This window comes from Camelus ferus, chromosome 6 (genome assembly GCF_009834535.1).
Source record: "Camelus ferus isolate YT-003-E chromosome 6, BCGSAC_Cfer_1.0, whole genome shotgun sequence".
Taxonomy (NCBI): Eukaryota; Metazoa; Chordata; class Mammalia; order Artiodactyla; family Camelidae; genus Camelus; species Camelus ferus.
Genome location: NC_045701.1, coordinates 75,546,107 through 75,618,195, shown reverse-complemented (window position 1 = coordinate 75,618,195; position 72,089 = coordinate 75,546,107). Strand labels below are relative to the sequence as shown.

Below are 72,089 nucleotides of genomic sequence, written 5' to 3'. Positions count from 1 at the left end.
GCAAGAGCTCTTTTTCATTTTTGGATGAATGGTTTTTGGATTACAAGTGCACTTTGGATTATAAAAAAACAGTGGGTGGTCAGGAAAAAACATGATTATCTCTTTCTTGACAAAAATGTACATAATGTTTTGGAGTTTCTGGTGGGGTTTGGGGGAGTTGTTTAGTTTCATTTGTTTGTTTTGAGGCTATTCCCCTATAAGTATTTAAGACCGTCTTTATAGTTAACTAACAATTCTTTAATTTTTAAAAAAGACAAAATGAATTCTTAACTCCAAATCTATTCTTCTACCCATACTGCTTTGATGTCTGATGTCAGATGTCAGTACTGCTCTCATTTGAGCAAAAAGAGAGCTGCCCTGGATGCTGTGTCTTAGGGTGTACACACACACACACACACACACACACACACACACACACACACACACACACACAAAGAGCCATGCACAAGCACTGCATAGCTCTTGCTCTAAGACCTTGAAACTGAAAGCATTTGTGTCCAGATGTCCTAAAAGGCTTGTATTGCTCTGTTGCCAATGTTGTTAGCGTGGACGCTGCTTTGGAAAGAGACAACAAATTAACTTATCCCTCTCAGCATAAATCTAATAGATTCTGCTACGGTTTGAATGTTCACATCCCCCTAAAATTCGTTCTTTGAAATCCTAACTCCCAAGGTGATGGTACTAGGAGGGCGGCCTTTGGCAGGGGATTAGGTCATGGGAGTGGATCCCCATAATGGAATCAGTATGCTTAGAAAAGAGGCCCAAGAAAGCTTTCATCCCTTCCTATCACATGAGGATACAAGGAGAAGCCATCAGTCTGCAACCCAGAAGAGGGTTCTTACCAGAACCCAACCATGCTGTCACGCTGATCTTGGACTTCCAGGCTCCAGAACTGTGAGCAATAAATTCCTGCTGTTTATGAGCCACTCAATCAGTGGTATTTTGTTATAGCAGCCTGAAGGGATTAAGACAGATTCTTTCAAACTAAACTATTATTCCTCCAGGGGGCCAAGCATTCATCTTTCCTCATTCACCCATATTCCAACTCACAGTTCTGGACATCCTCACAAATCTCACAATGTTCATAGCAGTTGCAAATGGCAATGAGGGGACATTTTGCAATTTTTAATAATTGATGTTGCTCTTTAATTTGTAGAAGTAGGTTTAGATATAACAGGGATGAAGCATAATACTGATTCTTTGCATTGGCAACTATATGGATAGTGAATGCTGATACTGCAAATAGTTTTATTTTTTACAAAACATTTAATGTGATTTTTTTCTTTTTAAGAAAAAATTTTTTAAAATATTAAATTGTTTTAACTTTCATTTTTATTTTAAAAGTTTATATTCATTAATTATAATTTATACATCACTCTAATTTTAACATTATCTTGAATAGTTCAAAAGAAAAATAATTTTTGAAGATATAAATAAAATTTATTTTTAAATTTATTTACATTTTACATTATTTACATTAATTTGTATTTAGATGAAAATGTGTCTAAATTATATATACTTTGAATTCTGTTCCTTAATGCTTTAGATTGTTGAGCTCAAGATAGAAATGATCATGACAGAAATATGAAAGTGGAACTCAGCATATTGCTTAAATATTTTTAAACTGAAAACCAAAAGAATAAGCAAATTTCCATCAAGCATGACTCATATAAAATGCCTGACCAATTTATTATATATTCTCTATTTAATGAAAATTCAATTGCTATTTTTAAGATGAAAATTAGATTATTCTCAGCAATTCACAATACGGATAGGTCAGATGAAATTCCTACAACCTCATATTCTTTACCAAATCAAGATACAATTACACATCACAAAACATAATTTGCACACACAAAAAATACAAACGTAATTATAGCACTGAAAAGAGGGATGAATAAAGAGTAATCAATATATTCAGTAAACATAAGTAAATGCCAGTTGAGACCCTTCCTTGATGTTCTTAGAAGGATGACATTATGTATCCAAAATTTGCCAACCATAATGATGCTTTTTGGGTCACTAAAAGCACAGTATTTACAGAAAACAATGGAAAGTGTCCAGGTTTAGTATAAACAGTTTCAGTTTGAGGTGTTAAAATAAATAAAAATAGAATATAGCACAGGGAAATATACACAAAATGTTATGATAACTCACAGAGAAAAAAATGTGCCAATGAGTGTGTATATGTCCATGAATGACTGAAAAATTGTGCTGAACACTGGAATTTGACACAACATTGTAAAATGATTATAAATCAATAAAAAATGTTAAAAAAAAAACCTGCAAAGCACTTTAAGATACAATTAAAGACCAATAATTCATAAAATAAAATAAAATAAAATAAATGGTTACTTAAAAAAATAGAATACAGATAAACATAATGAAGTAAATGATCACTCTAAAGGACAGAAAACTCAAAATGAGGCCACCAATTTTATGAGTTAGAAGGTAAGGAAAGAAAACATACATAAAGTTTAAAAAGTTATTATTACTCAGCTCAATCAGGTTGTCCAAGCATCAAAATTTATACTAAAAAATGTATTTTCATTACATGTATTGTTGAACTACCAGAAAAGGAAAACAAGTCAAAATTCATATATTTCACTAGTTTTACATCAGTTGGGAAAATGGATTTAGACTTTTCTGGAAAACTGAGAAAACAGCCTTTAATTTTAGGAACTGACAAGAGATTGATGAAAAAATCTTGAAGGCTTGCCTAATCTCACAAATATGGCTGGCAAACAAGAACATGAGTAAGCAAGAATTTTTACCCAAAGTCCAGAAGCTTTTGTTTTTGCTGTGTATGGAACATAGTTGGAATTCATTGCTGCACCAACAGGACTGCTATTCTTTAGAACAACTCCAGAGATGAAATGCAGTGTTTTTAGATCTGCCCAAAGATGGATACCAGGATGGAACGTGAAATTTGACCTTGGACCTAAATTTGACATGTAATAGGATGTGGACTACATGCTGTTAAAGTAATTAGATTCCACTTCGACAAGCTCTAAGATGTACTAGCAGAGTTCAGCAAAATAATATTCCCAAATAAAAAGTGAATAATCATCAAAAATGAAGTTAATTTTGAATTTGTGCTATCTGTAGTTACCTGGTATGAGCCATTGCTTACTTTTAACTTTAAAGAAGAAACAAAACAGATCTACTATGATATTCCACTTCAGAAGCATTAAATTATATATTTTTAATTTTAGAGAATTTTTCTCCAACTTGAAAGAAGCTGATATAAAATATGCAACAAAGTGATATTCAAACAAAATACAAAGAGTTTAGAAAAAGAAAAAAGTTTTCATTACTGTGTATAAATATTTTCCAAAACAAATTTTAGAAAAGCTATCTTCCAACAAACTATAGATCAGGGTATACTGTTAACTGAAGAGAGATTTTTAACAAATTGAATATCTAACTGCTATTTTAAGTTCTCTTTATAGCACCTCAGCATTGAAAAATTTGAAAGAAAATCCATGAATGGATCTAGAAATTACTCTGAGAAACAGTTTAAATTATGATATAAAAACAGCAATTATATCATGAATTAAAATACATAATATTTTCTGTAATAAATACAATTTATCACATGCAACTCTATCACAATATTTGAACATGTTATATAATATTGTGGTGCATTTCTGAATTTAGGTAATGCTTTAAGAACTTTATTGACAATTCAAACTGCTTCAGCCTCAGCAGAGTGATTTCCCCAAACTGGAATACAAAACCACCTAAGAACGTCAGTGACTCCAAAAAGATTACGTAATTTGGCACTCTTTGTCAATAGAGCAGAAATTTTGTGAAAAAAAACTTGATTAAACAACCTAATTAGAGACACTGCTGAAATTAAGGCAAGAAAAATAAAAATTTTGGAATAAATACGTAATTCGTACATTACATATGTCTTTACTTTATGACTCACCCAAACACGACCATCAATAGAACACCCAAGCATATGTGATAATAATTAAACTCAGCTGTCTTTGATATTTGCCGACTTGCAGTTACACGTCTGTAGCTTTGCAGGTTCTTGGTGAAGGGGTATTTGTTTTGGCAGGAGGATAGAACATATTTCAACACTTTGCTCAATTTATAACTTTTGGCTCGTTAGAAGCATGGTATCTAGGCCTCCATCTGCACTCACACCCTGAGCCCTGAAACGCCGGGCACCGGCTTGGCAGGTGTGTCTGTTGATGTCGGTCAGTGGAGAAACCGCGCCACACCGGCTCCGCATCCCTGGTGAAGACGTCCTTCCTCACTGCTTTGGTATCCAGCTTAATGCCCGCGTACGATCTTCTAGAGAGAAGGGCAGGGCAATAGCTTCAGAGAATATTTACCCGTGAAAATGGATCCAAATATTCTTCTGGGTTTTTGGTGTGTTTTGGTTTTGGTTTTGTTTGTTTGTTTGTTTTTTGTGAAGAGTAGATAATTACGTTTATTTATTTGGTTTTTCAGTGAAGGTACTGGGGATTGAACCCAGGATGTCGTGCATGCTAAGCATGAGCTCTACCACTTGAGCTATACCCTCCCACCAATTATTCTTTTTGAATGTTCTTTGTACCACAGATAATAAATTGCTTATGAAACGACTCTGAAAAACACAACCACCGCTGGAGATGCGGGCTCTTTTCATTGAAATTCAAAAGTGACATAAATGCTCCGCTGGGTGATTTCCTTCCTAAGCAAACAGTACAGAAAGAGAGGAGAAAACGAAAGAACCTCGCAAGTGGAGAAACCTGGCAAACATCACCTCCACCAGATGATCAAGGTCAACCTCCACAGAGATAAGTCATACTGATGTAGGTGGCCTTGTAAGAAGGGCCCTTCACCTCTGTGATCTTTCTCCCAAATCCCAGAACCCCAATCTAATCAGAAGGAAAACATCAGACAAATCCCAATTGAGGGACATTCTGCACAATAACCTGCCAGTCCCCCTCAAAATTGTCAATCTCAAAAAAACAAAAACAAAAACAAGGAAGATGTGAGAAACTCTCCGAACCAACAGGAGCCTGAGATAAGATTAAATGCAATATGGTTTCCTGGATGGGACCCTGGAGCAGAAGAAGGACATTCGGTAAAAACTAGGCAAAGCTGAATCAAGTTTGGATTTCAGTTAATAAAAATGTATCCATCCTCGTTCATTCACTGTGTCAAGTCCCACAATAATGTAAGAACACGTTAATACTAGGGGAAACCAGGTGTGGCGCATATATATGGGAATTCTGTCCTGTCTGCAACTTTTCTGTAAATCTAAAACTATTCTAGGATTTAAAGTTTATTTAAAAAAGAAATGTAATAGAACATGTCTGAAGGACAAAATGGCCTCAAATGAGGCCTCCTAGTGGAAAGGAGAACCTCCGAAGACACTCACCATGGAGAGGGAGAGGATGGGTTTGGACAGTCATCCAGGGCTCAGGCTGTCCTCGGACAGGCCTGGTCTGGGCAGAACAGGGCATTGCTTCTGGAATCTTCCTGCATCTGCCATCCTGACACCATGGACGTGCTTTGTAGGAAACAGTCATGTGTATGTCACCAAGATCTGTAACTCCCCCGGATCCTTAGACCGTTTACCCTCTGAGCCGCCTCTGACCTTACAAGGAAACACGGAGGGAAGGAGCTTCCTGCTTCCGACCCCAAGTGGGCGCCATATCAAGTGATGGCCACAAGGGGGCACCTGAGACTATCAAGAGCAAGTGCCTGCTGGACTCTGACCTGCGAAGTCAGGTCGGAGTTCCTGCTCCCCTGGAAGGCAGCAGGCAACGAAAGAACTACACGTTTGATTTCCAGGTCCCTGTAAGGACTGTATGGGTGGCTGGGAATGTACCAGGTGTGTGTTTTCATGGTCCCAGCAGTGAACAAGGTGCAGTACAACTCATTTTAATTTCTGATCTTTGTGCCACCTGCCTCTCTGATGGCAGACAACTTAATTCAGCCTCTTAGGGGTTAGGTCTTCTTCAGTCTAATAAAGCAAATGCTTTTTGCTGTTTTGGTTTAGGTTTTGTCACTTTCACTTTAAAACTGAACCAATCTAAGATCTATTCACCCCCACACAACACCACCCCCCCATCCCAGGAGGGCGTCTTGCACTCAGGAAAAGTTTAAATCACAAAGTGGCTTCCAGGTAGGGGAGTGGTCCTGGTCCCTGACCTTCCCCTGCTGTTCTCTTGGCCCACCAATGCCCCCTGACCTCCCCTTGCTGACCTGGCTCTCAGTTTGGCCCTGTGACATAGGGAGATTCAGTGAGACTTCAGCCATGTACTTCTTTGTCTGTCCACCCTCTCTGTTCCTAGCAACCAGTCTACTGGTCCTCATGCTCACTTTCTCTCTCCTCAGGTACACAGATCACTCAGAGATCACCCCTCTCCACGGCCCAAAGCCCACTCTGGCCCCTCCTGTGGCTAGACGTGCCATGTCCCCATTTTCACGGGTTCTGTAGGCCTGGTGATATGAGGAGATGCTTATGGACTGAATGTTTGTGTCCCCCAAAATTCATTTGTTGAAACCCTACTCCCAGTGTGATGGTACTAGGACGTGGGGCCTTTGGGAGGTGATCAGACTTAGATGAAATCAGGAGGAAGGAGCCCCCATGAATGGGATTAGTGGCCCCATAGGAGTCCCCGGATCGCTCACTTTCTCTCCCGTCTGCTCTCTGCCACGTGCAGACACAATGAGAAATCTGCAGTCTACAGCCTGGAAGAGGGTGCTCACCAGAACCCAGCTGTGCCGGCACCCGGACCTCAGACTTTCAGCCTCCAGAACTGTGGGAATAAATTTCTGTTGTTGATAAGCCACCCAGTTTATGGTATTTCACCATAGCAGCCCAGACTAAGACAGTGTCTCCAAAGGGCCAGGCAGAAAGTGAAGTACAAAATCTCTTTATTTCAAACCTAAGGAATTGCAAATTCAAGCAAGGAAATTTCCTCCTTTCCTGGACGTCCCTCATGACCGCTATCAGAGAGCGCATGCGCACCCCCCCCCCCCGTGGGTCTGTGAGTGGGGAGAGGGAGGGTGGGGTCGTGCAGAATACCCTTCCTCCTCTTCTCATTACAAGTCATCAGCGCTGCTGCTGCGGACTGGGCCTCCTCGCGCCTCTCTCTTCCTTCCTATTCCCGGAATAGGAAAATAAATTCTCTCTCTTGGTATCACATCAAAATGCATCCTGCCCCACATTAAAGTGGTAGAAATCAAGGACTTGGCATCTTTGTTTCGCCGTGTAAATTGTTTCCACAGCTGTGGATGCTCTTTCCTTTGGCTTCCAAATGAGGGAGGATGACAGTTATTCCTGGAGGCTGAGAAATAGCCCATCAAGTTATACTTTTAAAAACTTCAAAAAAAAAAAAAATCCCCATCACATTGATTTGGAAGGAAAGAATGCTGGAAAAAGAAAATGACTTTATGCTAATGAGGGAGTGGCTGCACTTTAAACATGTAAGAAGCTGTGCCTTTAGGGTGAAATGTACAGCATGGGAATACAGCCAATAATATTATAATAACTTTGTGTGGTGACAGATGGTAAACAGACTTATCACGGTGATCGTATTGTAATGTACGGGAATATCAACTCACCATATTGTGCACCTGGAACTAAAATAGTGTCCTAGGTCAACTATACTTCAATTCAAAAACAGAAAGGACATGTGATCACCGTATCCTAATAGGTTCTGCAGTGAACAATATTTACATTGTTACAATGATGCAAACGCTAATCATTGATATAATTTAAAATGTGGTAAAATTTGGGGGAGAGGATGAGAAAGGAGAGGTGAGGTATTAAATCTTAATCTCTTATAACATTTACAAATTTAAAAATTGCCCACAGGGAACTATATTCAATGTCTTGTAATAACCTTTAATGAAAAGCAATTTGAAAGTGAATATATGTATATACATGCATGACTGGGATATCATGCTATACACCAGAGACTGACACATTGTAACTGACTATACTTTCATAAATAAATAATTTTAAAATTGCTTTTTCTTTTCTTTTTATTCTATCTATATAAGATGAATTCTGCCAATATCTAAGTGAGCTTGAAGAAGGAACCCAGGTCTGAGACTCCTCGGTTACAATCTTGTAACCAGAGGACTCGTTTACACTCCTGACCCATGGAAACTATGAGATAATAAATGTATGTTTTAAGCTGCTAAATTTCTTGTAATCTGTTGAGCAGCAATAGAAAACCAATACAAACTCCAACAAAAAAAATATATTTTAGTAAACAAATTTTAGACTGGAAACCAAGAGATGACGGTTAATATCACCACTATTAACCCACTGTATGATCTTAAACAAGTCACTTCTTAAGGGATGAGGTTTTTAAAATATGTCATCTGAGACATAAAGGCTTGAAAATTCTGATTCTAAATCTTGCTTCAATAATCTCTCAGTTACTGTGCTTTTTTTCCTGTCTTGCTTATAATGGAGTCTTGTAGTACTAAAGATAAGTAGCCCATTAGTTAGATTGTCAAAATCTTTTCATAATAAAGAGATTCCCTTTATAACAGTATTTATTCTGCAAGACATGGCACTTGCCCCACTGCAATGCAATTATAATTTTGGAATGAAAATATGTAGCAAAATGCTTAAGATCAAATACGTGCAAACTAAAATAGCACAAAGGAATATTTTATGAAAAGGGAAAAAGGCCAACAAAAGAAGGATTAAACTTGATGTATGCTTCTTAGAATCAAGAATTCGTTTTTGGAAAGGAAGACTATCAGAAAATAAGGGCAAGCAGTCCAGCTAGCGGACGGGGCTAGGAAAGCCCTGGAGAACCCAAGCAGTACAATTGCATCTGAAGCAGAATGTATGTGCTAGGGACTGAATTACACCCACCCTCCCCCCAAATTTACAGGTTGAAGCCCTACCTGCCCAAGGTGATGTTATTTGGAGATGGAGTCTTTGGGAGGAGTTTAGATTTAGATGAGATCATGTGAGTGGGGTCCTAAGGTAGAATTAGTGCCCGTATAAGGAGACACATCAGAACCAGAGAGCATGCTTACTCGCTCTCCCTGCCATGTGAAGACACAGCAAAAAGGCATCTGTCTACAAAAAAGCTCTCACCAGAATCCAGCCATGCTGGCACCCTGATCTCACACTTCAAGCCTTCAAAAATGCGAGAAATAAATTCTATACTTTAAACCACCCAGTCTGTGATATTTTGTTATGGCAGCCCAAGCTGCTCGAAACATATATATATGACCAGGGGAAGTATAAGATTGGAGATGTAGAGGACAGGAGAGAGGAAAGATGCTTGGTGGTCACATGGGGGAATTTGAATTCATTGCTCAGGGTTATAGGAAATCCTTACAACTTTTTAAGCAGGAGATTTTGAGGAAAGTGAGTTTATGTGACATGATGTAATGAGGGTTATGACTATGATGGTGACCGTGGGAATAGGAAAAAAAATGTGGAATTTTCAAAAAATGTTAGGGGAGAAGAATTGCCAGGACTTGGAGATGGATTTGTTATTAAACAATGAACTCAGTTCTTAAGCCTGACAACTGAGAAATTCTGATGATGAAAATGGGGGAGACCTGGCTAAGCAGTGTGGAGGAGTTGCTGTCAGAACCCAGCCCTCATGACTGGAGGCAGCTGTTCCACAGGATCCTGGACTAACCTCCCAAGGTCTTCTGGACAAATCGTAAATAACTGAAAATGTTTTCTGATACTTTTAGTAAGGCTACTCAAGGACAGAGCACCCAGGTTGACCTCTTTCTTAGTCACCAGCTAATCAGTGCTTTAAAAAAAAAAAATGCTGTGAAGTCTTAGTGTTTCCAGATGGTCTCCAGCTTATTTCTCCCCTTTCTTTCTCCTGTTTTGCCTTAATTCCTTGACTTAGCACAAAACCCACCCCCTCATGTGCACTCCTTTTGCATGTATGTTTGTGTACAAACTATAGAGATGTCTCTAAGTGTTTCTGTGATACAAGGATGGCCTCTTTCTTCTCTGTGCTTGGTTTCTGAAGTCAGGTGCCAGGTTGAAATACCGCTCACATTCTGAGCTGTACCCGGGGAAGTTACTAAGCATTTCTATGCCTCGATTTCTCTGTCTACAAAATAGGGAAAATTGAAGTACCCCCCTCATGTTATTATTAACATCAAGCTTAAATGACCATTGCATATGTAAAGTGCTACCACAGTGCTAGGGACACTGTGAGTGCACAGGAAACCTTAGTTACTATGATTAGAAACTCAGCAAACCTGGTGTCCTTCTGGAATGCCAGCAAGAGCGGAGTAAGTAGAGAGAAACAATAAGAACCCTTGGAAAATGAACAGGGATGTATTTTGCAATGTCTTGTGGGTCTTTAAGCACTTCAAAATAAAAAGTTATTTTTAAAGACGTGAACAAGGACAGCCTGATAAGAAGTTCTCCACATGACCTACCTTTGCGCTTCTGTCTTTCACACGAGAGGTAGAATTCAAAATGCCCGATCGCACTTGGTCATTTAGGCATTTGTGCTGGGTAAAAGTCCCACATAAAAATAAGGCTTTACTTTTTGGTCTTCTGTTATCGGAATGCTTTCTTATTTTACTGATTGTAATTTTCATGACAGGTCTGACAAGTAAAGCAAGTTTAGTGTTTCTGACTTTGTAGACTAAGAAACTGAGCCTCGGGGATCTTGCGTAACTTGACAAAGGTTCCCTGGCTGAGCTGGCAGATGACTCAATCCAGAGTAGGATCCAGGTCTGTTTTACAACATGGCTTTTTTTTTTTTTTTTTTTTTGGTAGCACATGGGACTGCTCTTTAAGGAAGTGTATTTTTAATATATATTTTTAATTTTTTAATTATTTATTTATTTATTTTTAATGGAGATACTAGGAATTGAACCCAGGACCTCATGCATGCTAAATGTGCACTCTACCACTGAGCTATACCCTGCCCCCTTTAATACATATTTTTAATGAGTTATGTATTAGTTTCCTATTGCTGTTGTAACGAAGTACCACAAATATAGTGGCTTAGAGCATAAATTTATTCTCTTAAAATTCTGGATATCAGAAGTCCAAAAAAGGGCCTTCTAAAGCTAAAATTAGGAAGTTGGCAGGGCTGGGTTCCTTCTGGAGGTTCTAGGGGATAAACCAGTCCTTGCCTTTTCCAACTTCTGTCTGCATTCCTTGGCTTGTGACACCATTTTAGCAAAGGCCTCACTCCAACCTCTGCCTCCATCATCACATCTTCTCTTTCTGACTTGGATCCTCCTGCCTCCCTCTTGTAAGGATGCTTTTGATTACATTTAGGGCCATCTGGATAATCCAAGAGAATACCTCCATCTCAAGACCCTTCACTTAGTCACATCAGCAAAATTCTATGCCTTATAAGGTGACATATTCACAGATTTGGGGATTTGGACATGAACACTTTTTGCAGAAGAGTCCTTATTCTGCCTGCCACAAGGTATCATTCAAGTACTGTAAGATGCATGGATCGTAAGAGCATGGTTTTGAGTTCTAACAAATGTATGTACTCATGTGAACCACACACTAATCTGACTATAAAAGATTGATTGGCATTATCCAAAATTTCCCCCCACCCACTTTCAGTGATCCTCCCCACTCTCACCCCAGGCAACTGCTATTCTGATCGCTGTCACTATAGATTAGTTTCACCTGTTCTTGAGCTCCCTATGAATGGAAACATAAAGGACGTACTCTCTTTTGTGTCTGGTTTCTTTCACTCACCATAATGTTTTTGAGATTCAACCATGATGTGCACATATTAGTCATTATTTTTTTGGCTGAGTAATATTCCATTGTATAAATATACCACCACTTGTTCATCCATTCATCACAAGGTGGACATTTTAAGTTATTGTAAGATATTTCCTATTGTGAATATAGCTACTATGACCATTTTTGCACAAGACATTTTGTGGACATATGATTTCATCTCTCTTGAGTAAATACTTAAGAATGAAAATGCTGAGTTATAGGGTAGGTGTATGTTTCAATGTATAAGAACTACTATCAAACACCTTTACTCAGCAGTTGAAACCTTTTACAGCCCCACCAATTGTTTTTTCGTTAAACATATATGTACTGCAAATTTTTTTTCGGCTCATTCCTTCATTTTCTCGGAGGTTTTAACATACAAAAAGAGATAAATAGGTATAGAAACAAGTATAGATGTGTGTAGCTGTGTGTATGTGTGTTATGGGTATGTGTATGCATTCACATATATACACATACGTATATGCATACATAGACACACACATCTACACACACACACACTCCCAGCTCAATATGCTAAGAGATTTTAGAAGCATTAACATCACAGTAGCAATGAGTATTCCTGGAATGTAAACACCATTCTTCACTGAAAGAAAGCAGTCTTCCTTGAAAAAATACGAATAATTTATAACGTAAGGATATGCTCAAACAATAATGGGGACATATCAAAAAATTACTGGAGTTAGTTTGAAGGGGCACCCACTGACCAAATCTGAGATAATCTGAACATTAAATAATAATGACAGTGAGGATTATAAACTATTGAATAAAGGATGCATGAGTTCGCACCAATGTAAATTAATTAAGTGAATACATAAATAAGAAGAGAAAGCTCTGCCTACACTAGAAAGCTAATAATAAATGTAGAAAGAATAGTAGAATTATAAAATCATCACTTGGCAACCATTATAGGAATTATTGATTCAGACAAGTATCATAAATAACCTTGGTAAAACCAGTGGGTGAGTGTTTGAGGAATGATGAGATACTTATGTAGTCTCAAAGCAACCTTTACAAGATGCATATTAACTACAAAAGATAAATACAGAGGAAACATCTCTCCTAAACCAGTTGATCAATATTATCCTTGCAGGATTTGGACTAACCAACAGCATTGGCTCCTGACATAATGCACTAAGAAGAACTGAGCACCACTTCTGAGGTGTTCTTACCAAACATGCATAACCTGAATTCAGTCATGATGAAAACTGGAAATAGGGCACGTTCTATGATATAACCTGTTTATACACTTTAAAAATGTCAGTATCTTGAGGTTCAGGATCATACCCTTATGAACTGTTGCAGGTTTAAAGGATACTAATAAGACACAAAAAACTGGACACATTTCATGATCTTGGATTTTCTACTGTTAGGAAGGACATCATTGTGACAAATTGGGCCAATCTGAATGATGTCTGTAGATTAGATGATAATATTTGAATCAGTGCTAAATTCCTAACCTTTGATAACAGTTTTGTGATTATGTTAGCGAATCCCCTGTTTTCAGAAAATACACGTTAACATATTTAGGGGTGTAGAGTTACCATGTTTGCAACTTATTCTCAATTGTTTCAATCACATATGTGTGTGCCTGTGTATACATATGTCTTTCTTGCATATATGAATACATATTTATTAATGTATATTTTATATTGATATATATAACACATATATTTCTTTTTTGTCAATGTACCCCTTTGAGCTGGATTTACATGAAGTCAGCATGGCATAGATGGGGAACTATTCAAGTATAGAAAATGATCAAAAACCCTATTTTACTTTCAAGTGCCTTGCATTTACAATATTATTTGAATATTTTGAAAATCCTTATTTGAAGATCCTTCTCTTGATAATGGCTATTTTGCATGTATCCATCTCAATTTCTAACCAGTATATGAACTTCCTCTGAATCAAAAGTTTGAGTACAATTGCTTTAATTGGTTACTTTAGCATTATGTCCAAACAATTAGTAAAGAGGTTTGTGTAATTAACTTGGTCATTCAGGTGCAGCAGAAGGGAAATCTCCAAGCCATTAACCACGCCACACTTCAAGATAGCCAGATGCACAATATTAATTTATAATAGGTTCTATATAAAACCCCCTTCCTGAGACACTCTATGGTGTGTGTGTTCTTCCTCACTACAGTAAGTACTAAACCTAATATGCTTTACTACAGATGTATTCCTGATAGCATTGGCTCTGTCCCCAAATTTGTTGAAGCAATGAAAGAAGAAAGAAGGAAAGATTATCCTGTGAATATAATGTTCCTAATCCAACATTCACAAATTAAATACATTGCCATCTATGCAGGAGTTAAGTATTCTGAATCTAATGGGAGCTCCAAGCAGTTTATTTCCATCTTCTAAGTTTCACTTAATCAAATTCTTATTGAAATTTAGTTTTAATCCAGTGTCTCCTCAGAACTGGTAGTTAAATCCATGAAAAGATTGGACCAAAGTTGCCTGTCCTTTTTTTCTGGATTAAAATTATCCTGGTTTTTCCTTTATCTGATGTGAGTCAACACTGCTTAGAAAGACTACACACCTCCAAAGCAAATGTCACTTTAGGATGAAACTGATAAATAGAGCCTGACACTCACATACTCCACCCCATTCATCTGATCATTTACAAACTGAGGTAGTAGATCTGGGATCTACACTCTGACTTTCACGAGACTTAACTATAATCATAGAAAGTGATGCAGATAATAAAAGTTTATTTATTTTGATTACTAATTATGTACCTGCCATATGCAATCCTGGAATTCTACGTGATGCAATGAGATCTAAAACCATTGTCCATTTGCTTAAGGAGCTCAGAATGTACTCAAGGACACACCAGGTTCTATCTCACAATACAGTGCAAGGATTTATATTTTCATTCATCCATGAGAAAGAAACAAGCTTAATGACTTTAATTCACCACATCTACATCAAAGAAAGTACTATACATTCTTCTCCAAGCCCTGAGGGGAGACTATCCTGCTCCTTGCCTCTCCCTAACCCCGCCCTGGCAGATATGTTGATTCAAGTGCTGACAGCCTTCACACGTTGCCAACTCAGATAGGTCTCTAAGAATAGCACAAGCAAGGATACTTGGCTAGAGTTGGTGACAATCACTCCATTCTCAGGAAAAGGCCCTGAGGGTTATCTCACCTCCTTAGAAGAAGAGCAGGCTGGATTTATGTCCTCAACACTTTCAGGAGGTTCTCAATATTTGCTGATTGTTTGATCCATCTCAATGGGAAAAGGTCACATGAGTGTCATCTGCATAAAAAGGCACTTATTATCTATCTCCACTGGGTCCTACGCTGTGTTGTAACGGAGAGCAAACAGGTTTTCTGCAACTTGGATATCTGTGACAATGACCCAGAACACAGATATGAACAAGTAGAACAGAGTACAAACAGCTGAGTAAATAGTAAAGAAGTCTATGAATTAACAAATAATATTAACATTTTGCACGAGGAGACTGAGTACATAACTTTAACGGGGAATATTGGCAGGAAACCTTGAGGAGTGTATGCTTAGACCAGATAAGGCCATGGAGAATTCACAACCTTTTTACTAATTAATCATCATGCAATGCAGCAGGCTGACAACACAAACCTGGCTTTCCCACATCATATTCTGGACCTGCTTTGGAGACTTGGAATTTCCCCCAGGGAGTCAAAGTCTCAGAACACATCAATTACTCATTGCTGGGTAAAGACAACAGCTCTAGCAGCTCTAAACCCTTTTCAAATTAAGGGAATAAAATTAATTTTGTTAGTTTTAATAAAAACTAATTTTTAGTTTGTTTTGCTCCTTTGCTTCAACCAAGCAATCAATAAGAAATAATGTTTGTAGACCATTCTATAATGAAGAAAGCATTTTTTTCCCCTGTGTATCTCTTTTGAACCTCACAACAGACCTGGTGAAGAGGGTATTATTAACATATCCATTTTTCAGATGAGGTGAAGAGGAGTGAAGTAAATTTCCTGTATGATAAGGATGCAAGTGCTCCTTAATTTTCCCTGTAAGATAAAACTATGGTAGATATTTTCAGATTAAACTATGGTAGACAGCATGTGCTTTGAAATATTATTAAAATATTTCATAAGTAAGGTGTATCTATTAATCACCAAATAATTATCTAGTGCTAGCAAGTGGCAAATCCAATGCTATATATCTATACACTGAATTATAGAATTGCCTTTGGCCTCAGCAAGCTACAACCCATTTAAAAGGCAAGTTTGTGACTGTCCTACACACACTTAGAGAAATGAGGATTAATGAGGACTGGCGTGAGCAGAGAAAACTCAGCCACGACAAAAATGTAAGTGAAACTGGGAAGATGCCGAGGTTGTAGCTAAGAAGCAGCAGCGGCAAGGGCAGTGGGGTGAGGGTAGGGGAGCCCATGAGAAGGCAAGCTAGTGTGCATGCGGAAATCTGGAAAGCAGTAAAAGAGAAGTTGGAAATTTGTCATCACAGCACCTAGCACAGGGCTTTAAGCATAAAAAACACTCAGTAAAGTAAAAGATGAAAAAAGAATTTGGGTCTTAACCAGGCAGCAAACTTTGCCCAATATTATCAATCAGATAATCACTGCTTCTCCAGTGGAAGGCAGAAGTTTCCTTCCCAATACTTCCCCAAGAGAGTAGAACTGTCAGCACTAATTCCTATTTTGTCAGTAAAAGTGCTAACATTTTTCATTCTATGACAGAAGCAGCCATCAAAAAATTTTGAACAAGAATATAAAAGTGGTGTTTAAGGAAAATTAATTTGGACCTGGTATGTGGTTTAGGTTAGAGTGAAGAGAGAATGGCTTTGGTGAACATGGCTAGAAATCAGAGGCATCAGGCAGGTAAGGGAAAATGAGGGCCAGTAGGGTAGTATTCAGTGAGAAAGAGAAAAATGATCACATACTATACCAGACTTTATGACTTAAAATCAGAGGAACTCTGAAGAAACATTGTTAGTGACAGAAATAGAGATGCATGCCATAGAGGTAGCAGTAGAAAAGAAAACTCTTTTCCGTGGGACAATATTTTTCCTTCATCCCTGCCAGTGCGAACATTGAACAGTAGGTAGTTTTTTAATTCTCTTCTTGGAAGAGAGGATTCTCTATCAAAGAAGATGGAAGACAAGTGCCCAGAGTATCAAGATATGTGGCCAGTGTGGACTTCTCCAAAACACGGAACTCAGATTGTCTGGGTTCCAGACCTAAGAGCTGACTGTGGGTGGACAATAGGGAAAGCAGAATAACACAGTTTGATGAAGGGGCAGGAGTACCAAGCCACTGCCAAGCTACCTAGTGAGAGCATGCCTAGTGGGAGTTGATACTTAATACAAAAGACTATTTCTGCTTCTGCAGTGCAATCACTGTTACCTTTATCTCCAAATACATCAATCTGGACTCCTGAACCTAGTCAGCGTAAGACCAGGGCAGTCAATGAAGAAGGGAACACTGTAACTTACAAAAGGAGAGGCATGAGGACAAGTGTTCGAAAGGGTTTTGCAAAGGCTGTTGGCCCCCTTTTCCAGATAATTATTGCCTCGTGGCCCTCGTAAAAATGAATACTAGCTTGACATGATCTGTACTGAGTGGGGTTTATTTTGTTTTGCTTTGTAGAGGAAAAGAGGATGGGTAGTGAGTTCCACACTGATTTCTGTATATACAGTACTGTTTCGTTTAAGTTTAAAAAAAAAAAACTCGAATCTAGTCTAGCTGTTGTATTTTTCCTCAGTGCTGATATCATGTCTAATTCAAATTTTCTAAATAAAACAAAGAGGAAGGGGAGCTTAACACACTACAAACGGTTAACCTTATAAAGTGTGTTTATTAATACTTATTTGGCTCCAAAAAAAAGTCTATGAGTTCATGGCCTTGAGTTGGTGTCCAGTCCAGATGTTAGCTAAGTTCCCTTAATTTCAACAGCCACCTGCACTTTTAAATATTGCCCCAGGATGGACTACGTTTCCCAAGAGTGAACACTGAGAAAGGCCCATGAAGCGCATTGTGGGAATTGTAGTCTGGATGACGACTTTCTCCCAACTCGGCCTCATGCTCTGATTCCGGGATGGGTAAACCCAGGATCTACCAATTAGAGGGGGCCATGTCGGTGAGGCCGTGGTCCAACCGGAAAAGCCGGTGTGAGAAGCTCGCATAATAATTGGCCAATGCTTGACCCCGGGGGCGGGGCAATAAGGTGGGCGGGAAGGCCGCGGCGATTGGGTGAGGAGCCCGGGGCGGCGGGCGGGGATTGGCTGCGCGCTAGGGCAGGGAGGCCTGGGAAGAGGCGGAGGAAGGCGACCAGAGCAGGAAGAGCAGCGGCGAGGCGGCGGCGGCGGCTGAGTCGGTGGCGGCAGAGGCGAAAGCGACAGCTCCAGGGGGTGGCAGCGGCCCTGAGAGCAGGATGCGGGTCTGGGTCGGGCTGACGCTGCTGCTTTGTGCGGTGCTTCTGGGCTCTGCCTCGGCGTCCTCGGGTCAGTATCCGCCCCCTCGGACTGGAGGCCAGAAGCCACCGCCCCCCGGCCTCCATCCCGGGGCAGGGCCATGGGAACTCCAGCTGGGGACTCCACTCTCTGGTCATACCTCGCACTGGCCTGTCACTCACTGTCATTTCTTGGGCTTCAATTGGCCTGGGCCAGATTAGATGTTTAGGGGAGCAAGAGAGGGGAGGAAAAGAAGGGGCGGTCACCCTGCCCACACCTCTTCTCACTTGACAAACTTTATGTGACTCCTCACGAATCTGAAATTGACTCCATGGGTGTGAATCCCGACAGCTGGCTTAGACCCACAGTGACACAGGAGCCCTACCGGAGCTTCCACGACTCTCATGTAGGTTATGTGCTGCATCGGTTTTGAAACTCTGGATTTGGGATTTGTAAGTTAAATTAATTGGCACACTTGGAGCTGTCATTGGGCAGAGCCAGGTCCATCCCCCAGGATGTTGACAGTGGTTTGGTGGGTTTACTGAGATGGTCCTCATCTTTTTGTCTATTTAAAAATGAAGACTTTTGCTGTAATTGAGCCCTTGTAAAGAAATATCCCTGAGAAAGTGGTTTTTACCTCTGTCACAGTGTTTCTGAGTTACCTCATGTTTGCTGATAGTAACTTTATGATTTTTGAAAAAATCTTGGTCCTTATAAATGTGAAGTGGATAACAACTAGTTTTAACTTTTTATATACATATAGAAATTCATATGCTTTTGAATTGACTTTTCAATTAGCTGATTTATACTCTGGTTCTGAAAATTATTTTTTCTCATTTTAATAGTTTAATCTGCCTACGTCTGAAAATGCGTATTTTGAGGGTGTTGGTAAAGAAACAATTAATATGATAAAGCTTTTGAATCTTAATCAGTTTCAGTTAACAAAACAGCTGTTCTGTAGCTTTAAATTTTTTCTGGAACAAGGCAGGGTATAAATGTCAACTCTTTTTTTTTTTCCAACAGAAAATTTCCCAGATGGTTATTTGAATCCTCAAATTATCTGTCCTAGTTGTAAGTCAATGCCATAACGTCATTCTGCTTCTAAAATAAGAGGTCTAAACCTAAAATTCTACCCATAATGTGGTTTAACATACCATTTCAAAAGCAACAAGCATATGCCAGTTACTTTACTGCCAACACCATGCTTTGAGGTCTTCCCCCCTCCTTTCAGTGTTAATTTGTGTTCATGACCAAATCTTTAAAACTCAGTGCTACTCCTGAAGCACTGCTAGCAGGTATTTGATCAAAGGAAGTATGAGATGAAACCGTTGAGTGTAATGGGTAGCATACTTGATGGACCAAGAACCACTTGCATCAGAATTTCTCTTAAGGGTTTGTTAAAAATGCAGTTTTAGGTCTGGAACAGGTTGAGGCATCTGTAGTTTAGCAAGTTTCACAAGTGATACTTCACACTAAAGTGTAAAAACTACTAGTTAAAGAACACGATATATATCCCTCTGAATTCAGTTTGCAGAACTTAAAGAAAATTAAAGCATACAAACGTTTTCCTTCCTCTTCCTTTGACTAGATTTCATACATTAAAAGCTTGTCCATGGAGATGATCCTTGAAGAAGTTTTTTGATCAACAGTTGGGATTCTCAGTATATTATAGTAGAAGACTGCTAATGCTGATGTGTTAAATTTTCAGGTTGTGTTGATGCAAGCAGAGGGCTAGGTTCACAAAACATCTGCTCTGATTTCCATCATGATTAAATTGCCGAAACATTTCTCTGGTAGAGGCAAGATTCTTACTTAACCAGAGCTAAAACAATATAGGTGTGCATGCTGGCCAGTAATAGAGGTACTGCTATTCTCATTTGAAGTACAAATATCATAAAACACTTATATGAGATAAAGTTTTATAAATTGGTACATGGATTTTCAGTTGACTTTATTATTCACCAACTTAATTATTTATACAGGATGTCAACCTCATTTTTAGTTTGGATTTAAAGATTTGCTCCTATTTAAAGATCAAGTTTTGGGTCAGAGTTTTGTATTGACTTACTGTTTGAGTGTTGGTCGTTTCCCAGAGCAAGTTGCATTTACTACCAGGTAGAATATGATCAGCTTGCAAAGGGAATCTTTATCCTATCGTTGTCAGTAGGTATTACCTGATACCTTGTTTTACAGGCATGTAAAAATGTACTATTTTATTAGAAATGTTTTCTTTTCTCTCTGAATGAATAAGTTTAAAGGAAGAGATTAAAAAGATGTTTCCCCTTCATTTTCTGGAGGTAATAATGAAAAAATGCTGAAACTTTTCTCAGAAATATTACATGTTTTCTTATTTTTGACAGGTTGTGGCTTCCTGGTTAAAATGATTTACCTTTTTTTTTTTTTTTCTTTATCCCAAACACTATTACAGGGCCTTTTAAATTAGGTCCACTGCTGAGTATTTCAGGTCACAGTTATATTAACACCATGTATTCAAAGAGTAGATCTCGGATTGCAGAGGATGTTTAATTTCACTCTTCCTTTGTTCCTTAAAACTTTATTGTGAGTCAACAGAGCGGGTGGTATTATTCCCTTTTGACATATTGAGAAAAAGGAGGCAGAGCAGGCTTGCCATGTTGAACCACGTGTGTAACTGCAAATATGTAAGGAAGCCAGGTTTTGAGCCTAGCTCTCCAGGCCTTGGATTTGGAGTAATTAGGATTCAGCAGTGTCCTAGGGTCCACACAGATTCAGTGGCAAAGCCGAACACAGCGTGTCTGGTCTCTTTTCACTAAACTTTTAAGACTTCTTGTGTTTGAAGATAAATCAGTTAATATACATGACAGTGAATTTGTAATGATCACTTTTCCCTGAAAGACTATCCCTGGTACTTTGCAGTTTTGCTAGCTGATATGATAAAAATGAAAATTGGTCTGTTTCAAAGGAAGGTGTTTGATTACCAGAGTAATGTAAACCATGATTATTTCGGGGATGATGCTGTTGAGTTGAGAAGTCTGTAACTCTTCACTGAATCCTTTTGCATTTTTCTTGTTGCTTGATGTATGTGTTCTGATAAAAAGCATTACTGTATTCTTTTTGTTTATGCATGAATTCAGTCTTTTTAATCTTTATCTGATGACCTATCAGAAGTTTCTAGGTTATAAGAAACTTCTTTAAAGTTTTATGTGAATGGATATATCAGTTTGAAAGAGAAAATAGTTTATGCTTTAAGATTACCATCTGAAGTAGGCTTTCCCAGTTTAGCAAATGAGAAAGAATTTTCTTGTTTACCAGTAACCTTAGTATATATTCTAGTTTGTGAAGAGAGAAAGAAAAGAGGAGCATGATGCAATTCATATGAAATAACCCTGAAGTCACAAGCTCCCATGTCTCTGGGAGTTTAAAAGCACAGTCTACTGCTCTAATGCCTGACAGCTTGTACTGTCTCAAACGTCCATGTCTTAGAATTTATTTATAGGCATCTGTATTATTTATGTGTTAGGTACAAATGTGACCTGTTGTGAAACAGGGTACTAAATTGAATGATCAGTGATTTAAGAGTTCCAGCTAATCTAAAGTTTCAGTATTTTTGGATGTACCCTATGCATTTCACATTTACTGTCTGCTCTTGATACATTTACTAGTTAATGTTTGCAACTAATTAAATACATTCACACATATAACTTTGGTATATGATAGAGATGAATTTTTTTTCCTTTATCCAAAGATTTGCTGAGAATGGACCTTGAACCATATGTTAGAATTTGGGCTTTGGGTAATACTTGTGAAGAAGTTAGCATGAAGGATGATTGTCCATTCATTGACATCACTATCTAAATATTGTAGGCATTATGGGAATAATACATTTTATACCCCTCTCCTCCCACCCACCATCTGAAAGGTAATCTAAAAGTAGTGAATGTGAGAAGGGAGGGTATAGCTCAGTGGTAAAGTGCATCCTTAGCATGCATGAGGTCCGTGAGTTCAATCCCCAGTGCCTCCATTAAAATAAATTAAAAAATAAAAGTAGTGAATGTAAAAGTAGCTATAATTTTTCTTTGGATTTACAGCACTTTCATATATGACAGAACCTCACTAGCAGACTGGTTTTTGCAAATATTCAAAAGAAACAGATGTATTTGGCATATAATGAGTTGGTCATACTTCTTAAAGTAAACTAAGTACTTTGATAATACAATCTCCAAAACATGTTTTTGTTATACCTTAGAGAGTTACCAATAATATTTAGGATATAATCATATGAAGTAAAGATAAATGGTAACCATAACACCAAATTTTCTAGTAAAAAAAAATGACATGGTCTTATAGTGTTTTGTGTACTGGTTAATTTCCTCATACAATTTATGGAACAGGCAATACTGACATTCATTCCTAGATAAAATCAGGTAATTTTAAGAGTAAGAAGGAAACTTAGAGATCATCTGGCAGTTTTTGTTTTTTTTTTAACTGGCCGGGACTACAAAGATCAAATATTTGTGGATGGCTGTTGGGTTGAATAATGGAAGGAGACTTAATGCAATCAGACAAAGCCAGAACAGCTGATACGAATTTGGAAGAAAAATGTAACTTGTGGCTGGATTTATTGTTTATTTAATATAACCTGTTGATTTCTTAATAAATAGATTTCATGTAAGTGAGTACATGGTTATATCTTCAGTAAAGTTGAACACAAATCCTAAATATCTTTGGTAACTCTGCTGTCAAATAATAATAATTCTTAATGTCCAATTTTAGTAGTCTTAAGCAATAATATGCTAATTATCACTAAAATAAGCTAGAGTAACTCCAGATTCTGAACAAAGGAAAAGAATGGGTGGAATCCTGAACCACAAAACCAGAGCTCTATTTTTGTAAGTTCAGTAACTCACTCTGAGTAGTGCTATGTACAGAAGAACTGGATGGCATCTGAAGAAATGTCTGGTTTTGGTTTTGGGGGTGGTGTTCTTGGTCATCCTACCTGTGTAACAGATGAAGCTAATGTCTTTCCTAGAGAAAGTGGAAAAAAATACTACCCCCAGCACCTTTTTTTTCCTTTCCCTTGATCTTTTCTAAATAGTTGTTGAATACAACCAATTTTTAGATAATTCTAGATTTATTTATCCAGTGTCTGATTGTTATTTGTTGTTCTTATCAAATGCTTTCTTTTAACAATACCTGTGATTTCCAAACAAGAAAAATTACTCAATAGCCTTACATTTTCTTTACAGATGAGGAAGGTGGCCAAGAAGAATCCTTAGATTCCAAGGTGTGTACTCAAATTTGCATTGACCAGTGTTTGATATCCAATTTAAAAGCATGAATTATGTATTTTAGAAGGGATATGGAATCTGCATCTTTTGAGCAACAGAATTGGATTTAAAAAAAAAAGAGAGAGAAAGACAGCTGGTATCAATGTTAGTTCTAGTTCTTCTGGGGGAAAAAAAAATCACTGACCTATAGGAGAGAGAATAATATTTCTGTTAAGAGTATTGGTTATTAGGTTTGATTTCAGTTTAAATGTGCTCTGTATATGTGTGTGTGTTGAAGAGCCTTAAGGCAGTTATATTTTTACCACCTAGTGAGAGATTGATTTTCTTTTTTTTTCTTTAGTTTTTAAATTTGAAGATTTAATCTCTGCCATTTGTCTCCACTTATATCAGTTTTTTAAAAATATATATATATGTATTTTGAGTTACTGCACTTGAATTGATTGATTGAATGAATAAGATGGATTATTACATACTCAAGACCAATCAGTTATGATCCTTGATCTCTAGACTAGAAAGAAGGTAAAAAAGAAGCAGGAAGTTACAGTACAGGGCTACCATTCAGGGAAGTGTAAGATAAATTGGGAGCAAGTAGGGGAAGGCCCTAACCTAGACTTCAGGAATTACAGAAGGCTTCCTGGGGCAGGAGGTAACATCTAAGTTGAAATCTTAAGAAAGAGCCAGGGTTAGACATGTGATGAAGGCAGTGATGGGCACACACCAGAGTCTACAGAGGCGAGTGAGGATGACACACTCTAGGAGCTGAAGTAGATACATCTGGATTAGGTCAGATTAGGTTGGAGGGAGGCTCGTTACTATTGGAAACTAAAAATACTTTATATTCTCAGACTTCTTTGCCGTCAGATGAGTCAGTAAAGGACCATAGCCCAGCAGGCAGAGTAGTCGCTGGCCAGATATTTCTTGATTCAGAAGAATCAGAATTGGAATCACCTATTCAAGAAGAGGAAGACGGCCTCAAGAGCCAAGAAGGGGAAAGTGTCACAGAAGAAATCAGCTTTCTAGACTCTCCAAATCCAGAAAACAAGGACTATGAAGACCCAACGAAAGTACGGAAACCAGGTAGTCTGGACGTTTCGATTGCTTTTGCCTGATTTAGGAAGGAGACAACTGAAATTTTAAAGCAGGTGTAGAAGGTGCACAAATCTTATTTTACTGACTACTTACTGCATGTAATATATAGAGTGTAGTTTTACAGGATTTTCTAGATTTTAAGATATAAAAGTTATTCACTTAACAGATTTGACCCAAGTCATATAAGCTGAATTTGATAGTCAAAATTGCTTTTGTGTTGTATTAATATTCTAACATTCCTTTTTGGACTCCAGTATGTAACAGTCTGTCAGGGTGGTGCACAAAATAGAAGCTGAGACAGTAAGTGTTGTGTAACACACTGCTTTGGTTACTTTCAGAATTGTGTTAGGATTTTTACTACAATAACCTTTTCAATCATCCTAGGTAATCTGAGTTAGGTGTTTATCCCTCTCCAATTGAAGCTTACTTAAAAACTTTAATCCTCTTCAAGAACTTTCTTGACACAGTCTATTTTTAAATTTACAACTTGATCTTTCTCGCAATAGACTGTGCTTAAATACTTACCCTTTTAAAAATTATTAATGTGTCCACTCTGCCCTGTCCCACCACCCTTCTGTCATTTAGTTTATTATTTCAAAGATCACTGCCATACCCCCTTTCTCTGTTATTAGCCAATCTCAAGAATTGATCCAGATTTTACCTTTTAAAAATATATTTTTATTATAAATATTTTATACTAGAGAGTAGGAAACCATTTTTTAAAATTAAAAGTACCTTAATCCCATCAACTAGAAATAACAGCTGTTAACATCATGGAGGATACTCTTTCAGGCTTTTTTCTAGATATATAGAAGACTAAATTGGTTCAAAATGTTTATAAACTATTTTACAGCCTGCGTTTTGCACTTAACAGGTGAACATTTTCCCCTATCATTTAATATTTTTTTACAATTTGATGGTTAATGGCTGTAAAGAAATTTACATGTAAATATACCTTAACAATTTTTTTTTCCCCTGGGAGGTCATTTTTAATGCATCTTTGTGCAAATCTATGAAAATTTTCTGAGAATTCTTGAAAGGAAATTTGCTGGACTAAATATAAAATTTTAAAGGACAATTGATACATATTGCTAAATTGTTCTTCAGAAAAGTAAATCTGATTAGTTCCTTTGAAACTACTCCTTTTCCTCTACCTCAGCCAAGTATGTGTTACAATTTAAAAATGTTTGCCCAATATTACTATTTTATCCACTCCTTTTTTTTTTTCATTCTGGAGATTTCCAAACACGCACAAAAGTAGAGGATGTAATGACCCCCATGTACCCACCATCACCCAGCTTCAACAGCCACCTATACTCTGGTTCTTGTTTCATCTCTACCACTCCACACACATTTACTCCTATTTTTTTTCTTGGAATATTTTACAGCAAATTCCACATTGTTTTACCTGTGTACATATCTCTAAAAGTAAGAATTTTTTTTCAACTAAACAAAAAATACAACAGTATTGTAACACCCACAAAATTAGCTATTATTCCTTTATTGCCCAATACCCAGACTCTGCTCAGTTTTCCCAGTTGTTTTAAATGGCTATTTGGAATTGGTTTGTTTCAGTCTGTATCCACACTAAGATCTTAGGCTTTTAATCTGTAACAATTCTCCCCCCCTTGTTTTTAAGTGTCATTTTATTTGTTAAACAAAGAATGTCCTTTGTGCTATACGATTTCCCACATTCTAGAGCTAGCTGGTCATATCCTTGTAATCGAGCTGGTTCCACTATCTGCTGTCTAGTCTGTGAACTGGAAGTCAGCTCCGGAGGCTTGGGTAGATTTAGTTCTATATTGTATTGAGTGTATTCGTAGACAGTGTTGTATACTTCCCGCTGCACTACCTGGGAAGTATATGGTATCTGATGGTGCCACCTCTCGTGGTAGATCAGTGAAGTTGAGTGGTGTCAGCCTGATCCAGCCATTCGAAAGTTCCTCATTGACCTTTCACCTAGAGGTTTTGGAAACCATTTCGTTTGTTTTCTGGATCCATTAATTCAGTAGAAGTTGCAAAGTGATGACTTTCTAACATTATTCCTTCTGCATTTGTTACCTGGGGATTCATTTACAAAGAAGAACTTTGCCTCATTAACTATTTGGTTACCTGGAAATATAGTCCATACAGAGGATAAGTGCTTGACTCTTTCCCTTGAAATATTTTCAAATAATAATTTGGTGCCCTAGCAACCTCCAAAGGAGATCAGTGATTATGTTTCTGTTTTTGTTTGTTTTGCTTTGCTTTGCTTTTGAGCATCATTACAAATCCGTGGGTTTTATACATCTATGTCTTACTCCTTTGCAATCATTCTTTTTATTGCTCACGTTATTCCATTTTTGTCTACTGAGAGTCCCTTTAGGTTCATTCCTTTGTATAATCATAGGACTAATCATAGGATAACTTTTAAACTTTTTTCAGGGAGGATGAGATGTCCCAAATTCATCTTACACATTTCCTGACCCAAAAATGAATCTCAGCCATTTCTCCAAGAAACCCAGATTCCTTTTAGTGGGAAATTGTATTTAGATACTACAATGTAGACACCAGGGTTATGCATTGCAACTGAGTTGTCATTATTTGTAGACCTTTTTGGTGGCTATGGTTAGGAAATGTAACATTCATATTGATTATTCCAGTTCAAATTAAATATTACAGGTGAGATTATACAAACGGTCAGATTGACAGATTGGACTCACAAGAATGAGAGATCTTACCCATTATCAAACTTGACTAATATTTTCAAAGATATGATTATCACAAGACACAAGTCACAGCTCTGTGACTGCCAGAGCTGCTTCCCGGTCCTGTCTTGTCTCAACTGGGATGCACTCTGGCCCAGATTTTAACATATGAGGATACATATGAAGTGTCACTTCCACAAAAGGGAGCTATTTCAGTTATGAAACATCTCCAGTTTATTCCCTGATAACTGCATGTCTTGTGTGATATTTTCTAAGAGATCATACCTGATAAATAATTAAACCTTAGGTTTATGTACACTAAGCAGTCTAGATGAACCAGGTCCATCCTGCTAAAGCAGTCCCCAAGTAAAGACTCTCCAGGTGGTAGATACCGTGAGTGTGTTTGCAAGAGGCCTCTTGTTAGCATGTTTCTCAGATGATTTGATCATGTCACCGTTCTGTCTCTCTGTTTCTTGGACAGTAAAAGGAGAGAATGGTCTCTGCTTGTCCTTTCTATATGTTGGGGGTTTTGCTTCTTTTATGTTTGTGTCTCCTTGCCCTGATGCTGAAAATTATGGTACCTAATAATATGAATGTTATATTGTTTTAATCAAACAAACAAAAAAAATAAGGTATACATAGTTTCAAAATAACAATGGCAACCTTACCACTAAACAACAGGACAACTGAATGCAGTTTAAGATTTCTTTGTGGTTCTTTTTGTTCATAGTATATATTTTAGTGATTTATAATAATGTGCTTTAAGATCACTTCAGCAATTCTCTGTGTGGTCATATCAACCACTTTAGAAACATTTAGATTCTCTTGTTTTAGTTTTTCTTGTTTTTTTTCTTTTCATTTAAAGTTGTTTTTAATGTATTATTAATACATGAAAAAGCTTAGTACATGCATGTAAGTTGTACATGCATGACTTTGTGTATGCGCAGTCCCCACTGCATCAGAACTGGGGCATACCAGTTCTCCCCACCGCTGGGAATACCTTCCTCACCCCCTTGCCCAATCTATCCATCACATTTCTACTCATCCTTAAAGATAAACTTAAGTTTCCCTTTTCTGAAGCAGTTCCTGACCCACCCAAGGGCAGTTAAGAGTCTCTTGTACATAAGGACATCCTATTTGGTGTCCCTGTTTTCACCCTTTCCCCTGATGCCAGTTATCTGACAGTGGCCAGACTGATCCTCCTTCCTGTTCAGAAGCCTCCAGTGGCTTCCTGTCCTGTTCAGAATAAAATCCAAACAAGGCTTTATGTGAGCAAGCCCCTCTCTATCTGACCTCCTCTCTGTCATGACTCCAGCCCCACTGCCTTCTGCTGTTTGTTGGACATTTCACACTTATTCCCAGCTGTGTCAAGGATCCCCAAGACTGTACCCTCGAGATCCATGATTCTCTGGAAAGACTCACAGGACCCAGCACATAGTCATGTTTACAGCCATGATTTATTACAGCAAAAGAATACAAAGCAAAATCAGCAAAGGGAAAGGTGCATGGGGTGAAGTCTGGCAGAGGCCAGATGCAAGCTTCCAGGGGTCGTCTCCCAGGGCAGCCACAGGGAAAGTGTTTCATTTCCCCAGCAACAAATTGTGACAGTGTGTGTGAAATGTTGTCTGCCAGGGAAACTTGTTAGAGACCTAATACCTGGAGTTTTTATGGGGGCTAGTCACGTGCCAAAATAGCAGGCTCCCAGAAGGAAAGCAGGTGTTCGGCATAAACCGTATCGTTTGTACAATCGGGATGAGTCACTCGTAACAGGATAGTGGGAACCCTTCCAAATTTTAAGTTCCCAGACACAAGCCAAGGGCCAACCTTGGAAGGAGGCCTTTTTAAGGACAGACGTTTAGGCCTGTTAGGTTCACTCTTCTCTACATGGCATACTCCCTTGGTCATTGGCCAGATTGTTTTTATACTAAAAGTATTACCGATAAGACCCAGATAGATAGCAGAGTTAGAGTAACCTGCAGTTATGCTCTTCATGTGTCTTAACCACAGAACAAATCCCATTAATTAGAAAGGTCTATCTTAAAAAGTAGGTAGCCTAAAGTTTCTGTATTAACCACTGTTACCTGGCCCTAAGCATCAGTTCAGGCCCAGTACAAGTCTGGCCAGTAAGTTCAAGCTGACTTGAAAGCCTTTCAGGGCTGAGGCAGTGTGGTGATAATCGGGGTGCACACGCAGAAGTACAGTCCGAGAAGGAATTATCGGGGATTCCCAGAGGACCCCTAGAAACAGAATGTACAATCGCTAGGGCACCCCCAGCAAAGCATGAATTAGTTGGGAAGTATGATGTGGTTTTCCACCATGGGCGTCTTTTCCTACAGCTCCCAGCCCAATTCAAATAATTTAGGTCAGTCCTTGGTTTCAGAGGGACTACCAGTCAGTTCAGTTTCGTTGTCCTTGACAACAGTTCATCCACTCATGAATGTGGTCAGCATCTGGAGGTTTTCTGTGTGGAAGGCTCGGTCTTCTCCTGCTGCCCCACAGTCAGCCTTGCCAGGGGTGATCGTAGACCATAGGCTCAGCAGTCTGAATTCAAAGCACTGTCAACAGCTTGGAAAGGTGCACGGAGAGTTTTCCTTCAGGAAGAGGAGAAGCTTCCAGACATAGTTTCAAAAAACGAAGATCGTAATGCCCTCTCCCCTCCCTTGTGCCTCTCCAGGTGCAGGGGTTTTGGTTTATTTTCCTTGATTGTTGCAAAATCTGTGTTTCCATTCAACAGTCATAATTTTGTATTTTTTCAGTCATCCCCTGCTCTCATCCAGACCCTTTGTCTTGAGCAATTGTGTGAAAGAGGTGCAAAACATCTTCATAGGAAAACACCATTACACAGCTGAACCTGAAAAACATCGTATTCACAGGTCGGTCAGGACAAAACTCCAGAATTTCCAAAAAATTTCAGGATGGTTTTACATAACCTCCCATCCCTTTCACCCTGATCTCTTATCCAGTGGACAGCCTAGAGAAGATCAACCCCTTTCTGAAGACAGCTCATCAGTTGGACTAAGGTGTGTGCAGCAGGAGAGAGGCGAGGAAAGCAGAGGCAGGTATCAGTTCATTGTTGCAAACGGCAGCTCCTCCAGAGACCCAGGCACAGGGAGTCGACCCCAGTAAGACATGTCCTAGAGGGGATGGGGAGCTGGCCCAGCCTGTCCGGGAGGAAATCAGAGGTCTCAGTTGCTATGATGTACCCTCTCCCCAGTTGCAGCTTTCAATGATAGTCTCAAGTGAAGAATTGTGGTCAGTCTCTGTATCAGAACTCTGCAGGCAGTCAGCCGCTTTTTGCAGATGGTCCCATCAAGGAACATCCTACAGGCATTTGTAGGGGACCCAAACAGTCCTGCCAGGCAGCTGTGACTTACTCACAGGGTGAGCCCCACAGAGAGGTGGCTTCACGTACAGAGGTCAGAGTGTGAGTTATGTTTACAAGCCTATGCCTGCTTTCAGTTCTGCACAGCTCCCACTGAGGCTGGAAGCCTATACTGGATGGCATCAGGCTTTAGCTTAGAATAAAGTCTAAGCAATTAGGATCTGTGAATTCAGAAGTTTAGAAAAGCCAGAGGTTTTTCTTCAGCAGTGAAGCCTAGATGCTGGAGGCCAGAAAGTCCAAGTGGCAGACGAGACTTTCCTATGACTGGTTTTGTCAGTCTTCGAGTCTAAAATCAACCCGCTCACAGACCTGCACCTCAGTCTTTAAGGGACAGACCTCTGCTTCCACAAGCTCTCATTAGCCAACTAAAACCTGCTTTTTAAAACTCTAAAAGTGTATCTCCATCTGTAGATCACCTCTCTTTCTCATTGTCTCCCTTTTTCCAGAGGCTCCAGTAAGCAAAAATCCTTATCTTCCATAGCAGAGCTCATCAGTTACAGTCTTGTTCTGTTTCCAGTACTCAAAGAGTTTAAATTCCATCCCGCCCACTGGCAACAAAAAGCAAGGAAGTTGTGTCCCACTGACACATTTCCTTTTTTGCAGCTTCCCCTGATCAGGATGATTCCTCTGGCATGTATGGAATTACAAGCATTTAACATTTTATATTCATTTTTACCGTACATCCGGATGTCACAGCCACACAATATGAAGTCACTAAAGAAATTTTCTTTTTTTTTTTTTCTTCTCATTGCAAATATACTTAAACTCCTAGCAATAAATTCAGTGTTTGCAGTGTTAACATTAGAGCCACCAGGGAAGAGCCAGGCTGGAATGCAGAGGAGGGAGGAGTGGGGGAGGTACTATAGCAGCAGCTAGGCTGAAAAAAAAAAACTGTGTTACCGCCCCCCCCCCCTTTTCTTTTCCTTTCTGGATTATCTAAAATTTTGCTCCAGCCCTGGGACCTGGTTTAAACCCCACCCCTACCCCACTTGAAGAAGAGAGCAATGCAAACAACAGGTTTGGCCTATTCACCTTTGGGAATTTGGGGGCCCTTTCCTCTCCCATCTGGAGGAGAAAGCAAGACCCAAAGGCATCATGCTAGCCAGCATGGCCAAAAGCATGTGGGGGATCCAGCAAGCCTTCTCTCCAGGAGCTGGATGTATTATTTTCAGATTCCACAGGTAACTTTCACTTCTCACAGCAGAGAGCAGCTCAGCCGCCACTGCATACCGTGCATAACTCCACAATCATCTGGGCAGCAAAGATACGTCATACCTGGCCCCCTAACCATCCTCTCCCAAAATTTCACCATCTTTCAGCGAGTCAGGGTTATTCTAAGGAATCCCACTTCTGATCCAAGTGATGTTGGAAGTCCCTAAGACCATCCCTGGGCTCAGTGCTTTGCTGGGAAGACTCAGCATATGGTTGTACTCACAGCTATGATTTATTATAGCGAAGGGATACAAAGCAAAATCAGCATGGAGTGGGTCTGCAGGAAATAAGGTGCAAATTTCCCAAAAGTCCTCTCGCAGTGGAGTCATACAGGTCACACTTAATTCCCCTAGCATAAGTGATAGCACATAGGAAATGCTATCTTAAAAGAAAGCTCATTAGCGACCCAGTGCCTGGAGCTTTTTGTGGAGACTAGTCATGTCATCACTCTCTGCCTGGCATCTCCCAAAATTGCAGACTCCCAGAAGGAAAACAGATGTTGAGCATAAACCACATTGTCTGTACAAGCAGTTTAGGCCCAGTGAGTCACTAGAATTAGGGTGGCTTGAACTCTCCCCAAGTCAGAGTTCCCAGATGCCAGCCAAGGGCCGACCTTTCAAAGGATAATAGTCATGTCTGTTGCCCCAACTATTTTCTGCGTATCATCTCAGTAAACTAATTTGTTGAAAATGAATGAATAAAAGGCCACCAAGAGGGGAATGATTACACTATGGTATTCCTGACTATAGGATACTCATAGTCACTTTAAAAGGAACAAGTTTTGTTGCAAATAACAGAAAAATCCATCAAACAGTGTGGCAGGAGCAGAGGTTCATTTGGCTCATGTACCAGAGCTCCATAGATAATGTGGTTCAGGACCTGTGCCATCAAGGACTCCAGCTCCTTTCTCTCCTGTTCATTCTCCTTAGTAAGCTGGCTTCATCATCATGTTTGTCCCAGGTGGTCACACATGGTAGCTACACCTCCAGGTCCTAGGTCCTTGGGAGGAAGCAGTGCCTGCATCAGAGGAGCAGGAGCCTCCTGCAGAAGTCAGGAGTAGAACTGCCAAAACTACCACTTGACCATCCCTAGCTCTACAGAAGGTGAGGAAAGGATTAAAGAATTGATAGCCAATCTGCACTGATTGCCACCTGGAGGGATGTCAGTGTTAAATGAAAATGTCACATTGTAAATAATCCACTTAGTAGGATCCTATACTTCAGGGTTCTCCAGAGAAATAGAGCCGAAGACCATCTATTGGCAGAATTCCCGCTTGCTTGGGGGAGGTTAGTCTTTGTTCTGTTAGGCCTTCAACTGATTGAATGAGGCCCACCCATAGGTGGAGGCTAATATGCTTTACTCAGAGTCCATCGATTTAAATGTTAATCTCATCCAAAAAAACACCATCACAGAAGCATCCAAAATAGTGTCTAACCAAACATCTGGACACTATGGCCCAGCCAAGTTTATACGCAGAATTAACCATCAAGATCCCTTATGTGAAAGAGCCATTTTTCCCCCATATGTTTGCACACGGAAAAAAAGATGTATTCTTTTCCAGTAACAGTCATTACCTCTGGAGAAAAAGAGAATTTTCAGTGGTAGCTAATGATGACTGATTTTTCATTCATTTTTTTATACTTTCCCAGTGCTTGGATTATCTTTTCTGCAATAAACACACTATCCTAACAGTCTTAAAAAAGAAGAAGAAAAATTAAATCAAATAACCAGCATCTTGCTCTGTTTCGAATGGCACAAAAGAAACTGAGTTTAAACTCACTAAACATGCTTAAAATTGGGTTCTGAAGTAAGAAAGTTGGTTGAGTAATAGGATGGCATTTTGGTTCATCGTCACATGCATGAGGGTGGCAGGGAATAAACAAACTGAGTTTAATCTTCAGACTAAGAAGATAGGTGGTTAAGGCACCATAGGCCTTGGCCTTCTGATTTGAAGGAGAAGATTTCTTTTGTTATTGTTATTTCTTTTCTTTTCTTTTGTTGTAAAGAAGGATACTCCTTTAGGAGAACATCCTTGTGGAGAAGCGCTTTACCAGGGCTTTTGAAACTTGAAGAACTCGTTTAAAGCCATTATCAAAAGTCACTGTTCTTAAATAGCAGTTTCCCTGAGCAGTTTTCACTCTGTATGGCTTTTCACAGTGCCTGACACCTAAGTGTTGTGAAGCTTGTCGCTTTCTTCTGGGCACATGGGCCAGTGCTTGCTTCTGTTTCTACTTTTAAATGATTAGTTATTTCTCTCAGAACTGAGTTTGTATGAACTCTTATCTTAAGGTTTTGTTCCTTCTCCATAGGACTGCCTTTTGTTTTTCTTCTGCAAAATACATCTTGATCCTTAAAGCAGTACCTTCCTTAATATGGTCCGTGTGTCTGTCTGTCCTTCCTTCGTTAACATATGTAATTTCTCAGCTGTACTTAGTATTTCTCAACCTTGGGTAAAAGCATTCTTCTTGTAGCAAATTATGTAAAATTGGTGTTTTCACTTGGAGAATACTATACCATATTTCTCAACTGATGGTAAATACGTCTTTATTTGACCTACAGCATTTAGTTTATCTCAAACATGGTTTGCTTTAAATCATCTGTATTTGTGTTTCGTTTCCAGTACTATAGGGATTTGTTGGTTAGTTGGTTGATTGAGTTTTTATCTTCACGTTTGCTAAAATTACTGAACACTGTATAACAGTTGTCTTGGGGTTGATGCCTTTTTAACATTAGATAATTGTGTTTCAACTATTTTTGACCACAGATGTATTTGACTAAAATGCTACTTGCTGCTGTATGTTTGGAAATACAAGATTGCTTTAAACAAGCAGCATGATTAAATAATCTTCTTATTAACAGAATACCCATCTAAACTTACAGATACAATTATCAGTCTTAAATAGCAGTGTAAAAGCTCTTAAAACAAGAAATTTGCAAAGCTAAATTCCCTACTTCTGTCTGTATGGATCAAGAAGTTGATGTTTTTGTTTTTCTTTTGTTCTGATTTTACAATTAAAAATAAGAAAAGATGTGAGTATTCGTATTCCAGGACATTTAATTCAGTACCTGTTGAACATTCTAGCCACATTTATGTTGTTTTCTCAACTGAAGGAAAACACACAACATAAAAATTGCAAGTTATGTTTTATTTGGAGACCTTACTGAGAATTATACTCCAGAGATAGCTCACAGAAGCTGTTCCAAAGAGGTGAGGGAGGAGACAAAATATATATGAATTTTTTCTGGGGGGGAAAAAAAAGCTTGTAGTCAAACATCAGAAGATTGCTGCTAATCACAAAAAGACAGACATCTCAAGTTAATAATTGTAGTGCTTTTCTATGTTTGGGAAGATGCAAGAGTCTGGGCTCATTAAAATTATTATTCCTTAGATGTACATCTTAACTATCTAAGGCCAGTATCCTGGTTTTCTCCATCCTGAATTCCCCTCCGGGCACACCTTTGGGGAGCTGCAGTGGCTGATGGCTTGGTGAAAGGCAACATTCTTTGTTTACTGAATGGCAGGTGACATTCTTTGTCCAGACTCTTGATTTCTTTCCATCAACATTTCAAACATAGTGTGATATCTGGTATTCAAAAAAATAAAATAAAATAAAGCCTGTCTCCAGATGCCCCTCCAGTAAGCACCTCACTTCTCTACTCGCCTGTATAGCATCATTCTTCGGAATAGTTGTCTCTGTTCACTGATGTCACTTCCTCTCTTCCCATCCTCTCATCTGAGTCTAGCAAGGCCCTGGTCTCCTCCAGACCACAAAATCCACTCTCCTCCAGCACATTCTAATTGCTGAATCTGGACAGTTCTTGGTCCTCACCTAGCGGACCCCTCATGCAGTTTTTCCCTTTCTCTGAAGAGGCTTTCTCCTCTGGGCTGTGGCTCCTCGGAATCTGCCTGATGCTGAAATGTAAGGTTGCCCCCGAGACTCAGCCTTTACCCTCTGCTCCGTCCACGCTGCTCTCTAGTGACCTTTGAGTCCATCTGTGTTGATGCCCAGGTTCCTGTGTAATGACTGCTCTGTAGTGGATTCAGCCAACCTACTCTTCATGAACCTTGGAGTTCTTTTTGGCTTTTTTTTTTTTAAATTATGATAGTTTACAAATACTTTCTTGGATTTACCTCTTTGTATTCTTGTGGGAGCATTTCTGTAAGTAAACAGCCCAAAAGTGAAAAAATAGGATCTAAAGATGTATGGAGCTTTTCAGTTCTGTCAGATACTCCTAAATGTCCTCTTTTCACTCCTGCTGACAGTATGAAAATTCCCATTTACCCATATTCTGGCCAGTGCTGAAGGGTTACAGGTTTCGGTAGGGTTTCAGTTCGGTTTTTTTTTTTTAAAAACCTTTCTGGCTTTCTTAAACTTTGCAAGAGCAAATTTCTACTAGTTTAAATATAAAGCAGTCTGTTCATCATTTTAAGTTCTCATATACCACAAGTCAAAGATCTTACACCCAAAGTCTAAGTAGACTGTGACACTAGGTCATTATTTTTGAGTGAAAATATGATTTCTCATATCTATAAAATGTGAATTTTTACATGGAGGTGCAGAATTGACATAGTGACGCATTTTTTTTTCCCCTTTTCATTTTAAGTGTCAGATTTGATTACTGGCTATCATTAACTTGAATTGCATAATCAGTCAGCCTCATTATGTAAGAACAGTGATTACCATTGTTTTTAAAACTGGTACTGTTTTCATGGTGGTTTTAAAATAATAGCTTTGAAATTCTTACAGAATTCTTCCATGGAAAGAAAATTAACTGAAATTAATGCTATTGTGAGGAATATCAACTTGAGATAATAGACTTGAAACTGGCAAGTCCCAATCAGTAATTTTTGGAAGACTTTAAAACAGGTTTAAAAGCTAATAGCAGTTTCCCTATGGTGATTTTGCCTGGAGAAGATAGCTAAGAGATGCAAGTTTTCTTTCTACTGACTTACTAATGGACACATTATTTTGACCAAGATTTTTCAGTTTAACTAAATTGATGAAACAGGTGTGCCCTGGGGATTCTTCCTGCTTTAAGTTAGAGCTGAATCAGCAGTGGGTGAAAACCTTTTGTTGCCAAAAACTTTTGGGTTCTCTCCAGTTTCTTTTTTACTGTGTAGCTTCATCGCAAGAAAGATAATTCTTTCATGTATTTGAACAACTTAGAAAGGATAAGTTTTGGCAAACTAAAATTTTTATAACAAGCTATTCCTTTTAAAACAAAAACTTCTGTTATTGTAGAAAAATCAAATATTCGTTTAAACCATTGTATGTTATTTAATTTGAAATTCAAATTTACAAACAGCAGTTGTACAGGTATTGTCTTTCCAAAGCAGTGCATCAGAGTGCCTTTTTCAGATTCTATAGTCAAAATGACCCTCTGAGGTTGTTGCTAAAGGATGCTTTGCTTAAACATTGTATTAAAGATCATTTCTTGAAAACATGAAGAAGTTATTTGCCTCTGGTTAGTGATTACCAAGAGGGTGAATGGCGTTTACCTGGTGGTAAACCATTTGAAATTCATTTGCCTTTCATAACTTACTGAAACTAATTTTTAAATTAGTCTTAGGATGTATTCTTGTTCACACTGGAAAGAAGGAGCATACATTTTCCAGCCTTTCAGAGCAGATGTGCCGTTAATAATAATAGAAGTTGCCATCTCTTAAACTCTTACTACCTTAAGTGCAAGCATCATGATGAGTCCCTTGTATTATTTCAGTTCACCTTTGTAAATAAGTCTATGCAGAAAGGACTGTTATCCCTTTTTGTAGATAAGGAAGTTATCTCCAGATAATTTTATGGATAAGGAAAGAGATTAAGTAACTTACTCAAAGTGCACAGCTAATAATCAGTAGGGTTTGAATCAGGTGTTCTGACTCCAGAATCTATACTCTTATTTTCTAAGGTCTGTTGCCTAATTTAATTCTCCATGTAAAAGCAACCAATGGACATTGTATGTGTGTACTTACTCTTAACCGAGTATCGTTGGAGTCTAGGCTCAGGCCTAGCTCTTTTGTTTCCTCATACACCTCTCGCTCGGCATTCTTATGCATGCTCTTGGCTTCAAATATATCTGTAAACTGGAGAACTTTCTCTTTGGCTACAACTGAAAAGATGTCTAAGACATCTTCGCTTGTTTTGTTTTGTCTAGCCACCTTGAATGTGGCAGGAGCAAAGCGGAACTTGTCTCTCTCCTGATCCATTTCATCCCTCCCCAGTAGCCTGCCCCTGCTTTAGTGTCCTCTGTCTTAGTAAGGACAGCTGCCTACTCACTTCCTGAAGCCTAGTGCCTGGGAGCCTTCCTTGACTCCTCTCCTCTCATCTGCACATCTGAGTCAGTAAGTAGCACCATATCTACCACCTTAGCATCACTTGAGTACATCCAATTCTTTCACTCCATTGTCCTCTTCAGACCACCATTACCTCTCAGTTAGAGTACTGTCACAACCTTTAAACTGCTCACCTTGCATCCGACTTGGCATTCCGTTGTCCACTCTCTTAAGTAAAATATAAATATGAGCATGTCACTCCTACTTAAACTCTTAAGTGAGTTTTCATTGTTCTCAGAATGAAATCCAAATTCATTAGTAAGATTTGTCAGGACCTCCCTAGTCTGGGTTCTTCATGATTCTTTAGCTTCTTCTCTTGTCCACTTTGACACTCAAACTATGTATTCTGAGATACCAAACTCTTTTTGTTTTCTCTAATGTGCCATGCTCTCTTTCATTTGATTCTTAACACACGCTTTTCCTTTTGTCTACAGTACTTCTCACCACCCCACCCTGAAGCATTTCATACACCATCTCCTCCTACACATCCATGAGGTTCAACGTAAATAAACTTCAGTTCCGATGGGGAGGCTTTCCCTTCCATAACATCAATCATACTTTTGTTTAATGTCTCTCTTCTTTGCTAGGTAGTAAGTTCTGTATAGCAGAGACCTCTGCTTCACCTCATTTCCAGCACCTGACATAGTTCCCAGCACCTAAGAGATATTCAGAAGGAACTTAAAGAACAAATTAGAGATACGGTCTCTGCCCTTAACAAGCTCAGAGTCTAGTGAGAGCTGGCGTATGGTAAAGAAAAAAGCTCAGTGCCTATGATCAGTACTGTAATAGAATGCTGTGGGATCACAGAGGAGTGTGTGAGGGATTAACTTTGCCTGGGGGAGCATATTCCCCATATAACTTTGTATTAGCGAAGAAATTGACTTAACAGCATTCAGATAGAAAAAAGGAGAGTTGTGCTGGAGCAGTGGGATTGATTCAGTTGCATTTGCCTTATATTTTGCTCATTAGTTGGGCAGGAGTTTTACAGTAGACTTTTAACATTCAAGACCTTCAGAAATTCTGAGCTAGATATAGAGCTGGGTAGTCAGCTCCCCATGCTCAAAGTTGACTCACCTTCACATCGTCCTTGAAAATTGGTGCTGGCTCTTTTATGTCCCCCATGCCAAATCATATATCTGTGTCTTCGATTCTGGTAGTTGAAATTGACAGTTAAAGCCATGAATACCAGAGATGCTTTTCATGTTTAGATTTTTTTTCTTATCTTTCCAGCTTTGACCGCCATTGAAGGCACAGCACATGGGGAGCCCTGCCACTTCCCTTTTCTGTTCCTGGACAAGGAATATGATGAATGTACGTCAGATGGGAGGGAAGATGGCAGACTGTGGTGTGCTACAACCTATGACTACAAGGCAGATGAAAAGTGGGGCTTTTGTGAAAGTAAGTGTTGCTCAGAAGGAGGCATGTCCACATTGTTTTTTGTCTCCGGTTGCAGTTTTTTTAAAGGCCTTTTGTAGCAATCCGTCTTTCATCTTGATCAGAAATGGTCATCATTGATGACACAGTTATAGCCTTAAAAAATGGAAGTAAGCATGGGAAGCACACAGGACACTTACTTCCAGGCAGTCACTCGGACAGCTCATCACACTCATGCCTTATTTAGAAATAAGTTTTCCATTGATATGCATGAGTTGTTCTCAAAACCTTTGGGCAGGCTGTTAAATTAATTAATGTAAAACATTCTGGCAATAAAGGAAACAGAACATTAGGGTGAAAGTTAATAGTGGTTTAAAGAACAATAGGTAATACCTTTTTTAAGTACTCTGAGCAAAATGCACCATGCCAGGGTAACATTTGACAAACATCGTATGTTTAACTGTCCTAAGTGTTCGTGTCATTACTGGGGGCTGACCTCTAAAGGCAAGCTGTGTTTTTAGGAAAAACTTTCTAACTAATAAAGAACAACAGGTAACTTTGAACATACTTCATTTGATACCAAATAACACTTCCAGAATAATGGCTCTAATATATAGGCTTTCCTAGAAGATAACATCATATGTAGTCCATCTTTGGATGTAGGGCCAGTATGATTAACTACTACAATTTAATACATTAGATTTGTTTTCATATTACAAGAAGAACTCACTTCTATTTCTATAAATACCAGTCCTAATGAAATACTCAGATGTCTCTTGATGAGTTCTAGATTTCTGTTAAAATGCTACATATTACAGTAGCAAAATATTTTTGAGACTTGTCTACAAGTCTGTGATTCTTGTTGTATCAGTGCAAAGGGAAAAAGTGGAGAACTTGAACGTTAATTCAGGATCTTTAATAAAATTCAATTTTTTTTTACTAATTTTTTTGTAATGTAATTAATCGAATACTTTCTCCTTATAGAGATACACAGCATTTCAGGTGAGGCTGAAGTGTCCTTTGACCACATCAGTATTTTTCTGAGTTTTTGTTACTGTCCTTCTGTTTTTCGCTGACCTTGGCCTATATAACATAAGCTCCTACTGAAATTTTAGTTGAATTATATAAAAACTTAGAATTACTAGCAGAAAAGTACACCTCCAAAAGCAGGTTGATGTTGCGTTCTCTGAAAGAAAGTGATTTCAATGAGTTGGTTTTTTTTTTTTTTAAGTCTTATCTTTTGTCAGAAAAAGGCCACACTTAAAACCATGTGTCTTTAGAGTCACATTTGGAAATGGTAAAAATTTGTGTTCACATGACCACCCAAAAGAAAAATTACATGCTGATGTTTGATAAATAATTAGCGCAGAATTATCTGTGTAAATGCAACTGACATTTTGTTTTTAGCTGAAGAAGAGGCTACCAAAAGACGGCACATGCAGGAAGCAGAAGTGATGTACCAAACTGGAATGAAAATCCTCAATGGAAGCAATAAGAAAAGCCAAAAAAGAGAGTAGGTAGCACGCCCAGCCCCATCCTCCCCCCAAGACAGGCCATTACTGAAAGAAATGGATAAGTACTTTTTTAATTTAATGCACTGCTAGAGACAAAGGATTTCTTAAGTTGCATTATAAGAAAGTTTAATATGATATATGGACATTAGGAGCATTGCTTTTATCAGATTTTAGCTTGTTAGGATACAAAGGTTATAAACACCGATCAAAAGAATGAACAGTGAGCAAATGGCAACATTTGATTAAGTTGTAGTAGTTTCTCAGAGCCAGGAATACATATCCTACTCATAATTTGAAGTGACACAAAACAAACAAAAGGAATTGTTGTCAGGTGTTTTCTGGGCTTTGTTTTTGCTTTATAATTTTCTTGTAGACAAAGTCTAGAATTTAGGAATGAAAGAACATAAAACATGTCATTGTCCTCTAACATTTTATGTCCCTTTAATCTCAGCTGACTTTTGTTACCATCTGTGCAAAGATTTTAAAAGACAATTGTAGTGGTTATCATTGAATTATTTACTGGACACCATATTATTATGGTTCCAAACAAAAGTTGGCAAAATATTTTCTATGTATACAAGTAACACTAGTAAAAATAAAATATCAAGGATATTCTATAGAATAAGGAAATTATGCTGCATTTTAGTAGATCTTGAAAAAAAAGTTTAATGGCAGTTCCAGTATATTGCTAATTTGTTTTTTCATTACTTATGTTTAAAGAGCATACCGGTATCTTCAAAAGGCAGCAGGCATGAACCATACCAAGGCCCTGGAGAGAGTGTCGTATGCTCTTTTGTTTGGTGATTACCTGACACAGAATATCCAGGCAGCTAAAGAGATGTTTGAGAAACTGACTGAGGAAGGCTCTCCCAAGGGACAAACTGTAAGTGTAGTTTCGACGAAGAATCTCTCCACACTCAGCATTAGTTTATTTTAACAACATGGTGTTCTCGTTGCCCTGACTTCTTTTAACAAGACTGGAAGGTAAGATACCTGTAAGTATTAATTTCATGGCAGGTCATTTTACCAATCTTCTTGGACAGTCTTTTTCCTTGGTTTCAGGACATTTATAGTCATTTAAGGCATCTTGCCAAAATTACATTTGTAGTTTTCCAAATTAAATCTGTAGAGAATGAAACATGCGGTGATTGTTTTGTTTTTTAACCTGAAATTACTCAGCATTGCATTTTTTCCCAAAGGTCAGGTGCTCCGCTTTTGTTAATCTTGGTGTTTTTTTTTAAAAAAAAAACGTTTTTATTATAGAAGCAGTGCATATCCATTATGAGAAACTAGAAACACAAACTGAAAAAACTAAGAAAGTAAACATCATATATGTACCCCCCCCAGACATAAGCACTGGTAATATGTAAGTGCATGTATACCTTTCTAGATGTTACTCTTCATGTAAATTCTTCATTAAAATAAAATATCAATAGATAAATAATAAGGACCTACTGTATAGCACAGGGAACTATTATCAATATCTTGTAATAACCTGTAATGGAGAACCTGAAAAAGCATAGATACGTATGTTTATAACTGAATCACTTTGTTGTACACCTGAAACTAACACAACATTGTAAATCAACTATACTTCAGTTAAAAAGGTATTAAGTAAAATACCAACCTTTTATTAAAAAAAAAAGTCATTGCCTACTATTATGTAACTTGCTCTTTTCAGTCAACAGTCTTTACCTTTCCATTCCAGGGAATTTCTACATCATAAAATACTCATTTTGACCCAAAATATTTTCTTTATACCTGTTTTGTACAAACTAGTATCTGGTCCAGGACTACACTTACATTTGGTTGTTATTTCTAGCATAACCCCCACCTTTCTTTTTTTTTTCCCCCTATATTAGAGTTAGGGCCAGGTTTTCTGCAGTATGTTCTACCTCAGTTTGTCAGTTTGCTTCCTCATGGTGTCCTTTAGTTTGTGTCTTCATCATCTATGTTCCCAAAAACTGGATCTCACTAAAGGCTGATGAACTCAAGTGAAATATTTGTAGCTAAACAATGTTCTGATTCCATATGGCATCGCGTCAGTTGGTGCATAATACCTACTTGATTCCCCATTAGTAATGGTAAGATTGACACTTGGATTTTTAGAGGCTACCACATTTATTTAAAATGCCTTCAGTAATAAAGATTTATCAAAGGTGTGGGATTTACTTGAACTTAAAAGAGAATTTCTAGTGGAGGAAGCCTGTTTTCAGACTATGCAAACAATAACAGGCCAACATTGTGTTCAATAGGACTGATACCTAACCAGTCTACAACTCTTATGTAGTCTTGATTTTGGTTTATAAAGAGGTTATATCTTAATTGTTCTTTGTTTTCAAAGCGTTTTCCCCCTCTTCTTTACATAAAGCAGTTTCTATAGAATTCACACATATATTCTTTATCTTCAGACACATTCTGCTCTGAGGAATGGTTTTTACTTTTAAGGCATCTTTTCTCTCTAATAATAGAATCTTACAATGCCACAGTGCTTTATACACTACAGAGCACTCTCTCCCCCTTAATTAATTCTAGCTGATGAAACAAAGCGCCGAGATCACAGTGGCTTCACACAACAGAGTTATTTCTTGTTCATGCCAGGTTCCCTGCAGCTCTCCTGCCTGCATTCCTCTCTTCCACATGGTGACGCGGGGTCAGGGGCAGCTTCCGTCATGTAGCTGTACGATCTGGAGCACGGGGCTTCCAAGCCATCATGAAGGGAGCAGGGAAGGCTGGAGGATTCCTTGGGGTGTTTTAAAGGGCCAGTCCTGAAAATGTCTTGCATGCCTTCTGGTCACATCCAGTGCACATGGCCCTACCTAGCTACAAGGGAGGCTGGGCAATGTAGATGAGCTGATGGAATAGAATAGCACCTGCCTTTCCAGCTTTAGTTTATGCGTTCACGTCATCAGGGATGATGCTCATAGGGCATGGGTAGAACCTTATTGATGCATTGTTTGGTAAGTTGGGTTTTTTAAGGAAAATTGTGTGAGCTCTAGCACAGTAAAGTGACCTTTCTCCCTCACCCCTTCAGCTTGGCCCCTTGCTGCCTCTTTTTATCCGTGGGATAGTTTTTTTTTTGGATATTTCTTACCCATTTTCATTGTGTATCCCCCTTGACATAGATACATACTGTGTTAATGTAATGACATAGGAGATTTTGTTTTCATGGTAGCTGTTCATCAAGAATCAAGTAAAAGCCATATTTAAGTGTGCTCAGCTTTGGTTTTCTAGTTAATGTTCTATTAAATTGTCTTTGATCTTCAAGCTAAACTTTTTTACCTGTTTTAAGTTAGGATACAACTTCACTGTTTAATTTGTAAAACTTGAATCCATTTCCGAGGCTTTTTAATTCCACGGTTGTGCATACTTACAGCCGTTTCTTTTAGCATTTAAAGATTGTTGCATCTTTTCATGGTTCATAAAACTGTCTGTCTTAGATAGACTTATACCAAAGGAAAAATTCTGACTTTTATCATTTTATTTCAGGCTCTTGGCTTTCTCTATGCTTCTGGGCTTGGTGTCAATTCAAGTCAGGCAAAGGTAATGCTATTAAAACTGTATCATATACTACAATTTGATTTGGGTAAATATGGGCCTATGTTCAGTTAAGCACCTTTTGTTCTTTCACAGGCCCTTGTATATTATACTTTTGGAGCTCTTGGTGGCAACCTAATAGCCCACATGGTTTTGGTAAGTAAGACTTAAGTAGAAAGCTAATAGCATTGAGTAGCAGAAGAATTTTTGGTTTATAAGTGGCTACAACTTTTCTAGCTTTCATGATTGAAATTTACTTATATTCATTAAGACCAAACATTTAATAGAATGTCCTTCGAATTCTTCTTAATGGATACAACAATTGAATCTACATGTGGATGGAAATTGGTAGAGACCACAGTTGTTCGTTAAAATTAGTTTGGCTGGTTGCCCTTAAAATAGAGATCCAATAAATGGCTCTTTTTCAGTTTTCTTTAAGTTGGAACTGTTTGTCAGAATTATTTTTTAGATCAGTTTATGACAGATTTGACATTTAAATTGATGAAGGACTAATTATACAAAGACTCAGTGTCCTATAAAATCCATTACAGAGTATCTCTTATGTGTTATCTGATAGCATTGATCACTTAAATGGCTTAGTGGTAAAGTATAGACTCTTTCCACCAGATTCTTTCCTGCTGAGGTGTTTAACCTGCCTTCTATTTTATAAACTGACTTTGGGTGAATCATCTGACCTCTGACCCACATTACTATGTTCCTAATAAAGAGTAGATTGAGCAGAAATGAGCCAGAAAGCAGAGAACCAGTCCAAAATCTGGGAAAGAGTCTACAGGCCTGGTCATTGATGGGATATGAAATTTAACAAAGAGGGAAAACCTAGTTTTCTGGCCAACTGGGTAGATCCCGGATAACTTTCCCTGTGTGTATTCCAAAAATACTTACCAAATACTTATCATTGGGATTCCAAAGATCAGTAAGATACAGTGTGAGGCCACAACCAGCCCAGCTTTCCATCTAGAAATGGAGACACAAGTAAGGAGATTATTACAGCACAGCATGAGAAGGTCAGGGAATCACCTAAAAGGCACCTGACCCACCCTGGCCTTGGAAGGAGAGAGATTGAAGGAGATATTCGTGAGGGGAGCAGCAGCTAAAAAGTTTGGCGAGTACAATGCCGGGTAGTTGATCAGCAGGACAGGGAGACAGGACTCACGTAAACAGCTGTACGTCACACCAAGGAGCTCGGACTTTGTCCTGTTACAGAGATAAAAGGCTGAAGAAGTTTCAGTAAGTGAAAAACAAGGCCATTTCTCTGATTTTCTGAAACATTCCTTGCTAATTTTGAGGGCTTTTCCCCCACTTGTTTGTTTAATCTCCAGAGACGTTTATTCCTCAAACAGTAATTGAAAGGTTCCTTTCCAATGAATTTTCAAGAACTATGAAATATTTTTTGACAGAAATCATTTGTAAACTATTTACTAGTCTTCTTAAATAGTGGCTTCTTAAATAGTGAGAACATTAAGTGTTGTACATGTTGTTATTACAGTTACTCCCTAAGAATTGTTAAGGTTTGTAATGTTATTTGAGTCTGTGCTAAATGACTCCAGAGAGCTCTGCTTTCTGTTTTCCTTCTCTTTATAATTAGCTGTCTTCCCCCCTATTCTGAAGCCACTTATTGTTGGTATTACTGTGCTCGTTTCTGGTAGTCTCCTGTCTTCCCTATACTGCTAATCTGTGCTGCTTTAAGAGCTACTCTGGAAGAGTAACCTGTTTTTGTTAAAATTGTGTCTAAGGTAAGACTGGAATCTGTTTGAAGCAAGATCGTAAGTAATTTTCTCTTACAGGTAGACGTGCACACTGCACACGTAAAGTTGGTGGCATCTATTTTGATGGCTCTCGAACTTTATTTCCTAGTTCTTAGCTGTCGTCTGGCTGTTGAAGTTGCTAAATAAATTACCTCAGAATGTAAAACTCTGGGTGAATGAGGTGGTTGTGTGCTTGGATCAAAGGACAGCAAAGCAAAGTCTGCATTTGATTAGATTTGTTTGTTCCCACAAGAATGCCCCTGAAGCATGTAAGACGTCTTCTTCTCACTCGGAGTTGTGTTACAGGGTTACCGATACTGGGCTGGCATCGGAGTCCTCCAGAGCTGTGAATCTGCATTGACTCATTATCGTCTTGTTGCCAATCATGGTACCTATTTTTTTTTTTTTTTTTTTTGCCTTTCCCTTTACCAAAAACAAAAACAAAAAACCCAGAATGCATTTTTTATACATCTATTTTTATTGTGCCACTTGAAATACTTTGGTTCTCTCAAGTGGAATTATATTTACACTAATTGATTAAGGAAGTACTTTTTAAAACTTTGCTCTCGGTTCCACTTACATAGGAAAAAAACTGAATTGAGTGTAGATTTGATTCTGTACTCTTTGGACTACCACAGAAGCAATTTCCTTTAACATGGTGTCTCAGCATTTGGCAGCTGGAATTGTACTTCCTTGGGACAATCCCTCTGACTTTCATCCCCATTATTACTTTGTCCCCGTTTCAGTTGCTAGTGATATCTCGCTGACGGGAGGCTCAGTAGTACAGAGAATACGGCTTCCTGACGAGGTGGAAAATCCGGGAATGAACAGTGGAATGCTAGAAGAAGATCTGATTCAGTATTACCAGTTCCTAGCTGAAAAAGGGGATGTACAAGCACAGGTATGTGTTTAAACATCTCATGCAGGATCTTACTGGCTTGTATATTACAGTGTCCAGAGGGCAAGCACTTATGCCTATAAGTAACATTTTCACAGGGCCCTTATTAGCTACCAATTAGTCCCATACTTTCAAGACCTTTCATTTGGATTTGTCTGGGATGTGGCCCAGGCATTGATGGTTCCTTAAGAGCTGGCCAGATGACTCTGCTGTGCACCATAGTTGAAAACTGTGGCTCAAGTGAAGCAGTGTCACAGTGATGATGAAGGCTCTAACTGGAGTCACAAGGACGAAGACTGCCACCTTCTCTGAATGAAAAGTCTCTGGAACATTTGGAATTTCAGATGCTCTTCAGAGCTATTTACTGTTCATGTTTCCTTTGCTTATCTTAGCCTGTAAGTTCCTCAAGGTCAAGGACAGAAGTAGGCTTGTTTAATGTAAACTATATGACACACATCAAAGTATCATGTACAATTTGTTGTTTTGTGGGTTGTTTTGATTATATTAAAATAAAAAGGAGAATTTTCAATATTTGTCTTTTTTTCTATTACATTTATAGTTCTTTCTGATTAGATGAGCAATAGATACTTTTTAAGAACAATTAATTTTAAGACTAAAAGAAAAGGAATCTTTTAAAAAAAAACTTAAGTGAATGATAGAGCAAAATCTTAGCTCATAGACATTACAATAAAGTTGTCTCTTCTGATTATACATCTTTCTTTAAAATGAGGCCAGTTAAAATTCGTAACAGTCTAAATGCTTACCAATAGGAAATTATGTAGTTCAAATTATGACACTCCAATATCATGGAATTCTATGCAGTCATTAAAAATTATGGAGAATACTGCTTAATGTAGAAAGCGGATTTCAGTGTATTAAGTGAAGATCTCAAGTTTTAAGTGTGTGATGGTATAGTGTATTGTTTTCTATCTTTTTTATTTACTGAATTATGACATGAATACAGAAGAGTACACAGAGCTGAAGTGTACAGCTCAGTGAGTTATCAGCAAGGGAGCCTCTTGTGTGGCGTAACTAGACCCAGAAGCCCCTCTCAGACTCTTCATCACTGACTCTTCCCTCTTGCCCATAGGTAACCCCCTGAGCTGGCTTCTAACACTACAGATTAGTTTAGCCTGTTTTTGAATTTTCTGTAAAAAAAAAAAAAAAAAAAATATATATATATATATATATATATATATATATCGTGCAGCATTTTTTTTTGTATCAACTTCTTTTCTCAGAATTATGTTTCTGAAATCAATCCATGTGTTTTCACATAGCTGTAATTCATTCATTTGCATTACTGTATAGCGTTTCATTGTATAAAACTACCATTGTTTATCCATTTTATTCTTCTCAGATTTGGGCAAATAATGTTGTGTGTACATGTCTTGTGCAAATACTGTCTGAAATTTTCATAGCTTTATTGGACTTGGTAACTGGTATAATACATTCCCTCACCATATTTTCATTATATTTAGCTCTAAATTTCATTGTGATTTCTTTTGACCCAAGTGTAATTTAGAAGCAAATTGCTTAGTTTCCATATACAGTCAGTCCTTCGTATCTGCAGGTTCTGCATCCACGGATTCAACTAACCATGGATCGAAAATATTTGGGGGAAAAATTTTTTTTTTCAGAAAATTCCAAAAAGCAAAACTTGAATTTTGTCACACAGTGGCAACTATTTACATAGTATTTACATTAAGTATTATAAGTAATCTAGAAATGATTTAAAGTGTACACGAGGTTGTGCATAGGTATATGCATATACTGTGCCATTTTATATAAGGGGCTTGAGCATCTGTGGATTTCGGTATCTGTCAGGAAGGGGTCCTGGGACCATTCCCCCATGGATACCAAAGGACGACAGTACATGCGAATTTTCTACTTTTTTGTTGTTGATTTCTAGCTTAATCCACTGTATTCAGAATATGCTCTGTATGATTTCATTTGTTTGAGATTTCTTGAGACTCGCTTGATGCCCCATCACTAGGCCTGTTTGGGCAAATACTCTGTATGTTAAAGAGAATACGAATTTCTACGGCTGTTGGGTGTAGTGTTCTATAGGTGTCAACTGAGTCATGTTTCTTAATCCTGGTATTCAGATCTTTTGAATCCTTACTGGCAGTTTGTCTGCTTTTTCTGTCCAGTGCTGAGACATACTATTGAAGTTTTTCATTCCGATTATGGATTTGTCTCTTTCTTCTTTTAGTTCTATCGATTTTGATGTATATGTTTTAAGCCATGTTAAGTGTATACACACTTAATATTGTTATCTTTTTGTTGCACTGACTTTTATATTGTGAAATGTCCTCTTCTATCTCCAGAAATATTTTTTGCTTTGAATTGTACTTTACCTGATACTAGCTTAGCAACACTACTTTCTTTTGGTTAGTATTTACACAGGATATCTTTTCTGTCTTGTACTTTCAACTTTCTAATGTTTAAGGTATGTCTCTTGTAAGCGTCGTATGACTAGTTTTGTTCATTTTTTAATCCATTCTGACAGTCTTTTAGTTAGAGTAATTAATGATATATTTGGGGCTTAATTTTCTATCTTACTTTTATTTTGTTTTTCCATGTTTACTTGTCTCTCCTTTCTTGCCCTCTTTTGGTTTGAGTTTGTCTATATGTGATTTAATCCCATATATTTTTGAACCCTACAAGATACTGTTCTTTAATATGGTTCATACAATTTAGATTGACTCACAAAGTTACCTTTCTGTTCTTTATTTTTTAGTGTATCTCCAAGCTTCCTAGGATAATTTTCCTTTTTCCTAAAGAACACCCTTTAGTTCAAAAGATGTGAATTTTTCATTAGTTTATGTGGAAATGCGTTTATTTCACCTCTGTTTCAAAAGAATGCTTTGGAACTAAAAGCAGACATTTTTAGTTTTTTTTTTAATGTAGGTTAAAACTGAGTAAAGTCTAAAGGAATTAAGACTAAAGGTTTAATTTTCTGTTACGAACAGAAACCTTTTTGTGACCAAATGGTCTTGCTGGCCTAATTTAATTACAAGCCAGATGCAGGTGCTCCTGTTTACTTTGGTCTCCTTTTTGTTAATTTTCAGGTTGGTCTGGGACAACTTCATCTGCACGGAGGGCGTGGAGTAGAACAAAATCATCAGGTAACTTGCTGTTCTTGGGGCTTTGCATTTCATATTGTAGCAAGAAATGATGCTCCAGATGTCTTTCCTGCAAAGTCAGTGGCAGTACAAGCTTTGTTCTTGAGACAACCATCACAGACAAGCTTTCAGGCCCTCACCCCCAAGGAGACTGAAGGACAGAAATGTGATCATAACTCATAGTGGGGGGAAAGGGTTTATTTATTCTGAAACCTAGTTCTCAGTACTGCCAAAAATACATAAACAATGTCTTGTTTTCTGTAGGTATGTGATAGAAGTATGTCTTAAAACTCCTATTGGAAGATATTTCATAGAACTGAGGAAAATCCAGTGTTAAATCTGTGAGAAATCAGGAATACACAACTCTAACAGTCAGGTGTATATCCAGTCACCCGCCTATGTCAGCTTTTTGTCCCGAGCATCGCTCATCTCTTGCCTTCTTCCTGTCAGTACACCTGTCGCTCATGTGACTCATCTCCTGCTTGCATTTCCTAAGCAGTAGCCTGTCTTCGTAAATGGTGCATCTGATTGTGCAGTTCCCTTGCTTAGAACTCTTTTGAGTGGTCTACAACTTCTAGCAGCTTGAAAACCAAAACCTTTCAGCTTTAGTATGACCTCCAAGGCCCTGTACCAGTCTCTGTTTACCTCACCAGCCCCTTGCTTTCTGCTTTTCTCAGGTCTTTGAGAATATTAAGAACCTCAGGACTTCTGGAAGGCTATTCCCTCTGCCTAGAGTGAATATTATTATCCTTTCTTCACACAGCAGTTCCTCCTCATCCTCCAGAAATCAACTCCAGTATCTCTTCCCGACATGTCTCCCCTGACCCTGACCACTCAGACCACTCACCCCACTCAGAGACTAGGTCATGTACTACCACAGTTATGATTTCTGAAAATATGTATTCCTATGGCCTCTGTCCATTGTAAATTGGTTAATTATATAACTGAATTGTTTCCCCTGCTAGACTATAAGGTCCTAAAGAGCGTGAACTATGTCTGCCTTGTTTACCACTTCATTCCCAGCACCTGACAGTGCCTGGCATGTAGTACGTCCTCAGTAAATGTTTGTCAGGCTAATAAAGTTCTGTTTTTCTACTGTGCCTGTTAAATATTCTAATTAAGGTTATTTCATACACCATGTTGCTTCAACTTTATGAATTAGATTGTAACAAAATACACTTATCACTAAAACTATATCAAATATCAGTGCTTTTTAAAAATTATTATTCAGGTGGCATCTTGACAGCTTTCGATATCTAGGTTATTAAAATTGTATGTTATTAGGCCAATGAAGCATCAGGTGAACTGGTTAGTAGGAATGTCAAGTGCGAGAACAGAGTTCTGTGTAGGAGTTGGCTGCATACCTTTACACCACAAGTTTTGGGATATTCTTGGTGGTGTATGCTGCCTACCTGTGAAGCAATCACACAATGATAAATTTTCACTGAAGAAAAGGAGTTCCCAGTATGTAATTGCATTAATTCAACCAATATTTGAGTACCACTTGTCCCATTCATTACAAGACGTTCAGGATACAATGCTAGACAAACCAGCTTTGGTCCTTACCTTTACAGAGCTTCACGTTTAATAGAAGCATTAGGTACTTTTTAAATAATCACAAATATAATGTAATAAATTGTGATTGTTGTTACGAAGGAGAATTAAAGAGTCCAGTGATAGGTTAATGAGTGGGAAGGGCCACTTGTCTCTAAAGGGATGTGGATGACATTTAAGTTGAACCTTGGAGGTAAAATCATTCCAGGCCAAAAAAAAATCAGCATGTATATAGGTCCTGAGTCAGGAAGGAACATGGCTGGTGTACCCAGTGTGCAGGGAGCAAGATGAAGCAGTACTGATATTAACAGTGTCTGATCACGTCAGTATATTCCCCCCAACACTTTAAGGGCTGCAAGGACCATCATGTTGAGGTTTGGATGACCCCATGGAAAGCAGAGATCAGGGAGGGGAGCGTTCCAGAAGTTCAGATGAGGGATAATGCAGCTTAGACTAGAGTGGTGGAAATGGAGGATAGTAGATGGATTCAGGATGTACTTGGTGGTCAAAGTACCAGACTTAGTGATGGTCTGGATATGAGAGGGAAGCAGGGTGGGTACCTTGGGCAACCAACAGGTGTTATGTTGCCATTTACTTAAACTACTATACTGCAGTTTAACAAGATTTTTTAAATGACCTGAAATAAATATCTGATTTAAAGCCAAGGGCAGATTCTACTAATAACTAATTATTTTCATAAATTCTCTTCTCACAGAGAGCATTTGACTACTTCAATTTAGCAGCTAATGCTGGGAATTCCCATGCCATGGCCTTCCTGGGAAAGGTACTGTACCTCCTGTGAATGTGTTCTGTGATAGCAGGTGGTGTTTGCACAGCAAGCACATGTTGTGTTCATCACCTGCAACTTACCAAAAAAAGGCTGGAGATAAAATTTCCAATGCAAGCGTATTATATCTTGCCTGAAGGTAACTGCTATTTCGAGGCATTTTCTTAGGTAACTTAAAAGTAACATAGCATTTACTTATCAGTAGGTTAATTCTCCATTGAAATTAGCTATTACTACATGCACTCCTACTTTTTGTGTATCATATGCAATAATAAGGAAATTATTCTTTACATTGTACAGTTTTTCCTAAGTCTGTCATAATTGGCTGTTTACTTCCATGCTGAATAGAGGCAGAGTGTATTGAAATTTGTCCGCAGACCTTTTAATTGTCTTAAATATGATATCCATCACTCACCTCAATGCAGTTCTTTTCTCAAGCAGGGAAACATTTAAGTCTAGGAACTTAATGAAAGATTCCATATGTCATGATATAATCTCAAAACTTCTTTTTCATTATTTTGAAAGCTAACACAGTGTAAACCATTGGGTATTTTCATGTGTAACCAAGTCCTAAGATTAGGAGGCTCAGGTAGAATATATCACAAAATATTTTACAAAGACAAAAATCTAGTCAGTGTTTGCCGCATGATCACAACTAGTCAGTTGGGGCCTGAAAACTTTACATTTAGACACTCTGTTACAGCACAGAAATTGATAGTGCCTGTCTATTTTTATTAGCAGTTAAGAACTTTTCATTCCAGCCCTCTTAATTCTTGCACTGACTTACTAATTTTCCCTATCTCAAAAAAAGATTTCCTTTACTTATTTCCTTAATATGTACATGGATGAAAACAGTACTAGTCATTCTGTTTTTCTTCTTTCTTAACCCTTTTATCAGGTTCATACCTGATACTCAAAAATCATTCAGTGCTTGAAACCTAAAACAACCTTCTAGTTCTCTCTCTTCCTGAACTTGAGACCTCCCCTTTATCTTACCTGGGAAGGCAGTGATAGAGGAGGTGGGGAGGTGGACATTGGCTATCAGCTCTTCTTTTCCTGCTTTGATCTCTGATCCCAAGCAATTTATCAGCCCTTTGACAGCCCTGGCACAGAGTGAGAATAAAGATTTGTCTCAGGGTTGAAGATTTCTTCTCCTGAGTTTGATCAGTGAACTGACTTTATACATTCATGTGTATAGATAACATTGTAAATTTGATGTGACATAGAATATATAATAGTTTAAAATGTCTACTGTTAAGGCTTTGCTTTTATTTCTAAAGTATCCTGCAGGGAATTTTAAACTTTGTTGAAAGATTTCACGAAATCTAACAAAACCCAGAATGAGAAGAGATAGGAGAAAAATGTGATTGGTGAGAAGTTCACAGCTCATACTAAACTCGGGGTCTGTTTTCCAGATGTATTCAGAGGGGAGTGATATAGTACCTCAGAGTAATGAGACAGCTCTTCACTACTTTAAGAAAGCTGCTGACATGGTAAGACTTCATGACTCAGGGTATTGAAATGTGTACCATATTACTCTTATAATGGATAAGTTAATTATATTAAAGGATTAATCATAACCAACTTATGCCATAAATTATTGAAAGTGCTTCTGTAAATATGGTTCATATGAATGAATTGACTAGAAATACTTCTCAATAGAAAGTTTTATATATATATATATATATATATATATATATATATATATATATATATATGTTATGTGTGTGTGTGTGTATTTTAGGGACCAGATTATTGAATTTTAGGTCTCTGTTGCAATTTCACTGAGAAGTTTTCTGATCAGGGAAATAGTGATTTTAGTAATGGAACTGGGAGTTGTATGCTTTACCCTATTTATATTGCAGCTTGAGGTTAAAAGCTTATACAACTGGGCACTTTAGATAATCATCATACATAAGTTAGGGTTCCTTGGGCCCAGAGAAAGCTACATATGAATACTTATGACCCTCTGTGTCACCAGTATGTACACTTATCTCCTTGTCAACCTAGTACATGTTACTGATGTCCCAAACGTCATTTGAGTGTTTCTCAAAGAGGCACTGTGACACTTTTTTAAAGATGCCTCTGTCCCTCTGAGTTTAGGTGAATACTAGATTTTTCTCTTTTAGGTCTCAAAACAAAGATTATCTTTGCTCTTCAACACTCTGACACACTTAAGCATATCCTTGCCACCTGAGCCCATATTAATTTGTTGATTCTGCCCCTTGGTGGCTTCTTGTTTATTGAGTTAGGAGGTTATCAGTGAAAACCTGCCCCCCCCCCCCAAATAACCTACTTATAATTTTTATAAGGTAAGATACATGTCATGTTGTTTTATATCACAAATTCATCAAACAGATAGTCATAAGTCACCAAAATTTAATTCTAAGTGAATTTACTGTTTACTCTTTTTCAGCAAATTATTGAAAGTCAAATCTCTAAAACTCAGTACCATGTTTAGTCTGATGGGAAAGAGAAAATTTTGTTTGAATTGAAAAGGACTTAAGACATGTTTTGAATATGCTTATAAATGATTTCTTTTGCAGTTGTTTATTCTTGCCTACTTTTTAATGAATCCCTTCATTGTGCCTCTGGTTTGCAGGGCAACCCAGTTGGACAGAGTGGGCTTGGAATGGCTTACCTCTACGGGAGAGGAGTTCAAGTTGTAAGTTTTCACTCTAACATTCTGACTTCAGCAAACAGTCAGCTGGTGAGGTAGGGAAGTATTCCATCAGCCCAGGTGAGGTTTCGTTATAACCAAAGCTGAGCCTGTGCTATTGTCTCTGAGTTTGGTTCCTCACCCCCCTGCACCCCATACCCTCCCAGCACTGCCTTCATAGGATGCCTGGGTCTCTGACACCTTCTGAAGCTTTGAAGCTGTTTCTCATTCTTCCAGCTAAGCTCCCTACCCCCATCTCTCCCAGACTAAAACATCTCCCTGCTACTTCTTCACTCAAGCCTAAGAAAATTCTTAAGTCCTCTCGTGTAGGAGGAGGAAAGCTTTCTGTTCTACTCTGCTTTCAGCTACCACCTCTCTTCTCTCCAGCCCTTTTCTGCAAAGCCGCATTTCTACAGAGAATGGACAGTCTTAGATGCTACTGTTCACTCTTTAGCTGTCAGCAGTCAGCTCACCAGTAACCTCCTAAATGTCAGCCCTACCTGCCATTTTTGGTTCTACCTCACTGGAACTCTCTCTTCCCTGGGGCTCTCTTGGATTCCCGGGGCCGTTGCTCCTCAGTCTTCTGTGCCACTTCCTCATGTTGGATGCTCCTGGATCCTCATCGATGTCCTCTTTGTCTGATCTCTATGAGCAATATGTTCTTTTAATTTGGGTATAAAACTAAGAGTTGGGTATAGAATTCTAATCTGTACGTATTTCTTCACACAAAAGACAGTGTTGTAGTCTCATTTCGATTCCTTCTGGTCATTTTAGGGTACTGAAATCCAGAAGTGACCTTTGTTTTTTGTCTGGGGATATTTATGATATTTGAAATCTAATAACCACATAATGTTTGGCAAGCTACCAGGGAAGGAACAAACAAGGAGAGAATCATTCTTCTTATTTAATATTAGAAAAATTGAGGTTTGAGAGTATTAGTTGGTTAATAGAAAAGATATGAGTGTTTCTTAATTCCTAGCCTGATGTTCTGCTAGTGTTGTTTATGCTTTCTGAGAGGAGACATGCACATTGTTTCACAAAATACTGTATTTGCTTTTCTTCACACTCTTAAATATTAATCCCCCATGACTTAAAAAATATTACCATCTGTATGTTATTAAAAAATCAGGTCATTCTTTTAATGACTCTTCAAGAATATTTTATGTGTGCTATGTTAATTCTTTTTATGAATGAATCTCCTAACTTCTGAGCATATCAGCCTTTTGTGCTTTCTCATCATGTGATTATGTGACCTATTTTTCCATAGAATTATGATCTGGCACTGAAGTATTTCCAGAAAGCTGCTGAACAAGGCTGGGTGGATGGGCAACTACAGCTTGGCTCTATGTACTATAGTAAGTAACGCTGGAATTAATGATGAATGCACCAAATCCAAATTACTGTTTTCCACTAGAGGCCACTATGATACGGAAATGAGAGCCATCGAATTTCTAGCTGATTAATGTTCTCCCAATTCAGTGATCTGTGCATCTTGTATTTCACTGTAGAGTATATTAATCTGTATTAATATACAAATCTATTTTAATAAGATTCACGTCTTTCTGGATTAAGAATTCTGAATTTGATTTAGTTTTATTCCTGTGCAAGGCTTCTCTGATGCCTCAACTACATCTTATTTAAGACTATTCCTGACCTTTCATGTGATTTTCCTTACAGATGGCATCGGAGTCAAGAGGGATTATAAACAGGCCTTGAAATATTTTAACTTAGCCTCTCAGGGAGGCCACATCTTGGCTTTTTATAACCTGGCACAGATGCATGCCAGCGGTACCGGCGTGATGAGATCATGTCACACTGCAGTGGAGGTAAGGGCTTGTCTGCCAACTTGGATACAGGAAATTAATTTGTCAGGAAGACAGTCTGCCATTTTAATGCGGGTTTTCTTTGCATGGTTTCTTCTAGAGTAGAAACAGGCTCAGTCTACTAGCGTTGATACACTGAAGGAAGACTCAGAGTGTGTGTGTTACTGTCACACTTATTAATGCCATTTATCCCTCCCTACTGGAATCAGCGTTTACAAGGGCAGATATTGTTGTCTGCAATCTCTCTGGCACCTAAGACAGTATCTGAGACATAGTCAGTGTCAAAAAAGCATATGTTAAATGAATATTGCAGGGAAACGCTAATATTGCCTCGTTGGAACTTTTCCTCTTTAGCTTTCTCGTAACTGGCACTTTATAGCAACATTGTTAAATGCAGAGCAAAGTTTCTAAACCACGCTATGCTTCAGTATCCACGCATGTAAAATGGGGCTGTTAATAGGACTGACCTCATAAGAGAGTGGTCCCTCCTGGGAGGAGTACATGAATTAATATACGTGCTGTACATAAATCACTAGGACAGGGCCTGGCCAGAGTATATGGTATATAATTGTATGCTGTTATTTTTATAAACCTGTTCTAAAGATGTAAGTGAAAGCTTCAAATAGCCCAGACTTACATATATATATTTAATAAAACTGCCAGAGATTCAAAGAGCAAACTTAATCACTTGTAGCCAAAGTGCAAAAATGATTTTCAGACATAACTTTCTTATTTTTTCATTGATTTCTTCTTCCTGTTCTCACAGTTGTTTAAGAATGTGTGTGAACGGGGCCGGTGGTCTGAGAGGCTCATGACTGCCTATAACAGCTATAAAGATGGTGACTACAATGCTGCGGTGGTCCAATACCTCCTGCTGGCCGAGCAGGGCTATGAAGTGGCACAAAGCAACGCAGCCTTCATTCTCGATCAGAGTAAGGTTCCTCTGAGTCCCGCCTTGGGTTTAGAGTACAAGGGTTCACATCAGGTTAACCTGTTTAAAAAGAAAAACCACAAAGATATTTCTTTATCATTGTAACTAGAACTTTACAACACACAGAGTTAAGCTATTTTACCTCAGATCTCTAAGCCATGAAAGTTAGTTTTATAGAGTTGACAGTAGTAATAGATTTGACATTCATCATAAAACTGCTTTCAGTAAATATATTTTTCAGAATACAGGAGATATAAAAACATTCTTTTTCCAGTGATATGCAGATCCTTAGTAATTAAAATTATTGTTAGTTCTGTGCATAAAACATGTCTCAGGAAGTAGTGTTGTCCCGAATGCAATGATTCCTTCAAACTGAGTATTTTATTTTAATACTTGTTTAATTTCAATAGTTTTTTTCATTTAATATTCATTATATCCCAGTCCTTGCTTAACTTATGCTCCATGTATTCATCCTAGTTTATAGATGAAGACTAAAAAGTCTAGGGCCTTTCCTTAAATGCCTGATTTATTTTGTATTTTGCCTTTTCTTGTAGGAGAAGCGACCATCGTAGGTGAGAATGAAACTTACCCCAGAGCCTTGCTGCACTGGAACCGGGCCGCCTCACAAGGTGAGTGGTTGGTTAATTCTAGGATAAGAATTTCAGCCGGGGACCTTTCTTTATTAATTTTGTTGTTTGTTTCTAATTTTACATAAAGATTAAATCATGTCATGCATGACTTTAAAATTAAGTAGAGATACTAACTATTGCTTACCTTGTTTGCATTCATGATTGGTATTCATTCTTAAAGTGGAAATTCTAGTCCCAGGGTTTCTAAATTGCACTGCAAGGTCTTTGTACTGGACATTTATATCGTGCTATGGTTTACTCTTTGGTTTTTAGTTTGAAGCTAGTATGTTGTGTAAAATGAGAATTAAATAGAGTGTGTAATAGAATATCGGTGTAAAACATGAAGCGTTAACCTTTCCCCACTCTTTTTCAAAATATTTCTTTCCCACACATGCTACCCTCAGCATGGTCTGCCTGTCCCTTCTGCAAGCCTAAACAATGGTCCAGTGGAACTATTTTAAATTAGTAGTTGTAGAGGAATCATTTGAAGAGTATTATTAGTGAAACAGAGATTACCACCCTCTTTGTTTTAACTCTTCCTGTTACAAAAGCCTTCTTCAGAAGAGCAACACTTCTGGTTTTAAATTTTACTGAATTTATAGCTTGGCTGAAGAATTTGTTAGAAAGTTTGTGTGTTACAAACTAAAATTCGGTTTTATGTAAGCGTGTTATCAGGAAGAGAGGTAAGAGTTTGGTCTGTTTTGAACACTGTTTATTGCCAGTTTTGCATTTAACTTTTGTTTAAGGCTATACTGTGGCTAGAATTAAGCTTGGAGACTACCATTTCTATGGATTTGGCACTGATGTAGATTACGAGACGGCATTTATTCATTATCGACTAGCATCTGAGCAACAACACAGTGCGCAAGCCATGTTTAATCTGGGATATATGCATGAGAAAGGACTAGGCATTAAACAGGTGAGTGTGACTTCAAAGTAAATGTTTAGATAATGCAGTTGTGATTTGGGGGAAGCATCTTCATTTTTACAGGAAACAGGCTTGCTCTGGTATGTGTTCAGATTTTAGGTTCCAGGTTAGGAGACAGTTTTGTAATATTTCAAAAGACTGCCCTGCGTCTCTCTTTTCCTCGAGCACCCACATACTGATTTCCACACCTTAACATGTAGGGCATTAAGCCAAAGACAGATTCATGAAAATGGAAAAACAGTGCCACCGCTATTGATAACTCTTGTTTGAGAAACTCTGTTCTTCAGCAGCCGAATTCTGTCTTTTCTAAATCATTTTGAAATGAAGTAAGATGTTTGCTACTGATAAACTATTTTCATTCTTATACCTTTCTAATGAAGGCTAACATTCTTTAGACCCACAGTCTTAAGTTTTTGCCTGTGTACCCTTAAAAGAATTCTGAAAAACTGTATCCTCTTGCAAATTTTCAGTTTGGTATTTAAGACTTTTCATCATAAGTTTCAAAGGGCCTAAGTTCTAGGTATTTTAAGCACTAACATTTTTATAAATAAGATGACTAAATTATTTTAAATACCAAAATAAGTTGATAACTGCATTAACTTCTTAAAAATACACAGCCAATTTATTAAATGAAAATTGTATCTTTTCTCCCTGAATTTATATTTTCAATCCATTATTCCCACAGAATTATATTCTGGTGTTAAAGTTAATCAGTGTGCTTTTCTCATCATAATTTAATTTGTAATGCAAAGTTTATTTAAATTCTTGTGAATAAATACTATGATGAAGGTGTTTCTTTGATAAGAATTAGAGGAAGGAACTCTGGTATTCAGCTGTTAAGAACAACTACTCATGTATAAAAATCAGGATAATTAGTTTTTGTAAGACAAGATCACCTTTTCCTGTTTTTTCTTGTTCTTTTAATGAAAGAGATACTCATACTCTTAAAAACTAATCAGTCCAGCATCTAGTATAGCTAGAAAAATATTAAGTATTAAATAAGATGAAGATTGGTTATAGTTTGAATAAATACTCAGGGTATGTTTGATAGATAAAATTTAATTACTTTCTTGAATCATCCACACAGTCTGTGGGTCACACAAAATTTGATCCATGATCTTGAAAAATATAGCAGTACAAATAAAATTTGTTACATTTTTTTTTAAATCAAAGACCATACTGATTTTATTACTGGCCATACTAGCCATACTGTTACTGTTGTTTGAAGGTACTCTTTTTTAACTAAGGACACACCTTAGGAAAGTATATAGAAAACAGCTGAAAATAACTGCTTATGTTTAAATACATGCAAAAAGTCAGTTTTAATGTTTAGTCTTTCTTTCCCGTGTCTTGTGGAATTCTTATCTAGGGGTTTGGTATTCTCTGACAGTAGTCAGGGCATGGAACAAATACGGTTGTTAAATAAAAATTTTGCAACTCCCATCATCCCATTCTACCTTTTATCTCAATGCATAGCATTCCAGCCAGGGGCAAAGTTAGTTATGACTTGTTTCGCCCTTTACAAAGCACTGAGTGTGAGTCCCTTAACACTGTTCATTCAGGCACCTTTGAAAAATCTTGAGTATGTCTACCCCAGTCTGAAGATCGCTGCTCCAGGCTGAAACCAGGAATTGCTCTCACTGACTGGTTTTGATTAGGAAAAAATTAACTTTAGACTTACAGGTCTCCCTCGATGATGGTGTTATGCAGAGATACTTAGCTGAGTCCAGCGTGTCTGCACAGCAAGTGGGATGTCAGATCCGGGGACCATGAGTTAACTTCTAAATTTTTTCGATTAAATTTTTCAAAATTAAGCAGTTAGATAATTAAAGAAGTTTCACCTAATTAAAGCTTGGGTTTTTCCTTTAGGTAAGGGAAATTTTAAAATGAAAATTGAAAGGTAAAATAAACTTTCCTAATATGTAAACTAAATAGTAGTTATTTTTACTTATTTTAGCAAGAAATGTATTCTGATTTATTACCTATATTATAGGATATTCACCTTGCAAAGCGTTTTTATGACATGGCAGCCGAAGCCAGCCCAGATGCACAAGTACCAGTCTTCCTAGCACTCTGCAAATTGGGCATTGTCTATTTCTTGCAGTACATAAGGGAAACAAACGTAAGTGGTCCATGACTTTTAATTAAATTACAAATGATGTAACCTTCTCAGTTCACAGGTTTGTTTTTGAAAAGTTGGGGGAGGGGGAGGAGGGACCTGCAAGTGTCTGGTCTCTTCCCCTCTTCCCCGCCAGGTAAGGTGCCGGCAGACCTCATCAGGTGAGAGATGAGTGTGGCCACAAAGCACTGAGGGTTCTCAGGTAGCACTTGACAGTGGTTCCCAGTGCTAAAGCATTTTTCCTTGATGCAGATGTTTTCTGGTTTGGGGAAGACTGAGACTAGCCCAAGGCAATTTGAAACAGTAGTTAACTAAATTCAGTAAACCTTAAATCAGGTGACTGACAAGCAGTGACTTAGACCAACCCCTTAAAAAGAGAATTTAAAACAGGGGAAGAAGAAGTAGAAACTGAGAACTTGCCCAAACTCTTGTACTTCAGATTCTTCTGATAGTGAAACATGTTTTTTAAAAAATCACCACATCTATGCTCTCTAAAAATATCTTGAATTATTTAAATACACTAATGGTAGGACCTAGCTTGGAGACGGGTGCGTTTACCCATTCTCTTCAAAACTACCAGCTTTAGTTGCCAGTACGGTATATAGGTGTTTTGGGGTTCTCCAGTTTTCTGTTCTGTTTATGGTACCCATTGTTCCTCTTAATGGATTCACTAGTGCAGTAATTAGCTCTGAAAGTCCTAAAATATGTGCAGAAAGAAGGACTATTTAACTTTAATTTTCTCCAGGCCAGAAAAGGATGATGTTTCAACCTTTTGTGCACATTTTTCAGAACAAGTTGATGGAACATTTCAACATTAGATTCCCGAACGGGCTTTCCCTCTTTCTACACAGACGTAAATGTGGTCCTTGATGCTTCAGCATTTATAGAGAGAAATTGGGCAGCTTCTTCCTTTTGCAGCCCTGGCCCATGTACTGAGGTCCTGCATGTATAGGGCTCCAGAGGGCTGGAGATGTTGTCCTCTGTCCTCCCAATTGCTTATATATTTGTAATGTCAAACTTGTAATTGTTCAGTGGCATGAGCCAGGGTGTGCTGTACACTCTGCTAACTGAAAGGATCTTTGTTCCTTTAACTACAAAGCTAACAGTGTGGCTGCCTGCCCTTTCTCTGTCAGGACTATTTCAGACCCTTCTCTCTCACAATTTTTATTACTAATAAACTATTGATTATCTTCTAGATTTGGTCATGCAATACACCATATGCATGCATGCATAAAGTTTTTGTTTTAATATAGAAATGTCAAGAAAAAAATAAAATGCCCCATAGTCCTACCACCTAGATATTCCAACTAAAATAAAAAAAGAGAGAGAGAGAATAATAAGTATTGATGGTAAGAAAGTCAAACAGTACAGAAAAACAAAATCTCCTATTACAGGTCCCGCCCCAGGGAACACAGTTAATAGTTTCTTATAATTTTTTTCTGTAAAAGTTTAGCAACTATACCTACAAATATATATTATGGGAACCTTTTAAATGTAATTTTATTTAAACCTAAAGGATTATACCCCATGTTTACTTTCTTTGTGGGTAAGTAGCAGTTGGAAAATATCAGGAATAACTTAAATGACATTAAAACAATTAAATTATCATAGACGAAGAACATAATTTTTAAGTTCAAATTCAGCTGTTAAATATTTAGTTAAATTCTAACTAAAAAGTATTATTTGTTCATCTATTAAATTTGAATTGCTCCATCTTCAGTTCATGAGAGAAGTTATAAAGTGGCCCTGCTTTCATTAGAAGAGAGCTTTTTAGCTAGTGTGTCATCACTGTAAATAGGTTATAGGTGTGCCAAGATACTGTTTTTTTTCCCCCCTTGGTCCTCCATTGTCCTCCAGTGTTTGTTTCAAATATTTTCTGTGAAAAATGGTTAAAAATTAGTATATTAGGTTACTAATGGAAAGGAACCCTATAAGACACTTCATATAATCAACTGTTAAGAATTAATAGCTCAGGTCCTCAGACATTATTTTGAGTTTTTGAAACTTTTGAAAACTTTTAAAACCTTTTTTTTTTATTTGAACTCATTGTCTTTATTTTTATTTGTTGGTTTTGTTCTCAACTTTATTAGATTGAATTCTTTGTTACAGTCTTGGTGGGTTTTTTGTTTATTTTGGGGGAGGGATTTAGTTTCTTTATTGAAGTATAGTTGAAGTATAATACTATGTAAGTTACAGGTGTACAATATAGTGATTCACAATTTTTAAAGGTTATATTCCATTTATAGTTATTATAAAATATTGGCTATTTTCCCTGTGTTATACAATATATCCTTGTAGCTTATACCTAATAGTTTGTACCTCTTAATCCCTTATCCCCCATAGTGTCCCCCGCTTCCCTCTGCCCGCTGATAACAAGTTTGTTCTCTATATCTGTGAGTCTGCTGCTTTTTTGTTATATTCACTGATTTGTTGTATTTTTTAGGTTCCACATATAAGTGATATCATACAGTATTTGTCTTTCTCTGACTTATTTCACTTAGCATAATGCCCTCCAAGTCCATCCATGTTGCTGCAAATGGCAAAATTTTGTTCTTTTATGGCTGAATACTATTCCATTGTGATTCCATTGTGTGTGTGTGTGTGTATACCACATCTTTATCCATTCATCTGTTGATGGACACTTAGGTTGCTTCCATATCTTGGCTACTGTAAATAATACTGCAATGAACACGGGTGTGTGTATCTTTTCAAATTAGTGGTTTTATTTTTTTCATGAGTGGAATTGCTAGGACGTATGATAGTTGTATTTTTAGTAAAACCTTTTGTTTTTTTAAACACGTTGCCAAATGTAGCTAAAATCTATTATTTTAAGAAGTCTGTATTTATCTCTAATTTGTGATATAACTTTACTAGCTCCTTCTGTTACATTTTAGTGATTATAATGTTTTTATATTATTCTCATTAAGATTCGAGATATGTTCAGCCAACTTGATATGGACCAGCTTTTGGGACCTGAGTGGGACCTTTACCTCATGACCATCATCGCATTGCTGTTGGGAACAGTTATAGCTTACAGGCAGAGGCAGCACCAAGACATGCCTGTACCCCGGCCTCCTGGGCCACGGCCGGCACCACCGCAGCAGGAGGGGCCACCAGAGCAGCAGCCACCACAGTAACCCACTGTGTCCAGCCTTGATCAGTGACAAACAAGGAAATGGTTTACTGAGAACACTTGCATTTGATTTAGGACTTTGGATCAGTGACCACCTCCTGGAAGAGGCACAAGGAAGCATTGATTCCTAAAGCTGCTTAGAATCTGATGCCTTTATTTTCAGGGATAAGTAACTCTTACCTAAACTGAGTTGAATGTCTGTTTCAGTGCCGTATGGAGTAACAGCTCTCAATGGCTCCCCCCCCCCTTTTTCTCCCCCTGGAAACATATGTGAGACACTCAAGAGTAATGTCTGCTGTATCCAGCTATCTTTCTTGGGTCCTTTTGGTTACTCTGTCAATGTGCATAAGTCCTGTCTACCATCTTTAAGGTCTTATGCATCGACACTAAAAACTGATCAGTGCAAAAAGGAAGACCCAGTTAGTTGCAAGTTTAACTTCAGTATGTTTGAAAGTCTAAAAATAGAACTTGCCTTTTAAGTTAAAAAAAAAGTCTTCAAAGTGTTTCAGAATTTCAGTAGCTGAGGAGCTTTCACAGTCCCCGTGCAAGCACACGTACTCAGCATGTTCGTTACTCTAACAGGGAGGGCTGGGAGGACTCTTACTGCTGGTGATTGTCATGCTCTATACTCACCTCTCTCCTCAGAGACCGAAAGGCCTTGTTAAAGAGTTCTGTGCGAACTTCATTTCTTTGGAATGGAATAGGTAGGATCTGTTGTGAGCTGACTCCTTGAGCTAACCCGTAAACTTGCCCCACCTACTCAGTGTAATTTGCTTGTTTGTTATGAGTATACAAAGCCTTTATTCAGCAGCCAGAGGATGGACTAAATGGGAGAAGTTAGAAATCAGTATTGAAGAACTCTGGGTGGGGTACTAGGATCATAGACACACGTTCCCAAAAATTGATGCATTTGTTCCCAGGATTTATTTTACTTTGCATTTCTTATTGCAAAAGAACAGACACCTACCCCCCCCAACTCCCCCACCCCCCATCTGCTGAATTCTTTAAATATGAGATATCCTTGCCAGGCTATGGCCTATGGTGACCACCGTCACAATACTAAACTCAGAGACTTTGTGATGCGTTAAACTCAGTGGCTGAGGAGAGCCAGAGCCTGTTTGTACTGTTCTGTACTGTTGGGGAGATTTTTATGTCTACAGTTTGATGTTACAATAGAAAGTCAGCCACTTGCTTAGCTATTGTATTCACCACCCTCCCACTGTTAACATTAGGAAAGTCAAGGCTATTACACTTCAGGATTGTCTGGTTAAATAGTATGGAAAACACAGCCACCACAGCAATAGCGAAGAAAACAGAACTTCACGTATCACACAAATGAAAAACTTAAAACCTCAACCGAATTTGTATTTCTTTTTATCATCAGATGGCGGTGTTCACCAGCCTACATCCGGTCTGAGACTCTCTTAGTATCTATGCCTGCTGACCTCGGTCTGTTCATATTAATCTTTATACTCTTTTCTCTTAATCCCTCATCTGCCAGAACACTTGAAGAGTTTATTACCTGTAGAGTTGTAAGACTTTGGTTTTTGAAGTGGGGATTATATTTAGAATTAGATTTACTTAGTCTGTAATGAACATGAAAGCTCTAAATGTGAAGTTGTGTGCTTTTTTGGTGTTTAGAATATTATGGCAAACCAGGTTGCAAACTTTCCTCCCAGATAATTGCTTCTAAATTTGAAGAGGTGGTCATGGCGAGAACAGGTATAAACGCATATCTGAAAGGTAGGAAATTTTACCCTCAGAAGTATAATGTCGCTTTGGGCAGCTCTTGTAAATATTAAGACTTGTTCGATCTCTTATGTTAGAGATTTGAGTGCAGTTGGTACAATACGTTGGTGTCTTCACCCCTGCCTCTTGTCCCCACCCTTCAAAATGAGTATGATCCATGCTAGCAGCCCTGCTTCATTTTGAAGCAACTGTTCTAATTTATTTAAAAGTTTAAAGGCTAAACTTCCCTGTTTTTCTACCATCTACCTAATGTCTCCTTTAGCAATATTTTTACCTCTATCTTTACTTCCCTCCGTTAGTACTTTGAAAAAAAAAAAACATTTCTTAAAAGAGCGTGCCCTGCCCGGAGGCCGACGGGAGAGTGCAGTCTTGCTCTTTATGCAATAACTAACTTCCCAGTAGTGCTCCACTTGCCATGTCCTTTTTATTAATATTCCAGGTATCTTTTTCTTGGCTTTTGTCCACCTCCTGTTTTACCCTGGGTCATTTGCTACTGGAAATTTGAACAATAAATTTAGAGCAACTTGGTTCCTATGGCTTCATTTAAAGACTGTCTCAAAATACTTTGCTCCCTTCTTCTTTCTGTCCAAGGGACATGATACCTAAGCAAATAGGAACTGGGTTTGGTGTTTCTCCTAAAATAATGCTCAATACTTACCTAATCAAATGGCATCCATTTGAATAAAATGACAGTAACTAAAGCTAGTTAATGTCAGTGACATTAAACTAACTCCAGGATTCAGGAGTTTTAATGTTAGAATTTAGAGTTAGCGATAGAGTGCGGCTTCATTTCTCCGTGGTAGCCCATCTCTCCTGCCCCCTTTTATAGTCTGTCTTCCTGCCTTCCATGGTGGTGACGTTAGTGCTCTGCTCAGCTTCTGTTCTCTTGTGCATTTGGTTTGTTGGCTACTCAGCTGTTCCAGAGTCTTGAGGCTATCTGTTTTGCTTTTGTTCTATGTTACAAAGGTAGCATTGGTGTTTGGGGGTTTCGTGTTGTGTTTTTGGTTTTGGTTTTTTTGACTTTTTGTTTTCCATTTTTGACGTTTTTCTTTCTATTTTCTGGGTAAGGCTTACCTTATTTTTGGTTACTATTCAGTGGCACAGGAAAATAAATCAAAAAGTTTTCTTTTTTTTTTCAAAATTCATTATTTAACACTTAAGTGAGATTAACGTGTGAATCATTCATCTGAATACTCTAGAGGATGTGTTACCCTTCTGCATTTAAGGTTAATCTGTGAGAGTTTTACTGCTAAGCTGTTTTATCTCTGTACCATTGGGAAGTTTTAGAAACTTCTGCCCGTGATCTGGCCATGATCTGATGCTTTATTTAATTAAGGAGCTGCTGTCGCCTCCAGGAAACTTACATACTGGAATTTTTTTTTCTTTTTTGCTTTCTTTTCTCCTCCTTTCTTTGCTCCTCTTGTTTGTTCTTCAAACCAGTGTTTTGAAAGTATGCATGCAGGCCTGTAAATGAAGACCACAGCTCTTCGTGTGTGCAGCATGTGTATCAGATTGTCTAGCTACATCTGCAAAAAACTTCTTTTTCAGAGGTTTGGACTAACATTTCACATGCACATTTCAAAACAAAATGCTTCAGATAAACAACCCCTTTACCCACAAAGAAGAGCAACATGGGCTACATTTGCCCCAATTACAGCTAGTGTTTGTTTTAAAAATGAGTTTAATTATATGTTGTATAATATTATGACTACAGCTGTGCAAGAAATAAAGCAAAAGAAACTTCTATTTTCTTGAAAATATTTTTCATCAGTCATTGCTCTCAAATGTAGATGAAAATACACAATTTCTGAATACCATATTGTCTGAGGCACTACCTGATTTTTAAATGTGTAGTAGTTCTTGAAAAGAAGCTAACTTTCTTCTTCCACTTGGTATTTGAAGAAAATTGAAAATATCCCAGGTAAAAATGATTTTATTTTCAAAGTGACCATTTGCACAAGTGAAAAATCTGATGTGTGCATAAGAAGGATGTCTTGGTTATGTGCAGGGAGTCATCTCAAGTACACCATTTTTCCTGTTTGGAATGACAAGATGACACTATTCTCTTTGATTAAAAAAAAAAAAGAAATTATAATGTTGATACGATCAAGGTATAACCACTATCAATATTGAGGAGACATTTGAAAAGACCACAAGTTGGCATTGGAAGGAACACCATGGTAGACTTTTTGTAAATTTATTTTGTATTTAATTAAATGCAGTATAAAGGCTGGTGAAGTGTAATATAATTGTGTAAACAAATCCTGTTAATAGAGAGATGTACAGATTCGTTTTGTACTGTATCTTGAAACTTGTGAAATAAAGATTCCACCTCTGGTTATCCCGTATGCTATAATGATTGTACCATGGCTAGGCACCTCTCTGGGCAGACTTACTTTAAAACCTGGATGATTCAAGTTGGAATTTCAGAAGCTTCTGGAAAATATTCATTAGGGGCCATTTGAATCCATCTTAAATTTACTTTTAACTATTGAAATTCAGGTTTCTGTAAGTTGAATTTTGTCCTACGGAAAATATGATTTGCTAAGAAATTCATTTTTAAATCTCTGACCTGGATCAGCCTGTGATATGTAGTAAGCATGATTCACTTTAATCCTGATTATAGTAAAACTTAGCTAAAATTTGTTTGTGCATTGCCTTTTCCCAGAGAGTTTCTAAGAGGACTTAACAGAGCTACATACAACACAATGAAATTTGCATAGGGTAAGTAAAATCTAAGTAAAGGGGAAACAAAGGAGAAAACAATATTAAATCAGGAATGAACTTTGTACACAAAATGCATGTTGGAACCGGGCTACAAATCTTGCCCTAAATTCCTAACAGCCAACACAAGAGAAATGAGCTGCAATGTTCAGCTTGGAAGCTTCAGATCCATTAAAAAAATTCTGGAAGATGCAGACTGTGGCAAGTGAGAAATTGGATCACAAATATTACTTCTGGGAACACAGCCAGCCACTCAAGAAGACCTGACTGACCTTGACTAAAATGAAAGTTGTGAGGAAGTTTGACATCAGAGCCGGAACGTCAGCAGTTTGATCATTCAACCTGGAGTTGGGTGCAATGCCTATTTACCAATTACCCCTTTCTGACAAGTCATTAAAATGAGTCCTTGGTTGTCGTTGGCTACAACTTGGTAAGAAACACTCTCCTTTACCTTTATGGCACTAATTTTGATTGGTTATTACTAGCCTTGAAATATGCATATCCTGTGTCAAAGCATATACATGAATATATGCAAGTAAAAAAATAGAAATAATTTCTGTAGTAGAAACTGAAAAAAGAAAAACAGGATAAGGAAGTTGTTTTGTTTTTTTACATTCTGGGTATTTTCCAAATACTTGAAGAGTCAAATAAAAAATAAAATGAGCTCTTGAATCTACCAGTTCAAAAGAAGGTGCTATGTGTTACGGGTCCTGTGTATTTCTTCCCATGACATTTCTACCAGTTCTTAGAAGGCCATCAGACTGAACAACCTTATGGGACCCTGAAAATTCTGCCAACTTTGTAATTCTTTGTTAGTATTACATTTTGAGCAAAACTCTGGTTTTCCTACTGGCCAAATATTTTCAGCCTGGATTAATTTCTTTTAAACACAACCTACTGTTCATGCTGAATTGTGTATTAAATCCCACTTATAAAAACCACACACGATTTTTTTCTCATTAAGCTGAATATAATGTGGTCAGTTAATTGACTTCAGAATATTCATATAAATATTTTCTGTTTCTTCTCAATGCAGTTTCCTTTTGCCTTCTCTCTGCCTCCCAGTAGAACTTTCTTATTTAGCCTCTCAGGATTGAAAAGAATTTCTCATAAGTCTGGGAAGTATTAGATTTGAGATTCAAGAATCCTAAACAAGGCTTCTGATTCTGACAGTAAAGACGCCATTGAGTTTTTACATGATTCAGGATTTACATGTGAACAACAGAAACCTCCATTCTTGGAAGCAGATTTATTTCAAGATGTGAAAACACAGCTGTGGGTTTCAGGGTTTGTGCATCTGGGTTTCACCACCTATGCCTTGCCTATAATTTTTTTTTACTTAGAGAAATTTGATTAATTGAAATTTTGTTTTGGTTCTAAATGAAATTTTTTGAAACAAATAGAAACTAATCCCAATTTTGCAAGGGACGAGGGGGAGGAAGAGGAGGGAACATCCAGCCGGTCTTGTTTCCCTTACGTGCTAGTAAAGAATTCACTTGAATTTTTTCATCGTACACAGATGTTATTTTCTTTTGCATACCCCTCGGACAGTGCTCTTCGGCTGGTAGCATCTTACACAACGCACGGAAATTTCCTGCCAGGACAGGATTTGAAACAGCACACTGTTTTCCCTACAGCCCCTGTTTTGACTCTAGATGAGATAAATGCTGTGAGTAGCACTGTCCACACATCAGTCTTTATTTCAAAGGCAAGGAAAAAAGTAATTGAAGAAGCCTTCGATTTGTTAGTTGGTATTTATATTTTATCACTCATTTAAGACTCAATTAAAACTGTGTGACTAAACTCATGCTTTTTGTACTCAAGTCCATTAAACCAAGGAAGGAATCTATTAGGTCACACCGGGCACTGTAAAGTAGGTTAGGAACAGGACATTAATACCTTAAAGCAGTAAAGTAGAAGAAAGGCCTATAAACTGGGATGAAACTCCAACCTTAGCCTCGGAAAAACTACACTGCATCACATTAGACTTATTACCACTAAATGAAAGGGACTTTTAAATCACGTGTCACTGTTCTAGTGCGAGAGTCATTGTGACCAATGGGAGAGTTGCATAAAAAAAGGACCCACACACAACCTCCATGGCCTATAACTGGGTCTTGCATTCCCAACAAGTTCTCCCACTGACCCTCCTGAGTTGCCTAAACCTTCATAAAAAAGATTAGTGATCAGTCCTGATCCCACGGAATGGCCCTGAAACGCCAAGGAAGAAAGGAAGGCCGCCTTAGTAAGAGAGAAGAGAGTTCTGGATGGGGCTCTAGTCCCCACAGTGGGTGGACGGCCTTGGGCAACCTGCTCACTTTATCATGAGAGTGATTGCCTTGGATGGTCATTAAGGTCCTGCCCAGCCTTGAAGGTCTTAAATGCCAAAAGAATTGATTAGACAGTTTTCCAATAACCAACTATCCTCAGAAAACCTTGCAGTTGGCACTCAGTTTTACATTTAGAAAACTTAGGTCACTATGAAGTCTGTCTGGATCTAGGTGCACTCCTTGTTCTAATATCAAATGCCCTAAATATTAAACCTCAGTTTGAGCAAACTGTAACTTTTCTTTGGTGACTTTATGTCCCTTTAAGGCTAAAAGTGGATGCTGTCTGCCTGTGGAGAGACTGAGGAGAGCAGAGTATTTCAGAACCTAAAAGAGGGATTCTGAGGCCTTGAGGCTTGTAATTCTTCTATTGTGGGC

At 38.0% G+C, this 72,089-nt stretch overlaps 1 protein-coding gene across 1 annotated transcript; it reads left to right on the top strand.

The window, feature by feature from the left end:
* Positions 1–18,015: 18,015 nt before the first annotated feature.
* On the top strand, positions 18,016–69,001 carry SEL1L (SEL1L adaptor subunit of ERAD E3 ubiquitin ligase). Its single transcript, XM_006184269.3, has 21 exons — positions 18,016–18,214; positions 23,389–23,426; positions 24,276–24,507; positions 39,362–39,529; positions 40,913–41,018; positions 41,740–41,902; positions 44,509–44,562; positions 44,653–44,712; positions 46,629–46,710; positions 47,069–47,223; positions 50,295–50,351; positions 52,618–52,686; positions 54,105–54,182; positions 55,292–55,354; positions 56,616–56,703; positions 57,026–57,174; positions 57,938–58,103; positions 58,657–58,731; positions 59,478–59,650; positions 61,653–61,781; positions 64,706–69,001. Exons 1-21 carry the CDS (start codon positions 18,145–18,147, stop codon positions 64,913–64,915), a joined length of 2,385 nt encoding a protein of 794 aa, XP_006184331.1. The 5' UTR covers positions 18,016–18,144; the 3' UTR covers positions 64,916–69,001.
* The last annotated feature ends 3,088 nt before the right edge of the window (positions 69,002–72,089 follow it).

Excerpts from the sequence above, each read along its gene's own strand:
- SEL1L (XM_006184269.3), top strand. The coding sequence starts at position 18,145 with ATGCGGGTCTGGGTCGGGCTGACGCTGCTGCTTTGTGCGGTGCTTCTG. Across the intron at positions 41,019-41,739 it reads AAGAAAAGCCAAAAAAGAGA|AGCATACCGGTATCTTCAAA; the intron begins GTAGGTAGCACG and ends TTATGTTTAAAG. Across the intron at positions 46,711-47,068 it reads TCGTCTTGTTGCCAATCATG|TTGCTAGTGATATCTCGCTG; the intron begins GTACCTATTTTT and ends TCCCCGTTTCAG.